Source organism: Erpetoichthys calabaricus, chromosome 15, assembly GCF_900747795.2.
Source record: "Erpetoichthys calabaricus chromosome 15, fErpCal1.3, whole genome shotgun sequence".
Classification (NCBI taxonomy): domain Eukaryota; kingdom Metazoa; phylum Chordata; class Cladistia; order Polypteriformes; family Polypteridae; genus Erpetoichthys; species Erpetoichthys calabaricus.
This window is the reverse complement of record NC_041408.2, coordinates 44,006,928-44,079,016: the sequence shown is the minus strand read 5'-3', so window position 1 is coordinate 44,079,016 and position 72,089 is coordinate 44,006,928.

The following is a 72,089-nucleotide window of genomic DNA, read 5'->3' as shown; positions in this document are numbered from 1 at the left end:
TCTTTATTTCAGCACTGTTATGTATATTCGGTTGATTATAAATATAGACCTCAGCTATTATTCTTTGAGCACTTGTTGCCAACCTCTGCCTAGAGCACTGTCCCTTAGTAGATAGTTGTACAAGGTGCTTCCTCTTCAGCATTTGCTGAAGAGTAAATAAAAGACTCAATGGACAAGCTTCCTCCTGCATGATTCCTTACCCAAAGAGGTCCCACTGAAAGACAAGGTTTCTTTCTTTTTTTCCAATTTAATTTCTACCACATCAAGGCAAACTCATAAAACTGTAGTTTGAAAAATGGAACTACGTACACACACTGCTGAGCTAATTCTTTTCATTTTTTAGGGTTTCAAACCTCCTTATCAATTCCCGCCCCAGCATTCCAGTTGCTTTAATCGAGAGTGGCTGATGGTGCTCGTCTGTGCAAGCCTCACTCCATGCATAGCCCCATTTGCTATGACATTTGGGGAACACTGCCTCACAGTGATTTGCCCACAAGTCCTTCTCTGTGCTGAATAAAAGCTTTGACAGGGTATGTCCCCAAAGAATGCTGTATGAAATAGGGTGGCCACAGAAAACAGATAGATGAAACAGAGTTCTATCCATCCATTATCTAACCCACTATATCCTAACTACAGGGTCACGGGGGTCTGCTGGAGCCAATCCCAGCCAGCACAGGGCACAAGGCAGGAAACAAACCCCGGGCAGGGTATCAGCCCACCACAGGGCGCGCACACACACACACACACACACCCACACACCAAGCACACACTAGGGACAATTTAGAATCGCCAATGCACCTAACCTGCATGTCTTTGGACTGTGGGAGGAAACCGGAGTACCCGGAGGAAACCCACACAGACACTGGGAGCCAATCCCAGCCAACACAGGGCACGAACCAATCCCAGGCAGGGTGCCAACCCACCGCAGGACACACACAAACACACCAAGCCCAATTTAGAATCGCCAATCCACCTAACCTGCATGTCTTTGGACTGTGGGAGGAAACCGGAGCACCCGGAGGAAACCTACACAGACACGGGGAGAACATGCAAACTCCACACAGGGAGGACCCGGGAAGCGAACCCAGGTCCCCAGGTCTCCCAACTGCGAGGCAGCAGCGCTACCTACTGCACCACCATGCCACCCATGGTGTTTATCAAATCCTTAATATATATTATTTATCTAGAAAAATATTACTTCTTGTAGTATGCAAAATTGTCCTTGTGACAAGCCAGTTTTCTGCTGAGGGGTTGGACCAGTTAACCATGTAGTGTTCTCTGTACCCGCGTGTGTGTACACATAAGCAGCCCGAACTTTACAGTTTAATGATGGGATCTGAAGGTCAACATCTGTATTAAAATGAGAATCTCCTTTTTGTTTCTTTTTTTAAATCATTTGTTTGAACTTCCAGTTATCAGCCAACCTAAGGCTATGTTACATGCACCAGCAAAGAGGTACATAAAGTCCAGTACTATATGCACTTGTAAAGGTAGCCACAGAAAAAAAGAAAGGAGCCCAATATCAGGGATTCATCGTTGACTAGATGTTATGCTGTATCTTGATTTTCACCAACCTCTCAGAAGGACCATAGTAAATTTGAAAAAGTCACCACAGAAGCCTAGGTGTGCTCATCCCATTTTGTTGAAAAGAAGTCAGCAGAATGAGGCTTCTCTGGTGCAAAAAAATCAGGTATGTATGTAGAAAATAATTTTTTCAGTTGTTTGCTGGTTTCACGCTGACCAGCAAACACCTAGCATGTTAATTAGCACTGCTACTGAATGTACAATGACAGTTTGACTTGTACAGCGTGTGTAGTCCGTGGGCTCTTTTAATGTTGTTTTGTCCTGTTCTTTTTCACCTCAAAGCCATTTGATTCTAAACTTGATGTATTGTTGTTTCAGTGTATGCAGTTTATAACCAATATATTTTCTGGAGCAGCAGGTGGCTGTGAGGCTTGCAGTTTACTTAAAAGTTACATCTATTTGGCTGTATTTTGTCAGATAACAATGATGAGTGAGGGCATCACAATGATCTGATACCAGTCAAGGCATATCAGACACCAGCATCCCACTGTATGATTTTTCATAACATGAAAAGTGTGTGAAATTGCCAGTTTCACTAGTCATTAGCAAAAGAGAGACAGATATTATTGATTGGTGGTAAGTACTTTTACGTTTACATTAGATATACCTGCATACATATGGGAAAATTCTGGTATGGTCCCATCAGGATTTTCATCCTGAAACTCCATGACACACTTGTGGAAATTAATTTAATTTCCTTGTCCTGTAACAATTGTTCCCAAACAGTCCCAAGACTGACATTCTCAATTAAGTTGACCTCTTTTGTGAGTTACTTAGGATAAAAGCATCTGTTAAGCAAATAGATGTACATGGCTATTTAAAAAACTGTCACAACATTTCTGGTAACTGTTTCTGTTCTACAGAATAATAGTTGACTATCAGTCTATATAGCATGAATCAACTTCTCATTGCTGGACTGCGACAACAAATAAGCATGATGTTAACTTTACAATAATACCATTAAACCCTCTTTCTCTAACCAAAGACAAAAAGAATAATTCAAATTGAAACTCACTAACACTGTCTCTTATGATTATCTTTAATATCCTGAAATTATAAATGTGCCATCTGTTTTAAACCTTACCATAATAATATTATTAACTGATTAATAGCATGTAGTTTAAAAAAATAAGCACATGACAGTGCCAATAATTTCTCATGAGCTCGCATCAGACTGCCCTCCTGCAACAACATGATTGTATTGACATAATCACCCACCCACATAATCACCCATAATCTGATATAAATTAGAGTTCTTTACAATTGTAAAACGAATGTAATTTCACTTCCTCTTCTCTATTTCCTGGTGATAGTTGTGGTTGATACATGGCTACAGGTCTCTCTATCTTCAGCAATTTCAAACTTCTTGTTGGTAATTTCAGATGATCTTAGGCCAGTTGAGAGAGATACTGTACAGTAAATCACCAAGTGTTTGCTGGGGCTGTATACCAGATACTGTGTGTTCTCCATGGGTCTCCAAACTATATGCTCAAACAGCTCCTCCCAACATTAAGAACTAGATGTTCTACCCAATGGTCCTCCTGTATTGCTATACTGCAGCCCTGAACAGGTGCCTTAATTTGACTTGTTCTACTCACATTATACTGTACTCCCTAACATTATTTCTCACAGATCATGACTAGATGAGCATGTGGATGTACCCCAACACATCAAAAAAGCTTTGTCTGAGCACTTTATTCCCATATTACCACCACAGTCTGGTGTATTGTTCTCATAATTGCTGCCACTGCATCTATTCATCTGTCAGTCTCACGCTCCACTGTTCACTCACCTGTGAAAAAAAGTCAGGTATTATTACTTCACACAAGAAACATTTGATACAGTGTATGAAAGAAGTTAACAAGTAGTCCACAATGCATTCTCAGAACAACTGACACCAAAACAATGGACTTGAGGATGAGGATGATAATGGCCAAAAAATATTCCTTTTTGATTTTTGGAAAAAAATGAAAAATTCATGGAAAAATAAGAAAAATACAAATTTTCAAACAAAATTAATCAAACCTACAAAAACAGACATTAACAACAATTCAAAATGTATGAAGAAATCTACCCATATATAAATGTACTTAATCACTTTTGTAAAAGCTGTATTGTGTATGTCTTTCACAGCTTGGTTATATATTAGCCATTTGGTGCAAGCTGAGCTCATGCCCCATGCTCAGTGCCTCCTATCACAAAGTTTGCTGAACAGTTCTTTTTTTTTTCTTTTTTTTTTGTAGTACTTAATATCATTGATTAAACTGTAAAAAAAAAGTCATATCTGAAAAAAGGTGCAGTATAGTATAACTCCTATTGTACATCCCAGTTACGTTCATGTTAGTTTTATAGATGTGTCTAAATTGGCTCTGCATAAACAGACTCTAGGGTACATACAGTATATGAATGTGCTCTTTCACATTTGTGTTGTGTCCAATATGAGCATAATATAGTCTGGCTCTCACTGAAAATGGATTAATGGATGGAATAATAATGCTTAGGAATATACTATAATTCATAACAAGCATTTTGTTTTCTGAACAAAAATAATATCCTTTGCACACGGCTTTCACACCATGAATATGTAATCCTTAGTTGTAATGTTCCTAGGCAGGCATTACTAAAGCAAAGGAATTTAGTACACTTTAAGTTTTGGCAGAAACACAAAAAAAGGAAAATGACACATTTTTTTTTTCTTTTGAACTTGTGTGCACCCCCGTGACCCTGTGTTCGGATTCAGCGGGTTGGAAAATGGATGGATGGATGGATGAACTTGTGTGCATCAGCTGGAGGTTTGGTGCTGCTACAGTGGGGTTACACAATGAGACCCTGGCACAAGAACACACATGAAGGCTTGTGGAGGCCAAATGCTAGTGGCTTGCAAACCACCGTCTCTGTGGAGAGAAAAAGTGGAGCAATTTGTTCATTGTGAAAAATAGACCCCAAAGTAAAAAATAAAAAAGTAAAAACTTACTGTAGTGTTTGAAAGCAGTGGTATGCTTGACCCCAATGTCCAAGAGTGCTTGTGAGACTGCAATAAAATTTATAGTAGCATTGCACACAGGGTATGGGTTTCGCAGCACAGAAGTGCTCATGTCTACTGTAATTGGCTGGATAGATGACATGCCCTTGGATTGGTTGGCAAAAATGGAGCTGAACTTGAAAGGCACTTCCTGCCTGTAGGGTCACCTTTTGGTCAATTGGTGAGTGTGATGAGCAGTTTATTGCAGAGCATTTTACATCATTAAATCATTGCGGCTTGCGCCTACTTTTGCATATCTTTTCTTTGTATTATAGATATTGATATTATAGATATTATAGTTCTTGATTGGTGGAGGTATTTATATAGCCCTTTTCGTCTTATTGTATATTAATTTATTTTTTCTTAGTACATATTTTTGTGGATTCTTCATATTTTAGGACTGTGTTATTCTGGAGTAACTTCTTGACAGCATTTTCATTGACAAAGACTACAACTTATCTGTGCATATACACTTATTTTTCCTGTTTGTTTTTCTTTCTGGGACATCGGGATCTTTAATGTAATCACTGTTAAGAACCACAGTTTTTCTTCTTTAATTATTTAGTGTGTCATTGCTATTGGATTGTCAAAGCCCACATGACATTTTTGTCATCTTGTTTTTGATTGCACCTGCAAATAAAATGCTGACTTTTTGTTTAAAACCCAACATTTTGTCTGTCTCTTACTCCTCTCATCTTACATCTTCCCTACTGGTCCTGTTTGGTTCTGGACTACAGGGAAACCCATTGTGTAGTTTGGTACCCACAATTCCAATGCACGGGGTGTCACATCCTATCAGTAAAATATTGTAGGCCTACTTTGTATTAAGCACAATAAAACTGAAGAATCATATCTTGACACAAGTCTGCAAAATTAAACAAACACAAAATTGTTTTAATTATGAATTTCTATTTTTATTTGCATTCATGAACATAAAAATATATTTAGAGTGTTTCCATCACATCACATTTAAGTAAAAAATTGAAAAATGTAATTGAAATGTAACAAATTATACAATTTATTCATATATGCAATACTTTTCTAAATCAATTTAGCACTTACATATTATTCAATCTAGTAATTTTAACATATAGTGTATGTTAAGAAAAGAATATTACATATTCTTTGACTTAAATAAAACTTCACTAGTTTCTGTCACTTTTTTGATCCAAAACTTTGTTTGGCAGGCCTGTCATTTCTATACTTTTGCTGGTGCATCCCTAAAAGGTCATCCAGGAGTATTTTGCCATCATACTAACATCCCAACACCCCTGGTACTTTTTTTCTATGTTGTTGATATCCTGATGGAATCTTTCTCCCTTTTGTGCATTCATTGCTCCAAGACTTTGAGAGAAAATTCAAAATGTGAACCCAAAATATGAATTTTGAGACTCATGTTGCAACACAATTCCTTCAACTTGACTACTACATTTCACAGTTTCTTAATAATTTGGATCTTTGCTGTTACCTAAAAGCTTACTTCTTTAAATGATACTCAGGGCACTTTTTCCAGATCACTCATTGTACCATTAAATTCAGCATCAGAAATCAGTTTTCTAATATGAATTCTGGCAAAAATGAACTTTTTTACTTTAGCCTCAGACAATCCCAGAAACGTATGGCATAAATACATTAATCAGGCTCACAGGGCTTTGACAAACTGTCCGATTAAACAAAGGTTAATATTAATTTGGCACCATCTGTAGCTTTTCTCCAGCTCATCATTCCTTCTGATCCCAATGTAATATATTCCTATCTCTGCTGCTCTACTCACACAGAAAACACAAGAGTTTTGTATGCCTTGATTGCTGACTCAGTAAGAGGCACAGAACTTTCAGTTAAATTGTGACTTTATTATTAAATAATGGAATCCCATTGTAACAAAATTCATGGGACCACAAAAATATTTCATTATAACAGAGATTTTATTTATAACGAATATGGGGAAAATACATATCCTATTGTGATTGGTGTCACTAGCAATTCACCATCTCTAACTGCAGCCACGCAAGGACAGCTACTGTATGTAGCTGCTCTGCCGCGTCAGTAAACGAAGGGCAAAGCAATTGGTTTTTCTCTGCAGGATTAGGCTTACTGTGTAACATGCTTGTCACATGATATTTAGAACACCGAGCTTTCATCTGCTCTTCCTCACACTCTTCTGGTTTGCTACTGCGGTGATTCTGACCTGCTAGTGTTCTTCTAATCTGAAGATGGGAGCAATAGCAGGACAATTGCCACCATGTCACTGCTCTTATCTCGTGTGCTTGAGTACTGAAGTAGCAGCTCCTATTTTGAATGAAGTCTTGAGATTGTACCTCCCTTCTCTATACAGTAATAAAGTATGTGTATTTTCTTTGGAAACCTGGACTCACCACCCTGCCTCTTGTGCAACTCTGTAACACAGCCTTGACAATACATGTATAAAAAAACAGTATTTCTTAAACTGCAAAAAAAAATTTTATTTGAAAATGAAATGTTGGCAATGGCTTTTTTTATAGAAATACAGGTATAAGTACAGAATGAAAATGAGACAATATATGGAGCTTTTTTTCTCCCCCATTTTTTGTTCACTCCAGAAAAACTTTTGGAAAAGCTATAAAGCTTGAACAATACAGTATCTGCAAACAACACAACAACCCACACGGATGCTCGGTGGAGCACTGAATTAGAATTAGGCTATTTCCTGTATGATGTCATGCTTACACTCTTACCAAGACTGCCAGAGACCAGAAATTTTGCACCAGACTTTCATTTTCTTTTGGTTTAACAAGACAGAGACCACTTGCTGCAGGGTTCCGAAGACTTGACGAAAGTGTAGGCATGGTATTAAGTATTTTTTGCAACGCATTATCTTTTGTGGCCATTTTTGGTTGAATAAACTTTCGTTATGATAAAATTTACATTTCCTTAAAACAAAATCCATTAAACATTATGTTATATGAATGTTTATCTGGGCCAAGAAAAAGTATTTACTATTCTGAAAATTTTATTCACTATAATGGGATTTGACCTGTATACAAAAAAACAATACAAAAACTATAATTGACAGCTAAGAAATATATTTTGTGAAAAATGTTTTTCATTTTTGAATTCAACACCCAAACATATCTAAAAATCACATAAAATATTCAAAAAAATTTTTTTCAATGTATACCAATGAAATATTTATATTATTCTTCCATGATTATTCTGCATTTGGGGCACGAATGTGGACAAAAATGCAAAATCATTATCTGTGCAAAGCAAATTCTGTAAAAGTGCTTTCTGCTTAAAATCAACAGAGGTCTAGAATTTTATAATGCTAATGAATGCACCAGGTTTCATTTTATCAGAGTTATTCATTTTTAAGGTATCATGTCCATAGACCCATATCATTATAAAAGTAATCAGAACATCCAAATCTGTTAAAAATGGAAACCATTCACCCAAGCACAATACTTTCTGTATATAGTGTCACACACATGCGCATGGGAGGCAGCTAAAGGGCTCCACACCAGACCAGGAGGTGGCGAGGTGTACTAATCCTTTCTCTGTTTCCACTGCAGACAAGTTACAGGAAATTCTGCCTGCCTCCATGATGTCCCTTCCGGTCACAAGCCTGATGACGTCACTTTTGGACCAGCAATGCCACTTTCCGGTCATGAGCCGGATGACGTCACTTCCGGCCCAGATGATGCCACTTCTGGTCATGAGCCTGATGACGCCACTTCCGGTTCCGGTCATAATTACCTCACTTCCTCTGCTGAACTTTAAAAACCCACCATCTCAATCTCACCAGTCAGTTCTGTTTTGGACTCCAATCTGTACATAATTGTATACAAAATCAATCATTTTGCAGCCAGGATCAATTATACGGAGGCTGCCCCAAACTTGTTTTGGCTCTTTTGTCTCATCTTTTGACAACACATATACAGTATATACTGTATCCTATACTATATGTAGTTAATTTTTGTAAAGCAAAATCTACTGAATAGATTTTCTCAGATTGAAAAGTGGTGTAGCATTTAGTCAAGCTAAATAACTGTGCCAAGTTGCATACATATTGAATGAATCATATTTGAGTTATCAAATTCATAAATTCCCATCCTACTATAGAGACACAGAGACTCCAGGGATGCCTAAAAGTGTAAATGTATTGAAAACCTGACTTTGTAATTTTGACCCTGCCACAATATACCCCAGCTGTAGGTATGAATTGTCTCAACTCGATCAGCCATAAATCAGCATATGACTGTATTATATTGTCATGCTTGGGTTACACATTTGCACAGATTCATTCAGGGTTTTCAAGAAACATAAACTTTATTCATAAACCATAAAGCAGAGGATGTCTGGGGAAGAAGTGAGACAAGGCAATAAGACAAAAGGACAGCTGTTATTCAGGCTTTTAAATGTTCTAAGTGCCGTGCGAGAAGCAGATCACGCAGCATGGCAGCAGCAGCAGCAGAGCTAATCGAGCAAAGAGAAGGTAAAAAACTATTTTTTTCCCATTGTATTGCCGTTTAAGAGTGGGTTTCGGAGGAGTGATCGCGTCTTCTAGGGGTGCATTCATCCTCCTTCTTCACAATATATACAGTATGTGTACATATTATGATGTGTGAGTACTGAGTCTCAGTACTTTAGCAAAACTAGCTTTGTTCAATTCGAAACAGGAACAGCAAGATTATTTTTTGTAGTGGGATCTATCGTTCTACTATATACAGGCACAGCAAACAGGCAAGATCAGGGCCAGGACAGTGGCCCTTCGTCACCCATCAGGCAACAGGCGCTTTGTGCATGACAGTGTAAAAACATAAAATGATGTAATTGAACAAAATGTATGTGTGTAAGTACAGAAAATAGGACAGAATGATCAAACTTGTTTGTGTTTTGCGTACGTGAGAAAAAGCATGTATACTTTCTGGAAGTTTTCTTTTGATGATGTGTGTGACAAGAAAATATACCTTTAGGGTAATGACTTTACAAAAATTGGAAAAATACAATGAGTCAGGACGCTATTTTTATTGCTTACGTGGTCAACGATCAGGAGATTAGAAAGGTATAAAAGAGCAAGGATATCTGCGCTCGAGGCAGATGAAGTGTGGTGTCCTAGGACTGTGTTTCTCTGTCATTTTACCCTTGCCTGATATGTATCAATAAAAGGTTTTTACTAATTTTAATTTTCTTCTCTGTCTTCAGTCACAAAAAGTGTCCACAGTTTTTGGCGCCCAACGTGGGGCAAGAGACGGCCGGTCGACTCCTCCAGCGAGACCATTTCAGTGATCCGTCTTACCAGCGGACTGCCGTCAACTTGAGCTCCGGCAGCAGAGCATGCAGCTCCGGCAAAAGTTAGGACTGCCCTGTCCTGAAACAGTTCTTGCGTGAGGAGCCCCTGGTCTCCTCTTTGCTACATCCACGGTGACTGAACGGATTTCCAGACAGAGCTTGCACACTTCCAGGCTGGGGTAAGCACCGGGGGATTTCCGAACATTTTTTATTTTCTAAATAACGGGAGGGCGAGTTTCCTGTTGACCGTCTAGTCATACTCATATCTCAACGGGTTGCTTAAGGTGATGGAGACTTGACCCAAGCAGTTTGACGCATACGAAAGGTCTGACGAAAGGATACTGGCCTCACCCATATCCTAGACTCGGCTGGACGTATTGATGTAGTATTCTGCTGAACCGAATCGGACACGAAGTCACCTGAGCTGGAATCCGGGGATGTGAGCGGACAGGCTAACGGGACGAGTAACGGGGTGGTATATATATGTATGGAAATATAAACCGAAAAAGAGCACAGATTGCAGGATTGCTGTTAGGACGGAATAAATAAATCTACATACGGAATAAGCAACAATACCGTGTTCTCCTGGGAACTGGGACAGGACCGATAGTTAGGTGTCTCCCCTTGGGAAAAAAGAAGGGAACAGTAAGGGAACAGTGAGTGGCACACTCAATACCTCGCTGATTCATACGGACAAGGGATTAGGCGAATCAGTATATAGTTGGAAAATTAAATACAGAACCCGGGAGAGCAAGGGGACATAATGGGAACTTATAACAGTAAGCCTGTTAATCGCCGCACAGGGGGATCAAAATCATTAATGCTGGAAGAATTATTTTCGGAGGATCAACAGACGCCCTGTAAAAATGGGTCTCCTAGGAAATTTATAGAAAAGAAGACAGGTTTAGATTTCAAGAAGGCATGTAAGAAATGGAATAGACAGAGTGGTGGGCGTTGGCCGATAGAGGGGACAGGAGATGTAAGTGAAATACAGGAAACTAGGAAGATCCTGTGTAGGAATAAGCAGGGTTGTTATAATAGTGGACCATATCGAATGGATAATGTTCGATAGATGGGAATTAGTAATAAAAGACAGAAATTTAGAAGCAGTACAGAAACAGAATGAATTGTTGCGGGCAAATGAGGGAAAGGCTAAAAAGGAGAAAGAGGAATTACTAATTACATTACAGAAAGTTCAGACAGGCACTGAACTACAGGCAGATGGGAGGAAAAGGAAGAATAATCCAAATAAAGACCCCCTTTATCCTATTATTTTTTCCCCTCCTCAGTACCAACCTCAGGCACCTCCATTATCCCCTCCTCTATCCCCCATTCCGACTGCCCCCCCTGCACTACAACTAGCAGAAGTTTCCCCTGATGATCCCCCAGGCACAGATCACTATGACCCCTCTACCCATCGTGATGACCCACCCTGTACTAGACAAACCCCCGTCTCCAAATGCACTCGAAGTCAAACCTCCACTCACAAACCAGCTCCAACTTTTTTCTCTTCTGATCCTTCACCTTCACTTACTTGCCCTTTAATAGAAGTTCCCAATCCCCATTATAACCCTGCCCATCCAGCCGGACCCCAAAATCCCACAACAGTTATTATAAATCGGAACTGGGACATCCAAGAATTAAAAGATGTCGTGAATGCACTTCCAGATCCAAAGGAAGTAGGAGGACTAAAATTTGTTGAACAACTTGATCAGTTAGATAGCATGTATAAGCCTAACGCTGCTGAATGGACCCAGGTACTTCGTCGAAAGCTTGGGACCACATGGGCCACTGTTAGCAGGGGTGTCCGCAATGACGTTCCATGGGTATGGAACCCAGCTTTAACTCGAGGACAGGGGATAGGTGGAGAAGGCGAATTTAACCCACAATGGGAGGCGTTGAGACAAAATATTGCAGAAAAATATAAAAAAGGAACGGACTGGTCCCTTATTTCTGCTGCAAAACAAAAGAGAGACGAGACGGTTGATGAATGGGCACATAGGATTCAAGACCTTATGGCTAATCACTCGGGCTTGGAAAATGTTGATGACCGCACCCGAGCTGCAGTTCCACCTTTTGTTTCCGGTTTGCGCCTTGATATACAAAACAAGGTCCGCACTTCCTGTATTGAGTGGGAAAGTGCCACGTTTGATGAAGTCAAACGACATGCTGAACATGCCGAAAAACAAACTAAGCAGAAGGAATCGGACTCTCATGCCAAATTATTGGCGGCACAGATGAACTATTATACCAGGAATGCTCCTGACCAAGGTCAAGGATATGGCCTTAGAGGAAGGGGACGAGGACGAGGAAGAGGACGAGGTGGTTTTAGAGCTCCTCCTGTTGACCACAATAAGAATCCTTTTATTCCCTCTCCCTTAAATTCCAATGCTAATTCCTTCTCTTGCTACGCCTGTGGTGAAACTGGACATTTTCGTCGGGAGTGCCCTCACAGACAGCAACAGCCCCCACCTCCCCTTATTCCACCTGTTTTTTCTGACACCCCTGACCAACAATACTGGCCATAGGAAAACGCAGGGACCTCCAGCCACTCTTTTCAACTACCTTTGCTCACCCATAATTCAGAGACTGATCCTTTACTGACATTGTTCGTTGATGGCACTGAGACTATTTTCTTAATCGACACTGGTGCCACTCGATCTACCCTCTCGCTGGCAAAGGTCCCTGCCTCGAACGAAACTGTTACTGTGCTTACTGCTTCTGGACAACCTCACCTTCTTCAAGTATCAAAACCTCTTCAAGTCCAGTCACGTCCTGGCGGACATACCTTACTGCATCGTTTTCTTTTGAATCAGCTTTGTCCAGTTAACCTTTTAGGAAGAGATCTCATGACAAAACTTTCTCTTTCTATTTCTATGACTGACAAAGGTTTTTTCTGTTCTACCCCCAAGTTGTTGTGTAAAATTACCCCTTACCCCAAACCCTCTTTTGCAGCTTGGACTTTAGATATTTCCCCACACACCATTCTCCTCAAAGCCCTACACTCTTTTTCCCCTTGTCTCTTTCCCAATTTACAGGCCCCTGACATTTTACACTGTACTGCCCAATACTTCCCTATAGAAGTAGACACCCCCTGGCTAGAATCTTTCCTTACTTCTGGTACTCGCCCCGAAACCCTTCACATCTCCTGTGTTTTTATTTCATCCACAAAGGCAGCTGCTTCTGTTCATCTTACATGCTCACAGCACATATATTATCTTGGCGGCACAGTGCCTCATATTTCCTTAGCTAAATCACACACTGTTAAATGGGGGGAAATAGGACCATGGGTGGAAAAATGCCTTGAAAGAACAGACTGGTTACAAGTTACTCCAGGTATTTTTGATACTCCTGACCATTTAATAACTAAAGTGGTGTTTCAAACTGATTTTTTAGTACATCGCGCTTTGTGCCGTCCTTCCTCTTTTGCTTGTTCATTGCAAACCACTTTCCCTTCTTGGCTCTCTATGCTCCCTGATTCACTATGGTCCCAGGGAAAGAATGATTATGGAAGGATAGCCCATTGTGAGCCTCTGGTGATCCACCCGAAATCCTCCTTCCGCCCGCACCGTGCCCAATATCCTCTGTCTCCCGAAGCAGAGGCTGGCATCTCCGCCGTACATTCCGATCTCGTCAAATGCGGTACCGCCGTTGGACATGGACCGTCATGCCTCAGGGATACACTGAAGCCCCTTGTGTTTATGGACAAGCTCTTGCCCAAAATTTAGAAGGCTTTTGGCCGGAAAGAGGTAGTACATTGATACAGTATGTAGATGGAAATGATATGTAGCGCTACGGAAGAAGATTGTACAAAAGATACCCAGAAATTGTTGCTGTTTCTGGGGGAAAATGGCCATAAAGTTTCTAAAGTTAAGCTGCAGCTAATCAAAACAACTGTAAAATATCTAGGTCATGACATTACGTATGGAACAAGAGCTCTCTCTAGCGATCGCATTACAGCCATCCAAAATCTTCCTAGACCGGTCACAAAACAACAGGTTATGTCTGTTTTAGGTATTCTGGGCTACTGCAGACAGTGGGTTCTAAATTTTACTGAAAGAGCACAGCCGTTGCAACAATTGGCTAATACTCCTGGCATCCCCCTTTCTGGCCAGGTCCAATGGAATGAACAGGCTGAGAAGGCTCTCTGTGACCTCAAAACTGCTCTTCTATCTGCGCCCGCGCTAGGTTTGCCTGATCATTCTCGTCCATTCACTTTGTTCGTGGACGAAAAGCAGGGATTTATGAATGCAGTACTGACGCAACAACATGGAGATAAACAAAGACCGGTGGCTTATTTTTCTAAAAAACTGGATCCAGTGGCCGTAGCACTTCCTCCGTGTCTTCGTGCTGTGGCTGCAACAACAGAAGCTGTATTAGCAAGCACGGATGTAGTTCTCATGAGCCCCCTAACAGTTAAAGTGCCTCACGCTGTACATTCTATCCTAGTACAAGCCAAAACTTCACATCTCACTACTGCTAGGGCAATACACTATCAGAATGTACTCTGTACTTTGTCAAATGTTACAATTGAAAGATGCTCCACTTTAAATCCAGCCACTCTTCTCCCAACTAACAACGAAGGAGAACCACATAATTGCCATGACGAAATAGCAAAGGTTGTAAAACCTAGAGTAGATCTACAGGAAACACCTTTAGAAACTGGAGAAATGATTTTTGTGGATGGATGTTCCTTGCGATTGAAAAATGGAGCACCCTCAACCAGTTACGCAGTGGTCCAAGGGGACCGCCTGCTGGAAGCAAATGGAATTTCATCAAGCTTAAGTGCACAAGCAGCTGAACTCGTAGCACTCACTCGAGCATGTCAGCTGTCCGAAGGGAAGATCGTAACAATTTATACGGATTCCAGGTATGCTTTTGGAGTCTGCCATGATCATGAAGCACTATGGAAACTAAGGGGATTTAAGACCAGTACTGGCAAACCCATCCAACATCAGAAATTGATCGAATCCCTTTTAGAAGCTATAACCAAACCATCGAAGCTAGCGATTGTTAAATGTCAAGCTCACACAGGAAAACAGGATCCTGTTAGCAAAGGAAATGAATTAGCTGACCACTTTGCTAAAGAGGCTGCATATAATAACACACCAATTTCTTTATTCCAACAGAGAAATGACCAGGACCCTGATAATCAAATTATTTCTTTACAGAGTGCAGCCACGGATATCGAAAGGAGAAAATGGTCCAAAGAAGGGTCCCTCTCTGATGGAGTCTGGACTCATAAACACACTAACAAACCTTTTCTCCCAAAAGCCTCTTTCCCAGGAATGGCAAAAATCACCCATGGCCTCGATCACGCAGGTAGAGATGCCATGGTTCGAGATGTTGAAAAACATTGGGAAGCTGTAGGTTTCTCTACATATGCAGAGCAATTTTGCAGACGCTGTGCAATATGTCAAAAGTTTAATGTGGGAAAAGGTACCCAGGTAAGTCCCGCCGTTACCCCTAATCCAATGGGTCCGTTTGAACACCTCCAAATGGATTTCATTGAACTAACCCCGTCTAAAGGGTACCGATATTGTCTTGTGATTGTCGATGTGTTCTCCCGATGGGTAGAGGCTTTCCCTTCAAAACACAACGATGCCAAAACAGTAGCTAAAGCACTAATTAAAGAGATTATTCCAAGATGGGGTATCCCTCAAAAGTTACAAACAGATAATGGCACTCATTTTGTGAACTCCGTTATAAATGAATTAACCACCTGGCTCCAAATTAATGTGCACCATTATTGTAAATACCATCCCCAAAGCGGAGGCATCGTAGAACGATGCAATGGCACTTTAAAAGCTAAACTCGCAAAAATTTGTGAACAAACTAATTTATCATGGCCGGATGCACTACCCTTAGCTTTAATGGGACTAAGGGGACGGACACACCGACAACTGGGACTATCGCCGTTTGAGATTCTGACCGGACGTCCCATGCCCGTTGGCATGGTTGTAGGAAATGTGAATTTGCATACTGTGGACAATGATCTTCTCTCTAGTCTTGCAGGTTTACGAACCTCGTTGAAGGAAATCCACCAGCAGGTTAATCAAGCCTGGAGGACCAGCCCCCTTTCCAAGGATTTACCAATTCCCTTGGGCACCTGGATCCTGGTTCGAGATACTCGGAGGAAACACTGGCATCAGCCTAGGTGGAGAGGACCATTCCAAATTCTTCTATCCACACCACATGCCGTGAAAGTTGAAGGACTGCCTGCCTGGATCCACGCATCGCATTGCAAGAAATGACTATCTTAAAAATACTTTTTCTGTTGACTGTTACCCGCACCCTCTCAGGCTACCCAAGGATGGGTGGTGATCTCTATCTAAGTACTTTACTGCCTCTATGGAAAGGGCATATATGCTACATGAGGAGCACATGTCTCGTATAGCTTCTTCCATTTTCTCCTCCCCATCCGATTTTCCCCCCCCTTCCCCTTCATCAACCATTTCAATTTAATTATATTGCCCACATCATTTTGTTCAAAAAGGGAGGAGTGTAAAAACATAAAATGATGTAATTGAACAAAATGTATGTGTGTAAGTACAGAAAATAGGACAGAATGATCAAACTTGTTTGTGTTTTGCGTACGTGAGAAAAAGCATGTATACTTTCTGGAAGTTTTCTTTTGATGATGTGTGTGACAAGAAAATATACCTTTAGGGTAATGACTTTACAAAAATTGGAAAAATACAATGAGTCAGGACGCTATTTTTATTGCTTACGTGGTCAACGATCAGGAGATTAGAAAGGTATAAAAGAGCAAGGATATCTGCGCTCGAGGCAGATGAAGTGTGGTGTCCTAGGACTGTGTTTCTCTGTCATTTTACCCTTGCCTGATATGTATCAATAAAAGGTTTTTACTAATTTTAATTTTCTTCTCTGTCTTCAGTCACAAAAAGTGTCCACAGTTTTTGGCGCCCAACGTGGGGCAAGAGACGGCCGGTCGACTCCTCCAGCGAGACCATTTCAGTGATCCGTCTTACCAGCGGACTGCCGTCAACTTGAGCTCCGGCAGCAGAGCATGCAGCTCCGGCAAAAGTTAGGACTGCCCTGTCCTGAAACAGTTCTTGCGTGAGGAGCCCCTGGTCTCCTCTTTGCTACATCCACGGTGACTGAACGGATTTCCAGACAGAGCTTGCACACTTCCAGGCTGGGGTAAGCACCGGGGGATTTCCGAACATTTTTTATTTTCTAAATAACGGGAGGGCGAGTTTCCTGTTGACCGTCTAGTCATACTCATATCTCAACGGGTTGCTTAAGGTGATGGAGACTTGACCCAAGCAGTTTGACGCATACGAAAGGTCTGACGAAAGGATACTGGCCTCACCCATATCCTAGACTCGGCTGGACGTATTGATGTAGTATTCTGCTGAACCGAATCGGACACGAAGTCACCTGAGCTGGAATCCGGGGATGTGAGCGGACAGGCTAACGGGACGAGTAACGGGGTGGTATATATATGTATGGAAATATAAACCGAAAAAGAGCACAGATTGCAGGATTGCTGTTAGGACGGAATAAATAAATCTACATACGGAATAAGCAACAATACCGTGTTCTCCTGGGAACTGGGACAGGACCGATAGTTAGGTGTCTCCCCTTGGGAAAAAAGAAGGGAACAGTAAGGGAACAGTGAGTGGCACACTCAATACCTCGCTGATTCATACGGACAAGGGATTAGGCGAATCAGTATATAGTTGGAAAATTAAATACAGAACCCGGGAGAGCAAGGGGACATAATGGGAACTTATAACAGTAAGCCTGTTAATCGCCGCACAGGGGGATCAAAATCATTAATGCTGGAAGAATTATTTTCGGAGGATCAACAGACGCCCTGTAAAAATGGGTCTCCTAGGAAATTTATAGAAAAGAAGACAGGTTTAGATTTCAAGAAGGCATGTAAGAAATGGAATAGACAGAGTGGTGGGCGTTGGCCGATAGAGGGGACAGGAGATGTAAGTGAAATACAGGAAACTAGGAAGATCCTGTGTAGGAATAAGCAGGGTTGTTATAATAGTGGACCATATCGAATGGATAATGTTCGATAGATGGGAATTAGTAATAAAAGACAGAAATTTAGAAGCAGTACAGAAACAGAATGAATTGTTGCGGGCAAATGAGGGAAAGGCTAAAAAGGAGAAAGAGGAATTACTAATTACATTACAGAAAGTTCAGACAGGCACTGAACCACAGGCAGATGGGAGGAAAAGGAAGAATAATCCAAATAAAGACCCCCTTTATCCTATTATTTTTTCCCCTCCTCAGTACCAACCTCAGGCACCTCCATTATCCCCTCCTCTATCCCCCATTCCGACTGCCCCCCCTGCACTACAACTAGCAGAAGTTTCCCCTGATGATCCCCCAGGCACAGATCACTATGACCCCTCTACCCATCGTGATGACCCACCCTGTACTAGACAAACCCCCGTCTCCAAATGCACTCGAAGTCAAACCTCCACTCACAAACCAGCTCCAACTTTTTTCTCTTCTGATCCTTCACCTTCACTTACTTGCCCTTTAATAGAAGTTCCCAATCCCCATTATAACCCTGCCCATCCAGCCGGACCCCAAAATCCCACAACAGTTATGATAAATCGGAACTGGGACATCCAAGAATTAAAAGATGTCGTGAATGCACTTCCAGATCCAAAGGAAGTAGGAGGACTAAAATTTGTTGAACAACTTGATCAGTTAGATAGCATGTATAAGCCTAACGCTGCTGAATGGACCCAGGTACTTCGTCGAAAGCTTGGGACCACATGGGCCACTGTTAGCAGGGGTGTCCGCAATGACGTTCCATGGGTATGGAACCCAGCTTTAACTCGAGGACAGGGGATAGGTGGAGAAGGCGAATTTAACCCACAATGGGAGGCGTTGAGACAAAATATTGCAGAAAAATATAAAAAAGGAACGGACTGGTCCCTTATTTCTGCTGCAAAACAAAAGAGAGACGAGACGGTTGATGAATGGGCACATAGGATTCAAGACCTTATGGCTAATCACTCGGGCTTGGAAAATGTTGATGACCGCACCCGAGCTGCAGTTCCACCTTTTGTTTCCGGTTTGCGCCTTGATATACAAAACAAGGTCCGCACTTCCTGTATTGAGTGGGAAAGTGCCACGTTTGATGAAGTCAAACGACATGCTGAACATGCCGAAAAACAAACTAAGCAGAAGGAATCGGACTCTCATGCCAAATTATTGGCGGCACAGATGAACTATTATACCAGGAATGCTCCTGACCAAGGTCGAGGATATGGCCTTAGAGGAAGGGGACGAGGACGAGGAAGAGGACGAGGTGGTTTTAGAGCTCCTCCTGTTGACCACAATAAGAATCCTTTTATTCCCTCTCCCTTAAATTCCAATGCTAATTCCTTCTCTTGCTACGCCTGTGGTGAAACTGGACATTTTCGTCGGGAGTGCCCTCACAGACAGCAACAGCCCCCACCTCCCCTTATTCCACCTGTTTTTTCTGACACCCCTGACCAACAATACTGGCCATAGGAAAACGCAGGGACCTCCAGCCACTCTTTTCAACTACCTTTGCTCACCCATAATTCAGAGACTGATCCTTTACTGACATTGTTCGTTGATGGCACTGAGACTATTTTCTTAATCGACACTGGTGCCACTCGATCTACCCTCTCGCTGGCAAAGGTCCCTGCCTCGAACGAAACTGTTACTGTGCTTACTGCTTCTGGACAACCTCACCTTCTTCAAGTATCAAAACCTCTTCAAGTCCAGTCACGTCCTGGCGGACATACCTTACTGCATCGTTTTCTTTTGAATCAGCTTTGTCCAGTTAACCTTTTAGGAAGAGATCTCATGACAAAACTTTCTCTTTCTATTTCTATGACTGACAAAGGTTTTTTCTGTTCTACCCCCAAGTTGTTGTGTAAAATTACCCCTTACCCCAAACCCTCTTTTGCAGCTTGGACTTTAGATATTTCCCCACACACCATTCTCCTCAAAGCCCTACACTCTTTTTCCCCTTGTCTCTTTCCCAATTTACAGGCCCCTGACATTTTACACTGTACTGCCCAATACTTCCCTATAGAAGTAGACACCCCCTGGCTAGAATCTTTCCTTACTTCTGGTACTCGCCCCGAAACCCTTCACATCTCCTGTGTTTTTATTTCATCCACAAAGGCAGCTGCTTCTGTTCATCTTACATGCTCACAGCACATATATTATCTTGGCGGCACAGTGCCTCATATTTCCTTAGCTAAATCACACACTGTTAAATGGGGGGAAATAGGACCATGGGTGGAAAAATGCCTTGAAAGAACAGACTGGTTACAAGTTACTCCAGGTATTTTTGATACTCCTGACCATTTAATAACTAAAGTGGTGTTTCAAACTGATTTTTTAGTACATCGCGCTTTGTGCCGTCCTTCCTCTTTTGCTTGTTCATTGCAAACCACTTTCCCTTCTTGGCTCTCTATGCTCCCTGATTCACTATGGTCCCAGGGAAAGAATGATTATGGAAGGATAGCCCATTGTGAGCCTCTGGTGATCCACCCGAAATCCTCCTTCCGCCCGCACCGTGCCCAATATCCTCTGTCTCCCGAAGCAGAGGCTGGCATCTCCGCCGTACATTCCGATCTCGTCAAACGCGGTACTGCCGTTGGACATGGACCGTCATGCCTCAGGGATACACTGAAGCCCCTTGTGTTTATGGACAAGCTCTTGCCCAAAATTTAGAAGGCTTTTGGCCGGAAAGAGGTAGTACATTGATACAGTATGTAGATGGAAATGATATGTAGCGCTACGGAAGAAGATTGTACAAAAGATACCCAGAAATTGTTGCTGTTTCTGGGGGAAAATGGCCATAAAGTTTCTAAAGTTAAGCTGCAGCTAATCAAAACAACTGTAAAATATCTAGGTCATGACATTACGTATGGAACAAGAGCTCTCTCTAGCGATCGCATTACAGCCATCCAAAATCTTCCTAGACCGGTCACAAAACAACAGGTTATGTCTGTTTTAGGTATTCTGGGCTACTGCAGACAGTGGGTTCTAAATTTTACTGAAAGAGCACAGCCGTTGCAACAATTGGCTAATACTCCTGGCATCCCCCTTTCTGGCCAGGTCCAATGGAATGAACAGGCTGAGAAGGCTCTCTGTGACCTCAAAACTGCTCTTCTATCTGCGCCCGCGCTAGGTTTGCCTGATCATTCTCGTCCATTCACTTTGTTCGTGGACGAAAAGCAGGGATTTATGAATGCAGTACTGACGCAACAACATGGAGATAAACAAAGACCGGTGGCTTATTTTTCTAAAAAACTGGATCCAGTGGCCGTAGCACTTCCTCCGTGTCTTCGTGCTGTGGCTGCAACAACAGAAGCTGTATTAGCAAGCACGGATGTAGTTCTCATGAGCCCCCTAACAGTTAAAGTGCCTCACGCTGTACATTCTATCCTAGTACAAGCCAAAACTTCACATCTCACTACTGCTAGGGCAATACACTATCAGAATGTACTCTGTACTTTGTCAAATGTTACAATTGAAAGATGCTCCACTTTAAATCCAGCCACTCTTCTCCCAACTAACAACGAAGGAGAACCACATAATTGCCATGACGAAATAGCAAAGGTTGTAAAACCTAGAGTAGATCTACAGGAAACACCTTTAGAAACTGGAGAAATGATTTTTGTGGATGGATGTTCCTTGCGATTGAAAAATGGAGCACCCTCAACCAGTTACGCAGTGGTCCAAGGGGACCGCCTGCTGGAAGCAAATGGAATTTCATCAAGCTTAAGTGCACAAGCAGCTGAACTCGTAGCACTCACTCGAGCATGTCAGCTGTCCGAAGGGAAGATCGTAACAATTTATACGGATTCCAGGTATGCTTTTGGAGTCTGCCATGATCATGAAGCACTATGGAAACTAAGGGGATTTAAGACCAGTACTGGCAAACCCATCCAACATCAGAAATTGATCGAATCCCTTTTAGAAGCTATAACCAAACCATCGAAGCTAGCGATTGTTAAATGTCAAGCTCACACAGGAAAACAGGATCCTGTTAGCAAAGGAAATGAATTAGCTGACCACTTTGCTAAAGAGGCTGCATATAATAACACACCAATTTCTTTATTCCAACAGAGAAATGACCAGGACCCTGATAATCAAATTATTTCTTTACAGAGTGCAGCCACGGATATCGAAAGGAGAAAATGGTCCAAAGAAGGGTCCCTCTCTGATGGAGTCTGGACTCATAAACACACTAACAAACCTTTTCTCCCAAAAGCCTCTTTCCCAGGAATGGCAAAAATCGCCCATGGCCTCGATCACGCAGGTAGAGATGCCATGGTTCGAGATGTTGAAAAACATTGGGAAGCTGTAGGTTTCTCTACATATGCAGAGCAATTTTGCAGACGCTGTGCAATATGTCAAAAGTTTAATGTGGGAAAAGGTACCCAGGTAAGTCCCGCCGTTACCCCTAATCCAATGGGTCCGTTTGAACACCTCCAAATGGATTTCATTGAACTAACCCCGTCTAAAGGGTACCGATATTGTCTTGTGATTGTCGATGTGTTCTCCCGATGGGTAGAGGCTTTCCCTTCAAAACACAACGATGCCAAAACAGTAGCTAAAGCACTAATTAAAGAGATTATTCCAAGATGGGGTATCCCTCAAAAGTTACAAACAGATAATGGCACTCATTTTGTGAACTCCGTTATAAATGAATTAACCACCTGGCTCCAAATTAATGTGCACCATTATTGTAAATACCATCCCCAAAGCGGAGGCATCGTAGAACGATGCAATGGCACTTTAAAAGCTAAACTCGCAAAAATTTGTGAACAAACTAATTTATCATGGCCGGATGCACTACCCTTAGCTTTAATGGGACTAAGGGGACGGACACACCGACAACTGGGACTATCGCCGTTTGAGATTCTGACCGGACGTCCCATGCCCGTTGGCATGGTTGTAGGAAATGTGAATTTGCATACTGTGGACAATGATCTTCTCTCTAGTCTTGCAGGTTTACGAACCTCGTTGAAGGAAATCCACCAGCAGGTTAATCAAGCCTGGAGGACCAGCCCCCTTTCCAAGGATTTACCAATTCCCTTGGGCACCTGGATCCTGGTTCGAGATACTCGGAGGAAACACTGGCATCAGCCTAGGTGGAGAGGACCATTCCAAATTCTTCTATCCACACCACATGCCGTGAAAGTTGAAGGACTGCCTGCCTGGATCCACGCATCGCATTGCAAGAAATGACTATCTTAAAAATACTTTTTCTGTTGACTGTTACCCGCACCCTCTCAGGCTACCCAAGGATGGGTGGTGATCTCTATCTAAGTACTTTACTGCCTCTATGGAAAGGGCATATATGCTACATGAGGAGCACATGTCTCGTATAGCTTCTTCCATTTTCTCCTCCCCATCCGATTTTCCCCCCCCTTCCCCTTCATCAACCATTTCAATTTAATTATATTGCCCACATCATTTTGTTCAAAAAGGGAGGAGTGTAAAAACATAAAATGATGTAATTGAACAAAATGTATGTGTGTAAGTACAGAAAATAGGACAGAATGATCAAACTTGTTTGTGTTTTGCGTACGTGAGAAAAAGCATGTATACTTTCTGGAAGTTTTCTTTTGATGATGTGTGTGACAAGAAAATATACCTTTAGGGTAATGACTTTACAAAAATTGGAAAAATACAATGAGTCAGGACGCTATTTTTATTGCTTACGTGGTCAACGATCAGGAGATTAGAAAGGTATAAAAGAGCAAGGATATCTGCGCTCGAGGCAGATGAAGTGCGGTGTCCTAGGACTGTGTTTCTCTGTCATTTTACCCTTGCCTGGTATGTATCAATAAAAGGTTTTTACTAATTTTAATTTTCTTCTCTGTCTTCAGTCACAAAAAGTGTCCACAACAGCGGACAGTAGTTGTTTCTGTGGCACTATGAATCTATGGTTGCCTCGGTAACAGACAAACAACCCGCAACAAATGAGGCAGTCTTGCTTCTGTGTGTCATCCTTTTGGGGAGGGTCTCAAAAGAGGCAACCACACTTTTGTGTGTCGTCTCATTGGGGAGGGTCTCTGAGGGTCTCAAAGAGTTCGGAAGTCTCACAGTATGTATACATATTGTGATAAACAGACACACTTGATTTTTCAAGAAAGCACTTTTCTTTACTCCTTTTTTAATACTGTGAATGTAATACAATCACTACAAATGGCAATATTCAAATTATCCCCATTCTTCAGTCCCAATCCTGGGACTCATACATCAGGCAGCATCAGTTAGTGGTGGTCAGCAAACTCAAACCCCCCCCTTTAAACTTCAATAAAACACTCCCATTGCGAAAAGCTATAAACCAACATTAAACACAACTGTTTGAAACCCAACATGAAAGAAATGTAAATTTTCTTAAGAAATGAAACCAAATTTTAGGTGCACCTCCGCAGAGCCTCCTGGGATATCAGTGTCCTCCATCGCTAGATTTCACCCACCCAAGGGGGTTCAGTCGTCCGCATCACCCCCTCAGTCCATAAAAAAATCCTGATGCCAGCACGGAGGATGTCATAGGTGCTGGATTCTACAGGAAGGCTCAGCAGGTTGGCTCTGGAGTTGCCAAGTGGATTGTTGGTATGTGTTTGAAAGGTGCCAGCCAGTCTTGATGGAGCACCATTAGCTTGTTCCTTTTAGGCAACCTGACCCTATACACTGCTTCCTAGAGTCTTTCCAGGACCGTACCTGGACCTTCCCAGTGGATGGCAAGCTCTGGGCACAATCTCTTTTTGCAGCAGGGATTAAACACCCACACTTGGTCTCCGGGAGCAAAAGGTTGCCCCAGACATCGGTGGTCATAAGCTTTTTTCTGTCGGGCCGCAGATTCGATCTGGTGGCTCCTAGCAAATTCATAGGTTGTCTCCAACCTGTTCCAGACCGGGGTCAGATATTCCAGACCAGGTGCACCACAAATCTCTTCTTCTGGAGGCTGCCTATAGACATGGTCAACTGGAGTATGGAGCTCACAACCAAACATCAGGGCTACTGGGGTGCATCTGGTCAACTTGTGAATGGTCGAGCGGTAAGCCCATAAAACAAGTGGTTAGATGTCAGTCCCAGTCCTGTTGGTGGGCTGATGTGAGCATAGCCAGTTGGGTGGTTAAAGTTTGGTGGTTGCACTCCACCAACCCATTGCTTTGTGGATGTAGGGGAATGGTTCTAGTCTTGTGCACCCCAATTAGCTGGCAGACTTCTTTGAACAGTTGAGTTTCAAAGTTTCTTCCCTGATCACTATGGAGTTATTCTGGTATCTCAAAGCAGCAAAACATTTCAGCTACAAGCTTTTCAGCTATTGTGGTGGCACTCTGGTCAGGGACTGGAAAAGCCTCTGGCCATTTGATGAAGAAGTCCATAGCGACCAGCACAAAGTGGTTTCCATCGTCAGTGCATAAGAAAGAGCCAAGGATGTCTATAACAACTCTCTCCATGGGTGCTTCTACTTGATATTATTGCAAAGGGGCGTGGTAGCGATCTGTAGGCCCCTTGTAGGAAGTACAGGTGGTGCAAGTCCCCACATACAGTTCCACATCCCTCTGGCAGCCAGCCCAGTAAAATTTTCCACGTAACCACTGTAGGGACTTCACCACTCCTATTCCGCCCCCACCAGGCCATGGACAGCAGTCTTCTGGAGTGCTGGAGGAACCATGAGTTGCCAGGGCCTTGCTCCCTTGGAAGACTCCACCCATTTGCAATATAAGATGTTGTTGTGTAATTCAAGGCTGTTAAGCTGAGACCTGTATGCCTTTGCAGGTGGTACTCATCTGTGACAGTTCTCTGTTATCTGGTACAAACTCAACCCATTGTCTAACCCTTGAAAGCACTGAATCTGCAGCTTGTGCTCTGCCTACTTCAGCTGGGTCCAGTGCTACCAGTGTGGCACCTTTGTCAGGCTGGAGACAAGATGCATTGGTCAAAAGTGGTTCACCTCCTCCCAGCCATGAATAGTGGTGGTAGTCGGTTGCTGCACAAGGGTGGTGAGGCAGAGCATTATTGTATGCATGCTGGCTCCCAGCTCTGTGATGTACTTGAAAATTAAACCTTTGGAGCTTCTCAAGCCACCTAGCCATTTAGCCCTCAGGTTCCTTGAAACTTAGCAGCCAGGTCAAAGAAGCATGGTCAGTGTGTAACAGGAACTTTTGCTAAAGGGCAAGCCAAATTTTAATCCTCAATCTGACCAATGTCCTCAGCAAAGCCTCCAGAGCTCCGCAAGTGCAGCTGAAGTAAAATTTGATTGACAGTGTAATGTTTTTTCAAAAATAAGTCCAAAAAGACACAAAAAAAAGGTTTGGGGACCGTCCCCGTATATTGCCCTAAGACAATATCAAAATGAAGAAATGATCACAAGTCTTTTTAAATTCAGAACAAATGACAGTTTTACTACTGAAACATGGTTGTTTAAATACAGAAAGGATTATGGGAAAAGGAAATGGTTGGCATCAAAACAGGAACCGGAAATAACATCATCAGGAGGAGTCGGAAGTGATGTGATATTGCAGAGTCGGAAGTGAGGTTAGTGGAGATGGCCGGAAGTGACGTAATCGGTGGCCATCTTGAACCCGGAATCGGGGCAATTATTTTTCCTCTGGTTTTCTGTAAAGAGAAGAGATTTAGGTAAGCACCATGTGACACCCATATCTCGCGATATTTCACTCACCTTTAGGCTCTTTGACTGCCTCCTAATCGCACGTGTGTGACAACAGTTATCCTGTCCCTAGATATGCCCATAATGCCTCTGCAGTCACCCTTCTTGAGTTCTGCTCTGTTGCAAGATTATGACGACTATCAAGTAAACCAAGTGACATAAACATGCAATCTAATTGGCTGTTCAGCGGAGCTCCTGAATCCTGATTTTTGGGCCAATTACAGATATGTGGGTTTTACTGCTTTTTTGTGAAAAATGACTTTGTTGTACTGAATTTTGCAGATAAAATGGACTCTGTTGTAATGAGGCTCTTTTTACACTAATTCTACAGGAAATTGACCAGGACCAAAAAAATTGCTATAACTGAGTTCATTCTAAAGGAATTTGACTTGTACATATGCAAAGACATACATATAAATGTATATGTGCTCTCACATCTATTAAATTTTAAAGAAAAGTTTTTAAAGTGATTGTTAGAAGTGTATGAGTTTAAAAGTTCCCTTTTAGAAATTAATTGAAACATATAATTATATATATTGAAAGATGCTTCTGCTATATAAAACACAATTTCAAATTTCTCATCTATTATCCAAACATTTTGCTTAATTCTCTTGGTGACAACACAGTAAATAAGTGAATTTATTTCAATGTGAAAGTAATACTTATACATGGGTGGAAGAAGAGCTGTGCCAGAAGTCAAGTCTGTCCAAAAAAATTACAAGCACATTACAATGTGTATTATAGATGTATGCATAAAATAAAAACAAAAATAAGAATGATAAAACTAAAACTGTGCTATAATAAAACACCTGTTAAATAATAACGCAAGAGAAATAAAATACATCTTAAACTGGTTGAACTTAGAAAAATATATTTTGTCTTAGTGTTTTGCTTACTTCTTTAAAAAATACTTTTTTGTAATTAAAACAATTTTTTATCAGGCTAGTTTATGCCGCAGAAAGTCAAATTTGTGATACCTAGTAGGATGTGCATTAAGTTTGTGAAAAACAAATTGCTTTTGTCAGATGCTCATATCAGTCTTTTCGTATGCATGTACAGTATGTACAAATATTTTTTGAAGAGTAAGCTCAAAGTTGCTACATGAATGATGATGAGAGAATTAATGAAGGGCTGTTTCAGTATAAACATGCAAAATGAAAACACAGGTAAAGGAGATTCTCATACTGAAAAGTAGAAAAGAAGATTTCAAATATACAGAACAAATACAGGAGTAGAAGGGAAGAAACCAGCTGGAGGTGAAAGTTATGACAACAAAAGTTGTTGCAAAAAGAAGCCATTAGAGAAGATATAGGAATAGACTGAAAGACTATTTGTTCATTTAGTGCCAAAGAAATATGTGATCCTGATCTGGGAATGAGATTAGCGTCTTCTGCTTTCTGTGAAAGGAATCTTCGAAACTCTGTGAAAGAGCAGTAGCTATTAGTTTGGGCCTTAACATGGCTTTCAGTTTCTGTTAAATGTTTAATGCCATACATCTCATATACATCCACATTTTTATTTGCATTCAGTATGCTCAAGAATTAAAAAATAAATTGCTATGTAAAACTGCACATGACCTACAGTATCCCACACAACATGCACTACAGACCAAAAAAAATACATTGCAAATAACTGCTAACCCAAATGAGTAAGTCATTTAAAAATCCAGTATGCTCTTGGATGTTATTGTAAGGCCAGCCTATTCAAATGGTGGCCTGTGGGTCACATGTGGCCCAGAAGCAACCTCTGAGTGGCCCAGCCTGTGGTTCAGCCAGAAACACAGAAAAAAAAAATTAGAAAAACACATTTTGCGAGCCTTCAGAAATTCCTACATAAATTTTCCTACAGTGATACAGACCATGAATGGAATACTCCACGTAGCCTAGCAACATCCAACCCACAATGCAGTGCGCTGTTGTGTGTCTAGAAGTGTTGTGGTAGTAGTATGTGATAGTGTTTTTTTTTTTGTGATGGTACGTGCTGGTACCTCGTGGCATTGACTACATATTAAATGATTTTATAATCAATTGTGTGCTTAATCTTAGTTGTATTCCAGTTTCATCAAATCAATGTAAACGTGGGTTTTTGCAAATGAATCCAATTGTTACTCCAATGAGAACCTTGTTACTGACGAGCACTTTTTGTATAGCCCAAAATCATATAAGAAGTGCCACAATGGGCTTTAACAGTCCCTTCCTTTTGACAGCCCCCAGCCTTAACTATCTAAGAAGACAAGGAAAACCTCCCAAAAAAAACCTTGTAGGGGAAAAAAATGGAAGAAACCTTGGGAAAGGCAGTCCAAAGAAAGACCCCTTTCCAGGTACGTTGGGCATGCAGTGGGTGTCAAAAAAAAGGGGGTAAATACAATACAATACACAGAACAGAACACAAGTAATCCTCAGTACAATATAATAGTGCAATAGAAAAATTAAAAGTACAGAGCAGAATTTAACTTCTCTTCATATGATTGATCGGCCCTCCACTCTCATGCTTCATTCCTGTAGATTCATGGCTGTTAAGAGGATGACGATGAAACATTGATACTCAAAGCAAAGAATGAATTAGAAAGACTGGTTTTGATGAAAACATGCAAAAGGTTTAGAATTTTCTTCAACCAAATTAAGCACTGATTGCTTTGTGGGAATACATAACTTTTTTGTAGAATGTAGAATTTGTTATTAACCTGTGGTTACACATTTCTGTGTTTGTATTTTTAAACCATCAAGCAAGCACAATATTATGGAGGACAGTACACCTATGCAGGTAGCACAATGGTAGTGCCGCTGACTGTAAAAAAGGAGCTTATGAGTTTACATCCCAAGTCCTCCCTGCGTGGAGTTTGTAAAGTGCTATATAAATGTAAACAATTATCATTATACTTGATGATTTGTCAATTTCAAATTTTAAACGTTGTGTTTTCATCAAATAAACAAAACATGTACAACTAGGACTCTCTGTCTCTATATACCTTCGCAGTACCTCAAACTTGACCCAAACACAACATATGTGTACTGCTACCTTTTTGTTTACAGAAGAGGCACTGCTAATCACACATGCGGTGATTTAAAACAAACCTGTGTTCCCTCAGTGTGCAGTAGACATTGTATTCATGTGTGTTAGTTAATTGTATCTCTTATTACGGGTTTGTGCACTGATAGAATAAAAACTATCAATGCTACTAAAGCTGTTAAATATGTAGCCCAGGTAGAAATGTGTTTAAATCACTAATTAATGTAAAAATGTAAATGTTGTGTTGTAAACTGTTAATTTTAGTGTAATAGTTCGTTTACATAGTTATAAATACTTTTATTTTGATAACCGGAAGTGGTTGTAAAAACGGAAGGGCTGTAGGAGAGGAGGGGGAAGAAGAGAAGAAAAAAAAAGAGAGAACGTGACGCCAAGGTGGTGTAGCAGAAAGTTTGAGAGATAAATTATCATTTACCAGGATACAAGAAGTTCAAATAGATATTCGCAAGGTCTATCTGGTGAGGAACGACTTGTTAATTCAACGAGGGGAGTAACGGAGCGAACTACCAGAGGCAGGAGTTAACTCAGCTCAACACGCTAATGGATGTTTGCTTATTTGGATGACGGAGACATTTTTGGATTCACTAAACAGCGGCTACCTGTGCATAGACAGAGGCAGAGAGGTCAGAAGGATTTGTTGGACTGATAACAACATTGCCAAGTAAGATACCTTTTTCATTTTATTTTGTTGCTCCTGTTGGAGTGAAAGGACCGATAAGTTTTTGGTCGCAACGCTCCCAAGCCACGAATCAGGCCTACAACGTTTTGTTTCAAATAGAGTGACAAGACTGAATGTGTTTTATTTTAGTATTAACTGTAATATAGTTCCTGATTATTTTCAGTTTATTAATTGTGTTTGTTGACTTATAATTAAACGGGCAGTTCATTACTGTTTTATAACCCAGTTTCCTGGTGTTTATTATAAGTTGGTGTAAAATAAACTATTGGGTTAGGAACGAATGTTAACAGGTAATTTCTTTTACCATTACTTGTTATTATCTAACCAGTGTATTGATAGAAGTAATTAATAATGTTTTGTTCAATGTAACCCAAGACATAAAATATTAAAGTACGTAGAATCCTAACAAATCAGACATTAGAGTAAAGAACTCAGGGCCCCTTTCTACACACAGTTAGAGTAGACGGGCTACAAATATACTTTGTGATGTACCTATGTAAGATATGAGCAAAATGTTTATTTCAAAAGAGAAACAAATGTTATTGCTAATACTGTGCACTATTTTTTTATGCACATTGAGAAGTACTGGTCGGATATGACCAAAATGTTTATTTTTTTATTTCAAAAATGGAAAAAAAGTATTGCTACTACCTCAAATTCTGTCCAGTTATAGCTTTGTTATTGTTTTTTTTAATACGGTACACAAATTTTTCATGTGCCTGTGTCTGATGTGATGATATTTAAAAGGGAAACAGTGAATAAACATTACTTGTTTTTTGTGATCCTCAATAGGATCACTTGCTTACCTACCGGTGACAGGAGCAGTCTGGTTTTACACCTAAGAAGTCAACCATCGACCGCATCCTGGCACTGAAGCTCTCATGGAGTGCAAATGCGAATATCAGCAGAGTTTCTATGCGGCCTTTGTCAATTTTCATAAAGCGTTTGACTCAGTTGATCGAGCTGCCCTGTGGGACACCCAGAGACTTCAGAGGATCCCCTCAAGGTTCCTGGATATCATGGCTGGCCTATAAACTCATACTGCGAGTGCTGTGAAGAGTGGCGGCAGAACCTCTGCATTGCTCACAGTTGATTCTGGTGTTTGTCAGAAGTGTGCTCCTACTCTGTTAAATACTTGCATGGACTGGGTGTTGGGGAAGGTCACTGAGCTTGACTTTGCTGAAGATGCTGTGATCTTCATGGAGTCAATGGAGGCTTAGACTGGGGCTTTCATAGACACTGCCATCAGCAATATGTCTGTCTGCGGAGAGAGTGTCGACCTTGTCGAGAGGTTTACTTACCTTGGCAGTGACATTCATGTCTCTGGTGAATCTTCCTATGAAGTCAGTAGACAGATTGGTCATGAGGTTGCTGGAAATGAGTGTGTGGAGCTCTGGATATCTATGCAAAAAGACAAAGGTTTAAGTCTTTAGAGTTCTGTTGCTTCCTGCCTTGCTATATGGAGACAAAGACTGGACTCCTTTGGTACAGTGTCTCTTCGGAGAATCCTTTGGTACCATTGGTTTGAATGAGTGGTTGCTTATGGAGTCCCGAATGAGACACATTACCTGCATTGTGAGGGAGCATCAGTCACAGAACTACAGCCATGTGGCACGATTCCTTGAGGGTGATCTGGCTCACAGGATCTTATTGTTGAGGACTCAATTGGCTGGAGCAGGCCTAGGGAACACCCACGTAACACCGTGGCAGATAGAGGGTCATTTTTGAATTGTGGGACTGGACCGCGTGTTTGCCTGGGGGTTGCCAACCAGGATCCTGAGCTGTTTTGTCATGTTGTGGGTGCGACAACATGCTGTATCAGTGCATGCTTGCCAACCTGACCTGACCTTCACTGCACTCTTGATGCATATAAAGTCAGAAAGGATGAAACTAAGCTGAACAATAATAAAAGTGCAGAAAAGTACAGAATATTTGAGATTGAAATAAACAGTAAGATAGGGGGTATATATTTAAAAAAGGCAGGAGAATAATGCAGAAAACTACAGAAAACACAGGTTAAAATACATGGAAAAAGGAAAATAAAGTAACAAAAGGAAATATTTAATAGTTGTAATGACTTTTAACATGAAAATGGAAAGATAGTAGAGTGATAAAGATGTGAAAGAAAAATAAGAACAAAATCAAGATCAAAAAGGTAAACATAAATAAAACACAATAATGCAAAATAGACAAAAGAAAAAAATAGCCGTAAACAGTCATAGGAACCAGCTACATAACTGAAAATTATTAAGAACATTTATACGAAAAATGATGCATATTACTTTAAATAATCATAATAACCATCAGATGTTTGTGAGACTTAAAAAATGTACATTATTCTTATGACAATCAGTGGCCAGTGATTTCTTCTGTTTGTTTGTCCATTCTATTCCGCACCTTGATCCGTCATTATTGAGGTTTTACAAATATTATTCCCTATCAGCAATGTAGGTAAGTAATAATGTTTTCTCATGTCTTGCCTTTTCCAGTAATTATATACATTCAAAAAGAAATTTAAAAAAATCTTAACAAATGAAAATATTTTTATAAAGTAATTTTTATTGTTACATGTTCTTTCATTGTGACAAAAAATAACGTGCAGTCCATTTATTTCTACAAAGTTCTTCTTTTTTTCTTGGTTGTGATGTTTGTGCCATCATATCATTCACATTTCAAAATTCAAATTTCACGTAGCCTCTTGTACAAGGCATATCAGATTATGTAGCATTTTGTTGGGCTGCCAACTTTATAACATTTGTTCAAACTGGCATTGTCATGCACCAGTGGTCTGTTGACAGACATCCATAGTATGGTGGTACATGTAGGTCAGTAGATTTACTGTAAAGTGCAAGCCTTTTGTTTTAAAAAGCTAAGTCAAGCCAATCCTTTGTGATGATGTTTGTATCACTGGCTTAAAAATACAGAAGGCAACAAAACTCAGTTATAATATAAGCTACAGTCTGTTGATCTATAGATCTACATGTAAATCTATACATTGTATATAATTATATAAATAATTACAATGTGCATGCATACTTATCTATATACATGTTGTGGGATATGGCCGGCCTGTCACCCTGGCCAACACCCCCAGGCCGCCAGATGGAGCTGTCCCTGCAGCATGGAAGTGCCCCGAATACCAGCAGGGAATCATGGACGATGGAGTTTTCCTTTACAGCCCTGCTGGATATCACAGGGGCCAACAGATGACGCTGCAGGGAGGCCCAGAGAGTTGTTTGTGCCCTATAACCCGGAAGTTCCGGGTTGAAAAGGACTTTTTATCTGACCCGGAAGTGATAAGAAATCACATGGACTGTAGGATGGGAAACACTTCCGGGTCAGGGAATATAAAAGGACGATGGGAAATCCCAGACGTTGAGCTGAGCTGGGTGGAAGGAGGGCAACGCGTCTGGGAGTGAGGAGGATTGTGTATTGGTTATTATTATTGATTTATTATTGAGTATTGTGGAGAGGAGGGTGCTTTGTGCACTATTATTATTATAATTATTATTAATAAACCATTATTTGGACTTTTACCTGGTGTCTGATGTCTAGTCTGAGGGTTCAAGGGGTCACGGAGACCCTAAACTGTCACAGTTGGCGTAGTCGGCAGGATTCTCTGGCCGTCGGATTTGGCAGAGGACCTGAATTTAAATAAATTTTACTGTGGACAGAACCCTGAGAAGACAACGTTCAGACACACTGCAACGTCGCCAAAACCTTCCGTTTCCAAGAACGTCATGGGGAAGAAAAAACTTAAGCAGAGCGGCAGCCCAAGTGGAGGTCCTATGTTTAATATGGCCTATGCTCAAGACGAGCCATGGAGCGGTTACGCGTCTCGGGAGAGACAACCGGAGGAGGACGACTTCAAAGAGGTATGTGCTGGGGAAGCATTTGAAAACCTTTTTAAAATAACCCATTTTGTCTCGTGCACATACCTCCCAGGTGTCCATCCGGAGACTCTGCGGAGGGCAGGAAAACCTCCTGAAGATGATGGTGTACGCTCATCACGGCCTGAAAATAAAACGAAGGACTTCCGCATGTCGGGTACTGGAGAAGGACACGTGACCACCCCTGAAAGAGTGGGGGAAGCAGACGGTACGTGTCCTGATATTTTTGGCTTCACCCAGGAAAAGACGGACTTGGTTTTTCCGAAGGGGAAAGGGGAGGCGAGCGAAGCACTGCTCTCCCTACAAAAAGGTAAGGCGGTCCGGGAAATGACTGAGCGGTCTGTCGATAAATTGAGACAGACGGACCACAGTCAGCCAAAAGCGGCACCGTGGACCTCCAAAAAGAACTCCAAATCCCAGGCTCCCTTGCGGAACCCGTCAGAGCACGTGCCAGGAGTGGGCGTGCTCATTGGCTCCCGGCCGACGGGTAAGGCGAATGAGGAAATAACCTTGCCTCCAGCCAAATTAAATAACTTTCTAGACGTGCAGGAGCTCGAAAAATTAATAGAGCCCGTACGAAGTATTTTTCAGGTGCTAAATGAGATCAAGAGGATCGTCGGAGACTTGGGAGCGACGGCCGAAGCCCCGATAAAGAAGATGGAGGAATACCTGCGGCAACTAGGTCGTGAGCGTCCCGTTTTATATGATTTGGCGGTACAAGTAGGAAATGCCGGTACCGTATATAATGAAATAGGGACGCAGTGTGAAACGGGCCTGCATTTGATAAGTAGCGGGTGCCAAACCACTGCGAGCCCTACAAGAGATTGTGGTGTGATGACAGAAGGGGCGGAGGAAGCGCCAGTCAAACCGGAGCAGCTGAAAAGTGCTGTCTCTCGGGGCGATGCGGTGCTGAAGACGCCGCCCCTAATTAAGGTAAAAATGATGGGCGTTCAGACAGAAAAAGGGCTCTCTTTTACTAATAGAGAGATCCAAACTGTGGAAAAGCCCCAGATTAAAAAGGAGATTCTAAAAGAGAAACGGGAGTCTCCTGATAAAGTGATGAGGGAGTTGTCACTAGGTACTGGAGGGGCGGAGGAAGTGCCAATCAAACCGGGGCAGCTGGAAAGTGCTGTTACCCGGAGCGATGTGGTGCTAATGACGCCGCCTCCTAAATTTCATAGGACAATGGGCGTGCAAACAGCAAAGAGGCTCTCTTTTCTCCATAGAGAGCCTCAAGCTGAGCACAAGCCCCAGAGAAAGCAGGACATCCCCAAAATAAAATACAGGTCTCCTGACACAGTAGAGAGAAGGGCGGAGTATACTGAGACGGCTATAAAACCTCCCTCGGCGGAAAAAAGGGAGGAGTTGACGGAGTTCCCAAGGTGTTTCCAGTCACGCAGAGGGTTACAAACGGGAGGACGGCGGCTATGCTACGACTGCTGCCGGCCGGGCCACTTATGGCGAAGTTGTCCTCGGAGGACGGGGGATCAGAGGGATTTCCGATACAACGTTTCCCCTAGGTTCTCCGAGGAGTCTCGACGACGTAGCCATGGCCCGACCCATGGATCCTCCTGGAGGAGGACGTCCCTCGCGAGGCTGGCCGCTTCGAACCTTGGTTCTTCGCTGGGGGGGGAATACTGTGGGATATGGCCGGCCTGTCACCCTGGCCAACACCCCCAGGCCGCCAGATGGAGCTGTCCCTGCTGCATGGAAGTGCCCCAAATACCAGCAGGGAATCATGGACGATGGAGTTTTCCTTTACAGCCCTGCTGGATATCACAGGGGCCAACAGATGATGCTGCAGGGAGGCCCAGAGAGTTGTTTGTGCCCTATAACCCGGAAGTTCGTCGTAGGCAAGTTCCGGGTTGAAAAGGACTTTTTATCTGACCCGGAAGTGATAAGAAATCACATGGACTGTAGGATGGGAAACACTTCCAGGTCAGGGAATATAAAAGGAAGATGGGAAATCCCAGATGTTGAGCTGAGCTGGGTGGAAGGAGGGCAACGCGTCTGGGAGTGAGGAGGATTGTGTATTGGTTATTATTATTGATTTATTATTGAGTATTGTGGAGAGGAGGGTGCTTTGTGCACTATTATTATTATTAATAAACCATTATTTGGACTTTTACCTGGTGTCTGACGTCTAGTCTGAGGGTTCAAGGGGTCACGGAGACCCTAAACTGTCACAATGTATATATTTCTATATCTTTAGATATTGAAAAATATGCAAACAGAGATGTGAAGAAGTTTTGGAGTACCAGCCAGGAATTCTCTTTTGTTTGTCATGGCTGTGATAAATATAATTGAGAAAAAGCATGGGAAGTGAATTCCAACAGTGAGGCAAAAAAGTATAGACACACTTCAGATCAAAACAGCAGTGCTTCCTTTAGTGGTTAATGGTTGGAATAAGACAAAGGCTTCCTGACTGTGAAGTCTTTTATGATATGGACTCTTGAGGAGATGTACAGTGGCAGGGCAAACAAGACATTATTGTTCCTCAGATAGGAATTCCTCGTAAGGTCCTTATCAAGCTTGCATATTTGACTAATATATACTATTTACTATCATGCGCATACACATAGAGGACAGCTAAAGGGTCCTACTGACTGAAATTGTACTGCAACTGCAGGGGATGGCGCTGTGTCCTAATGCCTCTCTCTCTATTTCTCCCTCTGTAGATCAGTTAACTGAAGGCTATGACACCTCTGACGTCACTTCCAGTGTTTGTCCACCTGGACCTGCTCTTCCTGTCAGAAGGGGCCAAAACTGGAAGCTCCACCATCTTGGAACAGTTCTGTCTTGAACTAATGCCTGTATAGACGACACAATATTTTGCACGTTTTTATTTTTAATCTCACTGCCTCCAAATATACAAGGTGGCTGTCTTGGTATCCCAATTCTTCACTCTTGTTCTTTTGTTCTGTTACAATACACCCATATTCATATACTGTATATATTTATATACACACACATCCACACATCATAATTATCTGGATAGCATCCATGTCTCATGACCACATAGGCAAACAGGAAGCACTCCGCCTCTAAAGACTTGGACCTTCATCCTTTTGCAAAGGTGTCAGGAGTGAGACACACCCCTTTCTAGCGACCTAATGCCCCCCCCCCCCCCAGAACCCCCCCATTCTCTCCCAATCTGTCTATTGACTTCATAGGAAGAGTCTCCAGAGACATAAATGTCTCTGCAGACAGACACACTGCTGATGACTGTGCCCAAGAGGTCATTAAAGGCCTGGATCTTGGTTTTTATCCAGGACATTCATAAGCCCAGACACTCAGACTCCTCACTCAGTCTCTTGAGAGCCCTGATCAGAACCTCCATTGACTCCACAAAGATCACAGCATTGTCAGCAAAGTCAAGATCAGTGAGTCTTTCTTCACCAACAGATGCCCCACAGCCCCTGGACCCTACAACCCTGCCCAACACCCAGTCCATGCAAGCATTGAACAGCATAGGAGCAAGAACACATTCCAGATGAACCCCAGAATCAACTGGGAAAAATGCAGAGGTTCTGTCTCCAGTCTGTGTAGCACTCACAGTATCAGTGTACAGGCCAGCCATGATATCCAGCAACTTTGGGGGGATCCCACAAAGTCTCAAAATGTCCCACAGAGCAGCAAGAACCTTACCCAGCACCGAGAGCAGTGTTATCCCCCTGCAGTTGCCAGGTAATTACCCTTCTCTTTCCACATTGGGATGATAAGTCCCGTTTTCCAGTCAGTTGGGATGAGGCCACCTCTCAAATGGAAGCAAAGATTGCTTGTAATGCAAGGAGGAAAGCCTTACCACTAGCATAGAGAAGTTCACCCTGGATACCACAGAACCCTGCAGTTTTCACTACCCACAGCTGGTTCACCACCTGTGCAATCTCAGTGGGAAAGGCTGCAGGGATCTGTGGTATCCAGGGTGAACTTCTCCAGGCTGGTGGTAAGGCTGTCCTCCTGGCATTGCAAGCAATCTTTGCTTCCATTTGGGAGACTGGCATCATCCCAACTGACTGGAAAACGGGACTTGTCGTCCCTATCTGGAAAGAGAAGGGTGATCGCCTGGATTGCAGCAACTACAGGGGGATAACACTGCTGTCGGTGCTGGGTAAGGTCCTTCCTAGGGTCGTCCTCAATAGGATCCGTGATCACTTGCTCACCTACCAGCGACTGGAGCAGTCTGGTTTTATGCCTAAGAAGTCTACCATCGACCGCATCCTGGCACTGAGGGTTCTCATAGAGCGCAAACGCGAATATCGGCAGAGTTTCTTTGCAGCCTTTGTCGATTTTCTCAAAGCATTCGACTCAGTTGATCGAGCTGCCCTGTGGGACATCCTGAGGGTTCGCGGGACCCCCTCGAGGTTGCTGAATATCATGGCCAGCCTGTACACTGGTACTGTGAGTGCTGTGCAGAGTGGAGGCAGAACCTCTGTGTTATTCCCTGTTGATTATGGGGTTCATCAGGGGTGTGTTCTTGCTCCTACTCTCTTCAATGCTTGTATGGACTGGGTGTTGGGCAAGGTCGTGGGGTCCAGTGGTGGTGGGGCATCTGTTGGTGAAGAAAGATTCATGGATCTTGACTTTGCTGACGATGCTGTGATCTTCGTGGAGTCAATGGACGCTCTGATCGGAGCGCTTGAGAGACTGAGCGAGGAGTCTGAGTGTCTGGGCTTGCGAGTGTCCTGGATAAAAAACAAGATCCAGGCCTTTAATGACCTCTTGGGTACAACCATTAGCAGTGTGTCTGTTTGCAGAGAGAGTGTTTACCTTGTTGAGAGGTTTACTTACCTTGGCAGTGACATTCATGTCTCTGGTGGCTCTTCCTATGAAGTCAGTAGACAATTGGGAGAGCATGGGGGGTCATGAGGCCGCTGGAAAGGGGTGTGTGGCGCTCCCGATATCTATGCAAAAGGATGAAGGTCCAAGTCTTTAGAGTCCTGGTGCTTCCTGTCAAGAATGGTTGCGAGACATGGATGCTATACAGTTACCTGAGACAAAGACTGGACTCCTTTGGTACTGTGTCTCTCCGGAAAATCCTTGGGTACCGTTGGTTTGACTTTGTGTCGAAAGAGCGGTTGCTCATGGAGTCCCGAATGAGGTACATTACCTGCATTGTGAGGGAGCGTCAGTTACGGCACTACGGCCATGTGGCGCGTTTACCCGAAGGTGATTCAGCTCGTAAGATCCTCATTGTTGGGGACCCGAGTGGCTGGACCAGGCAAGGGGTAGCCCACGTAACACCTGGCTGAAGCAGATAGAGGGTAATTTCCAGAGGTTGGGACTGGACTGTGTGTCTGCCTGGGGAGTTGCAAACCGGGATCCCAAGTTGTTTCGTCGTGTAGTGAGTGCTGCAACGCACTGTACCAGTGTATGCTCCCCAACTTGACTTGTATATGTTGAACTCAATAATGTAATTAGTTTTCTTATCTTGGGTAATTTTCAGTATGTAAAAACATTTTGAGTCCTGGTACACCACAATTTTGTTTTCCTTATTCTACCACATGACCACATGTCACAATTAAAGGTTATTGTTGGCCGTCTTCCACTGTCCAAGTGTGGCGGATGACAGGGACCCTTACCAGCTATGAATGCCTTGGTAATGGAAGAGCCGGGGGAGAGAACATACACAGGGCATTATCGCCCATGGAGTGCTAAATGGCAGCCACCCTGGGTTGCAGTGGTGCCTCAGATTCCCACAGGGCCTCATAAGAGTTTGCTACAGTCCTGTTGGGTTCCATGGATGTTGTCAGGGGGTGCTGCAGGGACTGCGGAGCCCTACGTTGTTGGGCTTGTGCTTCATCTGGAAATGCTTATGGACCGTTCTAAGGGGCCACAGAAAGCATTCCCGAGTGCAGGATAAAAGGAGCCTGTTGCCACTGCTCCAGGAGCCGGAGTCAAGTGGAGGTGGACAAAGTTTGTGAGGAGGAGTGGAGGATGCAGTGAGTGACTGAGGGAGAGAAGACAATGAGTGATTTATTGTGCTATTGTACTTGTGACTGTTATTATGGTGGGAGAAGCTTATAGGGAATAGTTTGTCACAAATAAAGACTCTTTGTGCTTTGAACTTGTGTCCTGAGCCTGCTTGTGTTGGGTGTTTGGGGAGCTGGAGTGCCCCCTACTGTCCACACCATGTTTCTGTATTTGTAGGAGCTTTGCAAGTGATTCTGAGAGTTTTATTGTTTTACAAGAAATCTAACTTGTTACTTTTGACTTTGACTTTGTTAATGAATTGGTTTTAGTGCACTTTGAGTACCTGGTATGTGACCCTAGATTGTCTCTAATCTTTTCATATCTTTTTAGTTGGGGTCCCCCCTGGTGATCAGCACCTTCATGATCATATATAAAACACACAACTGAGGGGGGATCTTTGAGATCAACCACCACGCAATCACATTTGAGATGACATTTTGCCACCCCTTACTTTCCAGGTCTCATTTTATTTAGCACCAGCTCAAACACAGAAATGACTGGGTTGCAGGTAGATATGAGTCTTAGGCTTCAAACGTTATACCTTTTGTATCCAGTCTACCAAACTGCATCCTGATTACACAGCATGAATATCAGCATGTCAATTCATGCTAAAAATACAATGTATATTACTGGTGATTCAGTAGTTTAAAATGTCATCATATAAGTAATTGCTAAATGGTCCTTTGGACATAAGTCAAGTACAAATAAAATGACTGCTTGTCTCAGAATATTTAATATTAAGGCTGATTTGGATCAGCTGGATGGTGATTAACTTTACTCTGATTTTTCATGGTGGCATTTGAAACACTGCTGCAGCACTTTCTCAGATATATGAAATTCCCAGGGCCTCCTCTTGCAACTTAGACCAGGTCAGGAGTCTTCTAGTCTACTGAAAGAAGTTTACTGAAAGAAATGAAAAGTGACAAAATGATCAGTAAAAAAATGTGTGCAAGTGGAACAGTGAGGACAAAGAATAAATACAAGATGGCCTGGGTTAAAATTAAATGTACTGAAACAGCTACATCTTACTTTGGTTACTGACAGCAACATGTAAATTGAGCAATTTCTTTTATGTCCTTTAATAAAACCACCTTTTATTTGTTATACCTTTTGTGGAAAGTGTTTATTTGATACTTGGACTTCAGTCTTCACATATGAAACACTTGCGGTCAACATTTTGTCATTATTACTATAACATGAAAAAAGTTTCTATTTTAGTTATGCATTTAATATTTCTTGCCTCGTATAACCTCCATTGACTCGTACTACACACATTGTGCTATATAACCTATGGCTTCTGAACACTGTCCAGAAGATGTTAGTGTCAAGTCCACTATGACTCCTAAATCCTTCTCATAAAGTGTACTTTCAGCTTTCCAACCTTCCATTATGAATTCATATCTAACATTTTTACTTTTTATGTGTAATACTTTACATTTACTTACATTAGATTGTATCCGCTGCAAATCTGCCCAAACCTGTATGCTGTCCAAGTTCCTCTGTCCCTTTGTAAATGAATTCTAGATTATCTGCCAATCCACTTAACTTGGTGTCATCTGCAAACTTAACCAATTTGTTATTTATATTCCTATCCAAATCATCTATATATATTAAAAATAGCAGCAGTGCTGGCATTCACTCCTGTGGGACACCACTCTTAACATCGGCCAATTCTGATAAAGTTCCTCACACCATAACCTTCTGCTTTCTGCCTCTGAGCCAATTTTGCACCCATCTACTGTGGAAGAATAATTTTACGGTAACATAGCTTTCATTTTAAAGAAATAGCATAAACGGTTAATAAATGTCAGAAACCTTTGTATCATATCAGGAAACCAGATAAAGGTGAAGTGAACAACAAAATGTACTGAAAGATGACTAAGAGATGAGTAAGAAATCAGCAGATGTCCTGTAAAGAACCAGAATGGACAATTGTTATATGCACAGAAAGTTCAAGGGTGGTGGCTCAACTCAAAGGTATAAGAAGAACCAGAATATAATATAAATAGTCTTTTATTTTATATAAATCATTTGGGTGTTATCCAATGAACCAGCCAGAGTAAATGTATGCATTGATTGACACTGTATGTAAATTCAACAGTTTATAAAATTAACTTGTATTCTTTGTTTCTCTGATCATTCTGACCAGGCTGTAACAGACTGCTTTTGAAGAATGCTCCCTCTAAGGTATTTTGCCGAGGAGTCATTAAAAGATACAATGAACAGCTTTTCTCCTGCCTGATAACTGATTTGTCCTGTTAGAGAATGTTTCTGTCTCTAATAAAATGTTAAACTTCTACTACATGATATACTACACCCTGGTCTCCCACTTCTTTTAATTTGATGCCCAACCCCTTTTGTGGTACCTTATCAAATGCTTTCTGAAAGTCCATCCATTTTCCAACCCGCTGAATCCAAACACAGGGTCACGGGGGTCTGCTGGAGCCAATCCCAGCCAACACAGGGCACAAGGCAGGAACCAATCCCGGGCAGGGTGCCAACCCACCGCAGGACACACACAAACACACCACGCACACACTAGGGCCAATTTGGAATTGCCAATCCACCTAATCCACATGTCTTTGGACTGTGGGAGGAAACCGGAGTACCCGGAGGAAACCCACGCAGACACGGAGAGAACATGCAAACTCCACACAGGGAGGACCCAGGAAGTGAACCCTGGTCTCCTAACTGCGAGGCAGCAGCGCTACCACTGCACCACCGTGCCGCCCTTTCTGAAAGTCATGATAAATAATATAATATGGACTACTTTGATCATATCCTTTTGTTGCTTCCTCATAGAATTCTACCATGTTAGTAAAACACAACCTCCCTTCTTGCCATTTGTTGCTCAAGCTTTTCCTTAATAATTCCTTCCATTAATTTGCCTCTGATACATGTCAAGCTTACTGGCCATTTTTATGTAACTGGATAAAATTTGAAATTTTCAGGTCCTTCAGAATTTCATAAGTACATATTGACTCCCTAAAAATTTTTGTCAAGGGTTTTTGTTTTACTGTATATGTACTCACTAACCTCCTTAAGCACTCAAAGAAAAATATTATGCTGTCCTGTTATTTTTTTGATTTCAGTCTATTTAATTTGAACAGTAGTTCTATTTTCCAAGTCCCTCTGACATCCTTAGTAGACATCAATGCTCATCAAAACTTGAGGGGAAAAGTTCCTACTGAAAGCATTACACCAGGCGATAAAAACCTTTTTTCCCTAAGAAAAATAAAAATTTAAGAAAATATGGCTCATGTAGACAAACTTCACTGTTACACACAAATATAAAGATTCTAACCAAATTTCCAGCAGAATAGAGAAACTGAGTCATTATCTTGTCTTACAATATTAAAATGGATTTGTTGAAGCCTGGCAATTACCATTCAGTTTTTTTTTACATATGTTTAACAAAACATATATGTCAGCAGCAATGTTAATAGGTGAAATTTGCTAAGGAGTTTTCCTCAGCAACTATGCTTTATTCGTCATTGACCTAATGCGACAAATGTTTTCCTGGAAATTTGCATTGCAGATGGCTTAGGTAAACATTATTTCCCAGAGCCCCAAAATGCTTTGAAAGGCCAGCGTGACCTCACGGAGCTTTAGCAGCTATGTGCAAACTTTCACACATACGTACTGTATAATACTGAAAGATGTCACAACCTGATCAGTAGTTCAGCCTTCCACCCTGCATGTGTTAAAAAAAAAACTTGCAGTACAGTCATGTGCTGACTTACAGCTCCATTTGGGATCAGCAATGTGGCCGTATTTCAAATTAGCCATGTGTTGGTCACAAAATGTAAAGTCATTGCAGCTGAGGTTCTATGGCTCTGGAGTGGGTCACCAATATGCATACTTTAATCACCGGTACGCAATAACACAAACCAATCTGTGTAAGGCAGTGTTTTTCAAACACTGTCATGCCACCCGTGTGTCAAGAGTTGCCATCACTGGTTTGTGAGTGGGTCAAGATGGGTTGCCTAAACCAGTGTTTCTCAACCACTGGTTTGAACCTAGGTTGCTACTGGTGGGTTGCAGATTACTGTCATAGGTTTGTAAGTGAGTTGCGGTGGGGCACAAGGGGGTTTCAGTGGGTTGCCTAAGCAATCGGCAATGCGGTGTGATACTGTATGTTTCCCTGTTTGTATATGATTTTTAATACTTCAATCATGTCTCCTTCCATCTTCTTTTGCTTAAACTGAAAAGGCTGAAAATATATCAGAATTTATCACATGGGTCAGTGCCAACCACAACAAACCTTAAAGGGCCTTCCATGAGCCAGATAACATACAAGGCCCTGGGAAATAATCATAAAGAATGATTTTTTTTACTGTGGTTAATTTTGGCAATTTCTAGAACATTAATACCCTGTTGTTTTCATATGTCCATCAGCCATTAAGTACAAATTGCCTCAACTCAGTTTGCTGTAAATTGGTGCATGAGTTTATTTTCAGGGGTATATTAACTGACCATAATGAGAATATTATGAATGCTGACATTACATATATAACACAGATCCCTGTGCACAGTGCAACATGGCTAATTTGCATGCATAATTGGTCATGTGTTTCAGCTACATCAAAAGGACCCTAAAAGAGCTCTCTCCCTTCCCAAGAAAGAAAACACAATGAATTGTGTTCATTGTGAAACAATAGTAATACCAGAAGATGTATTACTGTGTACGTGGCTTGTCAGTCTTCTTCATGGAAGAACAAAGTGCAAAGCATCTGCACGGATATTGGAGCTCTGTGAACACAATTATGAATATTTTTTTTGACTTATTGCTAGTTTGTGGCCATTTGTTGTATTTTGTTTGTAGTTATTGTTTCGTCTTTGCATCTTTTGCTGCTTGAGGCACTGTGGGTCTATTGGTTAGCATTGCTGTCTCACAGCTCAGGTCACAGGTTTGGCTACAATAATTGTCCTGCATAGTTGATAGTTGATTTCCTAGCTCCTAGGGATAATTAAAACACACTGCACCATTATAATCCACTCAAAATTAGTTCAGCTCCTCCTTCCACAATGACATCAATGTATTTAGTGGAGTTTAATGAAGTTCCTGAACATTTCCATGATTTCACTGAACTAACAGTGAAGCAAACTCTGCAGGGTTTGCCTCTTCGCTAATCATCAACAACAGAATCTCTGGAAGTCTTTGGTTGCATGGAAAAGCCTTTAAAGAGTATTTCATTTATTGAATAAAGAGGGTGTATGAACTTTAGAAATGTAATATTTACAATATTTTTGAATCCACTAAGGAGCTGTACCTAAAACAAATATAGTATTATTTGCTAAACATCCCTTACCATACACTATATTGGACATAAGTAGTATTTCGAAAGTAATGCATTTGTATATTATCCAAAGAACTTGGGAACAGGACCTTTCATCTTTATTTTCAGGTAATGAAAGAAAGTTGTCTATCGAAAAAATATACACTTTCTCAGTATGTATGGAATACGAGCCAATTCACCTCAGAATTACGTATCATACAAATTTCTGTCAAACCACGCAATCCAAAATATATCTGGGGCAATATGTACTCTCTTTCTGAGAAATATCATCAGGCGCCAGCTTCCTTGTGTCACATGTATGCATAAGTAGCCTGTGCTTTGATCTTATTAAAATTAAAGCTTTGATTATTTATCGAACAGTCCAGGAATCCACAACAATCCCTAATCCTCTAACAGCTGTGTTTCTAGTAATACCAGACAGGGCATTAATGATTAATTTGATGAGTAGTATCTCAGGCCTTACACTACTCTATTAAAATGCCTACACCAGGATCCTGCTTGAGTTCCAGCTTAGCATTTAACACAGCCATACCAGAACCTCTCTTTAGTAAACTCATCAGATAGATAGATAGATAGATAGATAGATAGATAGATAGATAGATAGATAGATAGATAGATAGATAGATAGATAGATAGATAGATAGATAGATAGATAGATACTTTATTAATCCCAAGGGGAAATTCACATACTCCAGCAGCACCTTACTGATACAAAAAAAAAACAATATTAAAGATTGATAATAATGCAGGTAAAAACAGACAATAACTTTATATAATGTTAACATTTAACCCCCCCCACCCCCCCCCCCCCCCCCCCCCCGGGTGGAATTGAAGAGTCGCATAGTGTGGGGGAGGAACGATCTTCTCAGTGTGTCAGTGGAGCAGGACAGTGACAGCAGTCTGTCGCTGAAGCTGCTCTTCTGTCTGGAGATGACACTGTTTAGTGGATGCAGTGGATTTTCCATAATTGATAGGAGCCTGCTAAGCGCCCGTCGCTCTGCCACAGATGTGAAACTGTCTAGCTCCATGCCAACAACAGAGCCTGCCTTCCTCGCCAGTTTGTCCAAGTGTGAGGCGTCATTCTTCTTCATGCTGCCTCCCCAGCACACCACCGCGTAGAAGAGGGCACTCGCCACAACCGTCTGATAGAACATCTGCAGCATCTTATTGCAGATGTTGAAGGACGCCAGCCTTCTAAGGAAGTATAACCGGCTCTGTCCTTTCTTACACAGAGCATCAGTATTGGCAGTCCAGTCTAATTTATCATCCAGCTGCACTCCCAGGTATTTATAGGTCTGCACCATCTGCACACAGTCACCTCTGATGATCACGGGGTCCATGTGGGATCTGGGCCTCCTAAAATCCACTACCAGCTCCTTGGTTTTGCTGGTGTTCAGGTTTGAGTTGCACCATTTAACAAAGTCATTGATTAGGTCCCTATACTCCTCCTCCTGCCCACTCCTGATGCAGCCCACGATAGCAGTGTCATCAGCGAACTTTTGCATGTGGCAGGTCTCCGAGTTGTATTGGAAGTCCGATGTATATAGGCTGAACAGGATCAGAGAAAGTACAGTCCCTTGTGGCGCTCCTGTGTTGCTGACCACAATGTCAGACGTGCAGTTCCCAAGACGCACATACTGAGGTCTGTCTTTAAGATAGTCCACGATCCATGCCACCAGGTATGAATCTACTCCCATCTCTGTCAGCTTGTCCCTAAGGAGCAGAGGTTGGATTGTGTTGAAGGCGCTAGAGAAGTCCAGAAACATAATTCTTACAGCACCACTGCCTCTGTCCAAGTGAGAGAGGGATCGATGTAGCATATTGATGATGGCATCCTCCGCTCCCACCTTCTCCTGATATGCAAACTGCAGAGGGTCGAGGGCGTGTTGAACCTGTGGCCTCAGGTGGTGAAGCAGCAGCCTCTCCATGGTCTTCATCACATATGATGTCAGAGTAACAGGCCGGAAGTCATTCAGCTCACTAGGACGTGATACCTTTGGGACTGTGGTGATGCAAGATGTTTTCCAAAGACTCGGGACTCTCCACTGTTCCAGGCTCAGGTTGAAGATGCGCTGTAGAGGACCCCCCAGCTCCGATGCACAGACCTTCAGCAGTCGTGGCGATACTCCATCTGGACCCGCTGCTTTGCTGGCACGAAGTCTCCTCAGCTCTCTGCTCACCAGCACTGTTGTAAATATGGGTGGGTAAGTCTCTCCTATGCTGGTATCAGCAGAAGGATGTGTGGAGGGTGCAGTACTCTGAGGTGAGAGTGAGAGTGGGTTAGGGTGGTCAGACCTGTTAAAGAAGTTGTTCATTTGGATTCAGTATGACCTTGGACGACTTCATGGATTTTTAATTTTCGTAGTTAGTGCAAATGGGTGGACATCAGTCTTAGTTCCTCTCATTAAGTGCAGGTTTCTCCCTGGATATGTTCTTTCTCTCCTCCTTTTCATACTATGTATTAATGACTGAACTTTCAGTGACATGCCTGTAAAACTGCTAAGGTCTGTTCATGACATCCATTGATTGTAGACAGGAACAAGATGCCATATTCAATGAAGATGAATCAGTGGGCCTACTCTGAAAATGATGGAAATGGTGCCTTTCACAAGTCAGCCCCCTCCCTCTAGACATTGGTTATAAAAATATCACTGACATTTGGGTGAAAACTTACAGATCCCCCTTTAAAGTAAGAATCACTCTGCACGTCAATAGATTTTTTTCACCAGTCTGGTAAATTATAACTTTTGACTCAGTCCTGCCCTTGTCAGCTCTCTAAACCCCTCAGCCTAACTTAATATACAATGGATTCAGGAAGTACTCAAATCCCTTCACTTTATGGACACTTTATTGTGTTGTAGATTTAACTTTACAATGAATACATTTGCCATTTGTGCACATCAGTCACACTCAATAACCCATAATGACAAAGTAAAAATGTTTTCACAAGAGTTGTAGGCGTTTGTTTACACTCTCATATTGTTTTATTTATGTACTTATTGTATTATCTGCACTACATTACTATTTACTGCACATTTACATTTAATATTTCAGTATGCATTAATGATAAATATAATTTATTGTCTATGCTATATCACTAGTGTAATGTTAATGTTTGTCACACAAAGACATTTTTTAGCAAACATGTTGTATGATTTTGGCAAACATACAAGTGTTATTCATACATTCATTCAACCATTAATAACATCAGTTTTCAGAAATCAGAAGTTGTAGCATTAGCATTATATTGTGATGCATGAGTCCCTGTCTTGCACCCCATGACATGAGACTGAGTCTCAGTACTTTAGCAAAACCAGCTTTATTCAACTTTAAACAGGAACAGCAGGGTTATTTATTGCAGCGGATCTACCACTCTCCCATATACAGACACAGCAAACAGGAAGGGTCGTGGCCAAGTAATACTGTTTCCTGCATTTATAATGTTCCTTGCATCACCCATTGACAACAGGTGCTTATAGCGCAACAGCGATTTGCTCAGAGTTGTTTCTGCAGTGTTATGCTGCCATGCTGTGAACCTCCAGTTGCCTCTGTGACAGATAGGTAGCCTTCCACAGAAGTGGCAATCGAGCTTTGGTTTGTCGCCCATTGGGGGGACAGGGGGCCAACAGAGTTGGGGGAGGGCCCAGGGGGCCAACAGAGTTCAGAAACCTCACAATATCAAGATTCACGAAGCAAAAAATGTATCACAGTTTAATTTTGTCTGACTGTTTAATTAACCATATGTGGTTTGTAGCAGCCTGCCTTATTTAAAGCATGGTTACATACCTAGCCTCCATCTAAAACAATAGCCCTTGTAAATAATTAAAATCATACTGCAATAATGTATTTTGAGAATGGTCTGGACTTTTCAGGAGCAACCTATACACCCTAAGTGTCAGAAAATAGCTTAATAGTTAATTAGATAAGACACTATCTAGAACACAGCTCTACAATGTAAAAATATAAAAGGAAATATTATTCCACATATAATTTTACTCAGAATTCTACTAATGATCCTTGAAGAGGGTAAACCTCAAAAAACTACTTTTTGCAATTACTTCAAAATCAACTATAAATAATAAAACACATTACATGTGGAAAACATATAGAGATAACATTTTATCTCTTTATTCCATTGAAGTCATATATTCCACAACACATTTTCCATATTTACGTATATTACTGTATGTAAACACTTCAGGTACTAATAACTTCATTTTTTTACATCATCTATTACATATCCTTTGCAATTATTTAACTACAATGTGTGGTATACTTTTTTTTATCTGAAACAATTTAGAGAAACAAACACCATTCCCTGATAGTTTTGTCTTTTTCCATAATTCACATATGAAAAAGCAAAGGGGGCAAATTTAGATTTAGTTTTATTAGTAAACTTCAAATATGTCCAAAATGTATAATGATATTAACATTCTTTCTAAAGTTAGATTTAAAACTAATTCAAAAATATGTATGTAATTAATTTACAGACTCTCTAGACTATATTCCTCATTCTTAGCTGAATTTAGTAACTTTGATTTATGTATTCATTCCTTCACTTTCACTTTTTGGAGAGGATCTTTGTGGAAACATGCCAACTAGTTCAACCAGGCCACCCTATCCTGATTTTCAAGACAGTAAATGGCCTATTTAATAATAATACTTTGAATATAATTATCATTCATGTTGTCATTATTCCAAAAATAATTACCTCCACCTTTACTTAATCTATGTAAGACCATTATTTACTTACTTTTGATCTGCTACTGTTCTTTTACATAAACACTGAGTAATGAACGAGGTCATCACACATACAAATAACTACAGCCCCGATGTGAAACTGGCTTCAAACAAATCAATTTGTCTTAAGTCAAAGGTCATTTTAAGTGAAACAAGATGGACTGTAGCAATAGTCTATACTGTTTTAAATAAGAAAATCAAAATACTGAGAGAGCAACAAAGATGCATCTTTACTAATTTGCTTCAATCAATCAGTATGAAAAAGCAGTCTACCACCCCAGTCTCACTACTACTGAAAATTAACAGATGAAAATGTTTTTAGAACAACAGCTAACTTACAAGTAAGAAACGAAAGTTGCATGGCACATTTTCAGTTAATATTATAGCTCTCAGGCAGCCAAAAGAGTAGAAGAGCAGAAGCAATTTTCTAAATTTCTTCATTTATACACAATAAACCATAAAAATATAGATTCATCAGTTAGCATTCAGGTTTACTACTAGGGGGCTCTGCCCCCAGCTCGCTTCACTCGCCAACCCCTGGTCTTGGGTAACCCGAAATAGATTTGAAAGAGATTATTTATCTCCGTCAGTTGTGGTGTTTCGTTTTGAACCCGTGCCTGCTTTGCTTCCGCAGTTTCAGACGCGCATTGTAGGTGCCTGCGTTCATTGATCTTATCCAGGTGGGCTCGTGTTTGTATCGTTGAGCTGTATTGTGTTTGAATTTGGTGTAAAGCATTCAGCGGTTTGTACAATCCCAAGCAGCACATTATTCCTAACTTCACTCCGCAGTAGTGCCACTCACAATATGGCGGTGACGCCTGCGCCTTCACTCCGCAGTAGTGCCACTCACAATATGGCGATGACGCCTGCGCCTTTCGTACTATCTTTGTGGACATGTGGGGCCTCTGTAGCCTCTCACGTTTGACTCTGGGGTGCAGCGCAGAATCCTCTTTTTTGTGTGGTTGTGTCGTTAGTGGTAGCTATGGGCGCGTTGTTGCTTCATTTCTCATTCACGTTAGTTGAGCTCTTTCGTTCTTAGGCCGTGACTCCTTCGTTCGCGGTGGATAAGACTTCCCTTGCGGTTTATGAGACGTGCGCCTGCGCAGTACGTCTCATGGTCCCATCGCCGTGTCCCTGCGTCCATATCCGGTTTATTCTCGGTTAGTAATATGGATTAAATAATTACAACATGTAACTCTCATAGTCTAGCAAACCATGAAAAATAAAGTAAATGATGCTACTAGAGAAGTTTCTTGATGAAAGTATGTATTTTGGAAAGAGTAGAGCTGAGAAAAACATTTCAATCAGAGTAAAAATTAATTCTGACAGTTCTAATTAATAAGTGGTGTTTTTAAACAGACATAATGTCCTCAGAGATCAACAGATCAAAGTGATAAACTGAAGTACAAAACAACTCTATAAGCTTAGTACAGAACAAAATTACATTTTTCCTGATGTTCCTTCTTTATTCAAAGCACCAGTTCTCTTATTTCAGAAAACACAACAAAATGGTACTTTCTTACAGTCAACACTTAAAAAAAGTGCAAAAACACATTCAAAGTTTTGCACTTGCTGACAGCAAATACCTGCAAACACACCTTTAACGCTAAAATGAATAAAATAACTGGAACTTTGATGTTTGATTTCTAAATTGAAAACTTACTGTCACTTTGATCTAAATACATGTTTAAATTTGTGTTTTAATATGGATGTGAGCAATACTGGAGCACCACAAGCTTGTGGTCAACCAATCAGCACAATTCATCACCCAAGCCCCACCCACAATAGTTTCTGGTTGAAAGAAAAGAGCATACCCTGGAGTAAGAGCTAAAAAAAGTTGAAGGAACTACCTACCAGGAACTACAAGTAGCCTGAGTTCCAGCAGTGGAAATACTAAAAACATTCCTGAGTTGCTAAAAAACCCTGGTTCATTAAAAATTTTCTTGTGGTGGGAAAGTGCCTATTGTGGTGTCATGCACTGACAAGCATCGAAAGCCTAAGATTCACAAGAAACCTGGTTACTATAAAGATAAAATCAGGATGGCATCCATGGATAACCATACTAACAATGAATCATTTCAAAAAGCAAACATCATGCGATAACTGATGTCTCTCATATTCCTACTAATATAGTGTTTGGAGATGGGTAAACTTACACTGCTGTCACTCTGAAACACAGACAACCATGACCATTACATTAATTCTGCCTAATGTAGGTAGAAATGCTGTAGTGACATCAGTGACTTAACTTCCAGAATATATATAAGTAGAACTGTAATATTTGTAGCAAATCACACAAGGAAAATGCAGTGTTTTACTGAGATACAATTCTGGAGGTTCAGTAAACTGAAAATCATGGGGCTTGAAAAACCTGACTTGCTTGTATGGAATGTTATTTGATTTTAATAAATTCAATAAAATGTTAAACAAAAAACAAAATCATGAAGGAATTTTGGCGGGTAATATTCTCAAAGTTTTCAACATATATATAGCTTTATAACTGCTCATTAAAACTGTAAACAATTTCTGCATATTTTCATGCAATGTATGGTATTGCTTGAATACTTTTAAATATCTAATTAATGCCCTTTATATTGTAAATGAAAAAATAAACAAGCAATTCTTGTACTTTTAAATGTGTAAGTTGTGTACATCATAAATAAATCTCTGATGAAGAAAACATCCATCCATCCATCCATTTTCCAACCCACTGAATCCGAACACAGGGTCACGGGGGTCTGCTGGAGCCAATCCCAGCCAACACAGGGCACAAGGCAGGAACCAATCCTGGGCAGGGTGCCAACCCACCGCAGGACTGAAGAAAACATAACAAACTGAATAGAAAAGTAGCCTAAGAGATTTGGAAAATGATTCTTGCTTGTTTGGATTTTTTTTCCTGATGTTTCACTTTCTCCCTTACATCCCAAATACATGTACACTTTTAAAAATGGGATGTCTAAATTATTTCATAACTGAATTTTCATGCTGTATGTGTGAGTGTGGAATGGATAAATACATCAGAGACCTCTTGAAACACAATATAAAATGACCATATCTAAATTAATGTGTTGCTTAAGTGTTTTGGTTTTTTTATTAATTGAATAATATGCTCACACTTAGTTTTATATTTTTTGTGTGCGCTATCATTGAAAGTGAAGGAGACTAAATATCCATCCATCCATCCATTTTCCAACCCGCTGAATCCGAACATGGACAATAATATTTTATTAAAAGAGGCTTGTAAGGGTTTGTTCTATATTTTTAACAGATACTTAAATTGTCATCACATAAAATGAGTTAAATGTAAAATCTACTTTTCAGATATAATTTATGTGTATACTTTTGTCTAAAAGTATCAAAACTTATGATCAATAATATTTTATTGCAGAATAAAAAAGTAAACTTTATCAGCATGTCACTTGAGAATAAATTAAAAAGCCTAATTGAAAATCCTATATAGTTGGACATGACATTTTCCATTTTTAGATTTGTTTGATATAACTGGATGCAAAATATTAACAGACAGACACCATAAAGGTGTCAAAAGTTCATTTATTAAATTTTATTTTATTTTCTTATTTTTCATTTATCATTTATGAGGTATTGCAATGTTTAGAACTTTTGCTTACAGGTCCTGGAACCTGAGTCTGGCTCAGTCAGTGGTGGGCCGTCAGGGCCTGCAAGGCCTTCTCTGCTGGCCTAAAAAAATATCTGAATCACAAACTGATGTTAATTATATTTTGTCCATGAATACTTATTAAATAATTCCAAATAGTCTGTCCGCTTCCTTTCATAGCTTTTCCGATGGTTGTGCTGCTTCCAGACATGTATTTTTGTATTAAAGCATTTAACCAATCACATTTCAGCCATCATTTGTTGCCAGGCAGGGTCAAAGTCAAAGAAGTCTGCCTGGAGGCCTTCACAATCCGTTCTGCAGGCCCTCTAACACAAAATAAATGTCGATTAAACTGTTGCTTCAACCAATCAGATTTTGAGTTGGTGTCACTAGGGCCCTCCAGCAGGCGTACGGCAATGTCACCGTATTCAGACCCGTTGATTGGATAAAAAATATGAATTTTTTAAGAAAAATCTGAATGAGAGCATGGGGCAGCTGTACACATTGGTATGTTTGGCGTTGACCATTCCCGTGTCCACTGCTTCTGTCGAGCGGACATTTTCAGCCCTAAAGTGAATTAAAACTTATGCCAGAAATACGACAGGGCAGGTTCGACTTTCAGCATTAGCTTCGATGGCGATAGAAAGGGACTTCGTGATGGAACTGAAGCGCACAGATAATTATTATAATCTGTACGACAGAGTAATTAAACTGTTTTTGAGGAAAGAGAGGAGGATGGATTTTGTTTACAAATAATCCGAATTTTTGGTGAGTAAAATGTTGTGATTTTCCTAAATAATATTGCAAGTTTATGAGTTATTATTGATGTTTTTTATGTGTGTCGCGGCTGTAGCTGCAGTAGAAAGGAACTTGTTCACCCCTGGTTTGTCTATTCAATAAAGGCATTTATTGTGGCTACAAGAGTTATCTATCTCTCTATTTCTGCATATTATGATGGCTTTTATAACCATAAATTAGTTTTTGAGGGGCAGGTTGATTCAGACGGAGCACTACTGAAGGCCTAGGTGTGAAATGCACGGTCCGCCACTGGGCTCAGTCAATGTCCAAGTGGAATTTTCCCCTTCACCGCATGTACAGGTAGGCATAGAAAATGAATGGATGGTTTGGGTTTTCTCAGTTTTAACCAGATAGATTTGTCAACTGGAAAATCCATAGACTGTATGTGCAATATATTAAAAAAGCAAGAAAATAACAGTTTGCAAATAGGAGTTAAATGTTAATTACCCAGTAGAAAATAAACAGATATATTTAGGGAATATTTAGGCTGGCAGGCTCTAGTTGGTGACACAAGCAATGAACTCTAAGTAGCTCTTTGACTTATAATACAGTATGTACTTTTTCTTAAAATTATGGTGCAAAGCTCAAAATTTACTACTATGTGGAGTAAACATCTATCCATTTATGCTTAAGTTTGCACTTCAGCCAACAATGACAGTAAGTAGTGAAGTATTAGATAAAACAAGGTTATCAACTGCTGGAGGGGTATAATATGCTCGAGATCTGTAAATATTTCCAAGTAGTGTGTTTGGAGACAGAGCAGAAACAAAAAGCAAATTAATAATTGAAACTCCTTATTTACTCAAGCAACCCTAACCAAGCACTTAAAGTCCCCTTTATTGTTTTCCAGCATTATATGCAGAATACTGTTTCGTGCAAATGTTTTTTTACCAGTTGTTTCTTTCTTTCAGTCCTAAATGTTTCTTGCTTGTTTTCCCCAAAATACCTTGTTTTGATAAAATTAATCTTTCATTTTTGAAATCAATAACAAAGTGCGGGAGTCATGGCAAGCTTTAATTTTATTCCAACTCATTTAGAACAACTTGCAATGACAGAAACTACAATGCAAACAAAAAGAAATTCAACTTTTCAGTTTAGCAGTCAAGAAGATTGACTGCAACCAGAAGAAAAACAAGAACATGGTTGGTTGAATTAAAAATATATTACAAATGATTTCTATTATAAAAGAACACTGTTAGGGTAAACAGCCTACCAAAAACTACAAGGGACATTTCTGTAGTTTTCAAGCTAACTAAGATAATAAATTTAATTTCATAAAACGGTAAAGTTGCATTAAATATTGACAATGTCATAGTGAAAAAATGCATTTATTTTAGTTTATTGAGTTCTTTCTTTACTACATTTAATTCAGACATTGTTTCTTATAAATGACTTTTGAACAATTGTGCAAAACCCCTTCCGTAATTGTGTCTTATAAAGTGATGGAAAGTAATCAATCCACAAAATAAACTTATCTCACATAAACAAATCTGGATTCATGCAAATGGTAATAAAAATTCAGTAAAGTATTTCCCATCCCTTTTGCCAGATCAATATGTGGACAAGAATACAGATTTCCATTTGAGATACAGGTTAACAACGGCCACCACCAGTACTGTTAGCCAACAGAGTGATGGGGGAAATTGGGCTACTGTTGGCCGAAGAAGAAGATGAGGAAAGATGATGTGTGTCCGGAGGCAGGAGAAGAGGAGGAAAGGTAGGAGAGTCGAAGTGAGGGTAGGAACTTTGAATATTGGCAGTATGACTGGTAAAGGGTAAGAATTAGCCATATGATGGATAGAAGGAAGGTTGTTATATTGTGAGGTACAGACTAGGCGCGTTCAAATTGTTCTATCATGGTGTGGATGGGAGGAGAAATAGGGTAGGAGTTATCCTGAAGAAACAGTATGTCAAGAGTATTTTGGAGGTGAAAAGTGTGTCGGATAGAGTGATGATTATGAAGCTGGAAATTGGAGGTGTGATGATGAATGTTTTTAGTGCATAAGCCCTGCAAGTTAGGCGTGCGATAGATGAGTAAGAAGATTTCTGGAATGAGTTAGATGAAGTGGTGGAGAGTGTACACAAGGGAGAGAGAATGGTGATTGGAGCAGATTTCAATGGAAATGTTGGTGAAGGGAACAGAGGGTATGAGGAGGTGATGGGAAGGTATGGTGCCAAGGAGGGAAAAGCAGAAGGTCAGATGATAGTGGATTTTGTGAAAAGGATGGACATGGCTGTGGTAAATATGTGTTTTAAGAAGAGGGAGGAACACAGGGTGACATACAAGTGTGGAGGAAGAGGCATGCAGGTGGATTATATCCCATGCAGGAGACTCAGTCTGAAGACTGTTTGGAGACTGCAAAGTGGTGGCAAAGGAAAGCATAGTTAGGCAGCATAGGATGATGGTCTGTATGATGATATTGGAGAATTAATAAGAGAAGTAGAGTGAGGGCAGAGGCAAGGATCAAATTTTGGAAGTTGAAAAAGGAAGACTGTAAGGTGGAGTTAAGGGAGGAGGTAAGCCAGGCACTGGGTGGCAGTAATAAGTTACCAGACAGCTGGGCAACTACAGCAGAAGTGGTAAGGGAGACAGCTAGAAGGGTGTTTGGTGTGATATCTGGAGAGAGGAAGGAGGACAGGGAAACCTGGTGGTTGAATAGGGAAGTATAAGACAGTATACAGAGGAAGAGGTTGGAGAAGAAGAAGTGGAATAATCAGAGAGATGAAGCAAGAAGACAGGAGTACAAGGAGATGAGGCATAAGGTGAAGAGAGGGGTGGCGAAGGTTAAAGATAAGGTATATGATGAGTTGCATGAGAAGTTGGACACAAAGGAGAGAGAAAAGGATCTGTACTGATTGGCTAGGCAGAGGGACCAGGATGGGAAAGATGAGCAGCAGCTTAGGGTGATAAAGTATAATAATGGAAACATACTAGCAAAGAGTGTGTTGAACAGATGGAAAAATGACTTTGGGAGGTTGATGAATGAAGAGAATGAGATAGAGAGAGAGAGAGAGAGAGAGAGAGAGAGAGAGAGAGAGAGAGAGAGAGAGAGAGAGAGAGAGAGAGAGAGAGAGTGTGAGAGAGAGAGAGAGGGTCGGATGATGTGGAATTAGTGAATCAGGAAGTGCAACAGATTAGTATGGAGCAAATAAGCACAGCTATATAGAGAATGAAGAATGGGAAGGCTGTTAGTCCAGATGACATACCTGTGAAAGCATGAAGGTGTTTAGGACAGAATGGCAGTGGAGTTTTTAACCAGATTATTTAATGCAATCTTGGAGGATGCCTGAGGAGTGGAGAAGTGTACTGGTACCGATTTTTAAAAATAAGAGGGATGTGCAGAGCCATAGTAACTACAGAGGGATAAAATTGATCAGTCACAAACATGAAGTTATGGGAAAGAGTTGTGGAAGCTAGGTTAAGAAGGGAGTTCATGATTAGCAAGCAGCAGTATGGTTTCATGCCAGGAAACAGCACAACAGATGCAATGTTTCCTCTGAGGGTGTTGATAGAAAAGTATAGAGAAGGTCAGAATGAGTTGTATTGTGTCTTGTGGTGGTGAGGTCTGCAGTATGAGTGCAGTGGAGGTGGGATTACTTCAGGGATCACCTCTGAGCTGTTTCTTTTTTGCAATGGTGATGGACAGGTTAACAGATGAGAGTAGACAGGAGTTCCCGTAGACAATGATGTTTGCGGGTGACATCATGATATGTAACAAGAGTAGGGAGCAGGCTGAGTACACCCTGGAGAGGTGGAGATATGCCCTAGAGAGTAGAGGAATGAAGGTCAGTAAGAACAAGACAGAATGCATGTGTGTGAATGAGAGGGAGGTCAGTGGAATGGTGAGGATGAAAGTGGATGAGTTTAAATACTTCTGATCAACAGTACAGAGTAATGGGGAGTGTGGAAGAGAGGTAAAGAAGAGACTGCAGGAAGGGTGGAGTGGGTGGAGAAGAGTGTCAAGAGTGATTTGTGGCAGACGGGTACAAGCAAGAGTGAAAGGGAAGGTCTACAAGACAGTAATGAAACCAGCTATGTTATATTGGTTGGAGATAGTGGCACTAACGAAAACACAGGAGACAGAGCTGAAGGTGGCAGAGTTAAAGATATTATGATTTGTATTGGGTGTGATGAGGATGGACAGGATTAGAAATGAGTACATTAAATGGTCAGCTCAGGTTGGACAGTTTGTAGACAAAGTCAGAGAGGTGAGATTGCACTGGTTAGGACATGTACAAAGAGAGATGCTGGGTATATTGGGAAAAGGATGATAAGGACAGAGCTGTCAGGCAAGAGGAAAAGAGGAAGGCCTAAGAGGAGGTTTATGGATGTGATGAGAGAGCACATGAAGGTGGCGAGTGTGACAGAGCAAGATGCAGAGGACAGGAAAATATGGAAACAGATGATCCGCTGTGGTGACCCCTAATGGGAGCAGCCAAAAGACCAAGAAAAACATTTCCCATTCATGTCTATAGTCTATAGCTGGGAGGTTTGCTTATTGTTATTGTGACACATGTTACATAATGAGTATATAAAGACACTTTCTTCTGATTTTCCAGAAAGAACAAATTGACAGCATTAGTCTTTTCTACTGTTGCTCATGTAAAAATGATAGCTAAATAATAATAATAATAAATAATAAAAATACATGGTCAGTAGCATAAAATAAAATGATCAAATACTCTTAGTCTTCACTAACCTTCAACCCTCATATAAAGGCAAATAGGGAACCATTTATAACCATACTGTACTTGAAAGTTAATTTAATAGTATGAAAATGAGACATCACACAAAAGGCAGCTGAAGACACAATTCTTCCCTCTCATTTAATTTTGTAACCTGCTTAATCCAGACCAGGGTCACAGGGAGGTTGGAGCCCATCCCAGCCTGCATAGGGCACAAGGCAGGAACAAACATTGGACAGGGCACCAATCCATCACAGAGCAAATACACATGCACACACCAAACACACACTAGGGCCAATTTAGCATCACTAATTGACCTAACATGCACGTCTTTGGACAGTGGGAAGAAACCGGAGCACCTGATGGAAACCTACGCAGGTACAGAGAGAACATGCAAACTCCACACAGAAAGGACCCGGGACGTGAACCTTGCTCTCCTTACTGAGAGGCAGCAACACTCACTTTACCACCGTGCTGCCCCCCTCATTTATTATGTTTAAAAGTTAAGAAAAGAATTAAAAACAACTTTAGAGTCATATGTGTCAATAAAATTCAATAAAAATAACACTGAAACAAATTTCCATTTTAAAGCATCAGTGGAAAAATATAGAATTTTCAACAAAAAGTCAAGAATCAAATGGTGCATGGATTACAGTGTATATTATATATATATATATATATATATATATATATATATATATAAATATATATATATATATATATATATAAACTGTATATATATGTGTGTATGTGTACGACCATAAGACGCTGAGAAGGGTTGGGGCAGCCACCCATATAATTTTTCCCGGCTGCAAAACTGATTCCAAAGAATAGACATGTTCACACAACAGAGTCCAAAACAGAACTGACTTATTATACACAAGATGGCAGCTTTAAAGGCCAGTAGGGGAAGTGATGTCATCAGGACCGGAACCGGAAGTGACATCGTTGGCTGCCCCAGAGCCGGGTGGAATGGTCTGTAAAAAACAATTAGTGCACTTCGCCACCCCCTGGTCTGGCGTGGAATTACATGTACTCAAGCCCTTTAGCTGTCTCCTAAACATGCGTGTGTGACAATATATATATATATATATATATATATATACACTGCGGTGGGCTGGCGCCCTGCCCAGGATTGGTTCCTGCCTTGCGCCCTGTGTTTGCTGGGATTGGCTCCAGCACACCCCCGTGACCCTGTAGTTAGGATTCAGCGGGTTGGAAAATGGATGGATGGATATATATATATTGGCTGGAGTCAATCCCAGCCAACACAGGGCACAATCCCGGGCAGGACACACACAAACACACCAAGCCCTATTTAGAATCGCCAATCCACCTAACCTGCAGGTCTTTGGACTGTGGGAGGAAACCGGAGCGTCCAGAGGAAACCCAGAGGAAACCCACGCAGATACGGGGAGAACATGTAAACTCCACGCAGGGAGGACCGGGGAAGCAAATCTAGGTCTCCTAACTGCGAGGCAGCAGCGCTACCACTGCACCACCTTGCCGCCCTTATATATAGTGCATCCAGAAAGTATTCACAGCGCATCACTTTTTCCACATTTTGTTATGTTACAGCCTTATTCCAAAATGGATTAAATTCATTTTTTTCCTCAGAATTCTGCACACAACACCCCATAATGACAACGTGAAAAAAGTTTACTTGAGGTTTTTACAAATTTATTAAAAATAAAAAAACTGAGAAATCACATATACATAAGTAATCATAGCCTTTGCTCAATACTTTGTCGATGCACCTTTGGCAGCAATTACAGCCTCAAGTTTTGTTGAATATGATGCCACAAGCTTGGCACACCTATTCTTGGCCAGTTTCGCCCATTCCTTTTTGCAGCACCTCTCAAGCTCCATCAGGTTGGATGGGAAGCGTCGTTGCACAGCCATTTTAAGATCTCTCCAGAGATGTTCAATCGGATTCAAGTCTGGGCTCTGGCTGGGCCACTCAAGGACATTCACAGAGTTGTCCTGAAGCCACTCCTTTGATATCTTGGGTGTGTGCTTAGGGTCGTTGTCCTGCTGAAAGATGAACCATCGCCCCAGTCTTAGGTCAAGAGCGCTCTGGAGCAGGTTTTCATCCAGGATGTCTCTGTACATTGCTGCAGTCATCTTTCCCTTTATCCTGACTAGTCTCTCAGTCCCTGCCACTGAAAAACATTCTCACAGCATGATGCTGCCACCACCATGCTTCACTGTAGGGATGGTGCCAGATTTCCTCCAAATGTGACGCCTGGCATTCAAAACCAAAGAGTTCAATCTTTGTCTCATCAGACCAGAAAATTTTCTTTCTCATGGTCTGAGAGTCCTTCAGGTGCCTTTTGGCAAACTCCAGGCAGGCTGCCATGTGCCTTTTACTAAGGAGTGGCTTCCGTCTGGCCACTCTACCATACAGGCCTGATTGGTGGACTGCTGCAGAGATGGTTGTCCTTCTGGAAGGTTCTTCTCTTTCCACAGAGGACCTCTGGAGCTCTGACAGAGTGCCCATTGGGTTCTTGGTCACCTCCCTGACTAAGGCCCTTCTCCCCCGATCGCTCAGTTTAGATGGCCGGCCAGCTCTAGGAAGGGTCCAGGTGGTTTCGAACTTCTTCCACTTACGGGTGATGGAGGCCACTGTGCTCATTGGGACTTTCAAAGCAGCAGACATTTTTCTGTAACCTTCCCCAGATTTGTGCCTCGAGACAATCCTGTCTCGGAGGTCTACAGACAATTCCTTTGACTTCATGCTTGGTTTGTGCTCTGACATGAACTGTCAACTATGGGACCTTATATAGACAGGTGTGTGCCTTTCCAAATCATGTCCAGTCAACTGAATTTACCACAGGTGGACTCCAATTAAGCTGCAGAAACATCTCAAGGATGATCAGGGGAAACAGGATGCACCTGAGCTCAATTTTGAGCTTCACGGCAAAGGCTGTGAATACTTATGTACATGTGCTTTCTCAATTTTTTTATTTTTAATAAATTTGCAAAAACTTCAAGTAAACTTTTTTCACGTTGTCATTATGGGGTGTTGTGTGTAGAATTCTGAGGAAAAAAATGAATTTAATCCATTTTGGAATAAGGCTGTAACATAACAAAATGTGGAAAAAGTGATGCACTGTGAATACTTTCCGGATGCACTGTATATATACAGTATATATGTTGCATAGTTTTACTGTCATACTTGCAACATTCTATGATCTGCTTCTCGCAACTGAAAGAGGGAACCATGGCGGATGTTTGCCGATTGGCAGACCAACCACAAGCGTTACCTGGTAGGTAACCACCCACACAATTCAGGTCATCGAGACTCAGACTACGAATGCAATGAATATATATATATATATATATACAGTATATATACAGTATATATATATAGATATAGATAGAATAAATATAGAAATATTAACATTTGTATACAAATAAGTCACTTACCTTATATGTTTTCACAAACAAATGAAAGGTGATTTTCTTCAAAAAAAGAAAAATGTAATTGTTTTTTCAACATTGTGTTAAAATATTTAATGACATTTTTGTCTATTTAAAATATTAAACATATGTTTCAGTCAAAACAGTGTAGAGATTACAAGTAAATAAAAGGACACTGATTGTTTCCTTTACATTATGTAGTGCACAGGGGAATCAGCAACAATACTCCCACTGTCACCAAGTGAATATTTGATGCACTTATAACCATATTCAAGTAAAGAATTATCAATTAAAATTAACATGAGTGTTTTTAACAAATGATAAGTAGCTACATAAAAAAAGATTAAAAATACAGTAGGAGGGAATAGTGCTAATCTGGTAAACATTGCACAAAAGGTGATAAGGTAGAGTGTTTGGCAGTATTCCAGAGGTTGAGAAATTCCAGTGCTTTTTGTCTAAGAAAAGTATTTTTGTTTTACTATGTAGACTGGCTCTCAACTTTTTCTCTTTCAAGGCTCTTGTAACCTCACAACCAATTCCTACGTTTGCAGCTTTCCGCACAATCCAGAAAAAATGGGGCACCCCCAGTTCACTGAAGAGCACACCTTTGGTACTTTCTTACTTGGCCAATTTTGGTTTATGGGTTAACCATACCTGTGCATTTCTGGGATGTGAAAGGAATACTACGGTAGTTGAAGGAAACCCCACAAGTCAAACAAAGACTGTGCTGTGTACGGGCAGTGCCCAGGCTGGGATTCAAATCCTGGACCCTGGAGTTGTGAAGCAGCAGTGTAAAAAATGTGTTTCAGTGCTGCCCACCATTATAATGTATCAATAGCTGTGATGTAATTTTAAAGCTGTTTAAATATTATGCAGACAATACATATTTACCTCATGTACTGGATTCTTTTGTTGTATTTCACATTTTTCAGTTTGACCAGTTAACTATATAAACCTTTTTATTTTGTATTATAACAACTAGTATTACTTCACGACAAAACTTTTTCTTTGCACAGTGCAACTTTCAAATGCTGAAATCTACATCTGCAAAAGCGACAAAGCCTTGGGAAAGGGGGGCAGGGAACTAATATTGTCTGCAACTCAATATTTTATGGTCACTTTATAACACAGGTCAGCCAGAAAGGTCAAAGGCTCTGTTAGTTGTGTCTAGCCACATGACATGTCTGGACTAAACAGGCACAATTCATTCCAGTCCTGCCAGACATTCTTCTCTCTGCTATTAACAACCAGGGTCTCAAGCCTTGAACTTGTCAGGCTGAGTTGGACCTCATGTTGTAATACAAACACTAGCAAATAAAAGGAAGATAGGCTTTTGTTATCTAAATTTATTTAAATACTGAGAAGAAAAAAATCAGCTAATTGTGCTCTTATTTGACATCAGCAACACACATTGTCAACTGCTTTTTAAATCATATGATGAATTTACAAGGTTGACTGACACCAGCTTTGCATTACAATCATAATGACATGATGTATAGTAGTGTTTATTACATTTTGTTACACCGGAAATGTTAAAATGAACATAAAGGTTGAATAAAAATGGTAATCAGTGATACTTAGAAGATGAGCAAAATGTATTAAGCTATCAAGAACTTGCAAATAATGTAAATAAAGGTACATTTTATATTGTTGATTTTTTAATTCACATTAACAATTACAATAGAAAAATATAGATAGTGTTTTTTTTAGAATTCATACCAGGAAAAAGTGAACATTGTGGTACTGAAAAAACATTTATCTATTAAAATATGAAAAAGTCCTGCATTTAAATGTGGTAATATTTTTGAGGAAAATATGGTCAGTTCTGTTGCAAATGTCCAAAATCCCTGTAGGATTTTTCTATTTGATTTTGAAAATGATTACTTGTCTGGGGGAAGGAAGTCTAAGATATGTTTAAATGGTTGTAATAATTGTCTCATTGAGATATATCTGATGTAAGATTAATAAGGGTCATTTAATTTAGAACTCTGGAAATCATTAGCAGAGGCATTTACATTCAACTTCTTTTATTCTTTGGAGACCATTTTTTTCTCAGCAGTGCAAAAATCTATTTGATAGTAAAAGTACTGTGAACAATAATGATAAACATTTGAATATTTCAAAAAGATGCAATCCAATTACAGATTATTTGCCAATTGTGACACCAAAGGGTAAAATAACAATGAGTATAATTAAACCAAATCCGTTTTCATGGTTTTTACCACAGTCTCCCATTAAATGGCGTGCAAACCTTCCAGATGAATAGATCTGGCTAATCTTGATTAGACACAGTATTTCACCCCACTTTCTCTTAATGGCATTGAACAATGGCCAGGAGTCCCTGTGTAGTCTGTAGTATCACTGAGCCATGGGCAGTGTTTATTTGCACTGCACTACAGGCTTTCTAGAAAGCTCTGACTATCCTGAGTTTATATAATGATCTTGGTGGGCTTGGAGAGGTGAGCATGCTAAAATAAGTTGAAGAAAAAAAGATGAAAGGAGATACCATTTCCTTATTGATGCCTATGATATTTTAATACAATCTTTATATATTTTGCTGACTACTTAACCAAGGAAATTTTATTGGTAATGTTCTGACCCTCTAACTTAAAGTCAGTGCTCTGCTATCTTTTTTTTACTTTGACCTTAAATTCTTTTCCACTGTAAATAACTCAATGATTGTGGCAAGGACCTCCTCATAACACTCTGGCAGCAATGAACATCAGCCACATCCTGGCAAAACTCAGGCAACATTTCGAGTCAGTCAAGTGGTTTGGGAATTTCTGGGAATGTAATTAAAGGCAAAATAGTGTCCACTCCAGGAAATGAGATGAACAACTCGAAAGCAAAAGCAGAAGGTCTTAGTTGATTAGCAGGTATAAACAATGGAGTTCCAGGCTGATTAGCAAGAATAGAATCAGAAGGCATAGTTAACATTGCACAAGAAACAGCTGAAGATAGGGGATCAAAGGACAAAGGAACAGAGTCTGTGGATTCTTAATTAACCTAGTATAAAAAGGCACAGGTAATTCAAATAAGAAAGAAATGTACACCAGAATTGGTGGGACAAATGATTTAGCAAAAAATAATGGAGTGGATGGCTAAAATAAATTTAAGCAGCACAAACAGGAGTGGGTGGCTCAACTGAATTGAAAAAGACAAAACAATAGGTGGTTCAATGTTGGAAACAGCATGCTGGGTTGTAGGTGGTTGTAGCATGTCAAGTCAAGTCAGGTTGGGGAACAAGCACTGGTACGGTGCGTTGCCGCACCCACCACATGATGAAACAGTTCACGATCCTGGATGACAACCCTCCAGGCAGACACACAGTCCAGTCCCATTCCCATCTGCCTGGTCCAGCTGCTTGGGTCCTCAACAGTAAGTATCTTGTGATCCAGATTACCCTTTGGCAATCGTGCAACATGGCCTTAGTGCCGTAACTGATGCTGCCTCACAATGCAGGTCATGTGCCTCTTTTGAGACTCTGTGAGTAACCACTCGTTTGACACAAAGTCAAACCAGCGGTCTCAAGGATTCTCTGAAGAGACGCACTTCTGAGGGTGTCAAGTTTTCGTCTCGCAATCATATAAACTGGAAGCACCAGGGGCCTCATGTATAAATGGTGCGTACACACAAAAATGTTGCATACGAACTTTTCCACATTCAAATCGTGATGTATAACACCTAAACTTGGTGTAAAGAAACGCACATTTCCACGGGAGCTTATACCCTGGCGTACGCAAGTTCTCTGTTTTGCAGACTGGCAGCACCCAGTGTCAAAGCAGTGCTACTGTTCCAGTGTAGTTTCCCTTTCTTTTTTAGATCCACATCCCTGATGTGGCTTTATAAATACACTGAAATTAACCGCATACTGTTTATTAGTTTAAGGCATCTGATTGTAATTAACCTGTAACAATATAATGGCCCACGGAATGGTCAAACTATTCTAAATACAATAGCTGCTTTAGCGTTATTACTCTCACTGCACCTTCTTCTTCTTTCAGCTGCTCCCATTAGGGATTGCCACAGCGGATCATCTTTTTCCATACTACTCTCACTGCACCACTTGGAGTATTTATATCACTGTATCTGAGTAGGGAATCACAGCTGTACAGCAGCTGATCAGAAAGAGAATTATCGGTAATAATTCATTACATTTATATAGCGCTTTTCTCAGTACTCAAAGCGCTATCCACACAGGGAGGAACCGGGAAGTGAACCCACAATCTTCCACAGTCTCCTTACTGCAAAGCAGCAGCGCTACCACTGCGCCACCTGTGAGGTATACAGCATCAAGCACATGCTGCCACAACCATGCTGTCTATTGAACAGCTCTCATACGGCAAATGCTTTAGAGTCTTTCCTCACGGTTCAGAAACATTCATCCCAAGAACTATAAACACACTCAACCAGTCCATCAGGTGGTCTTTGTAGAATTGTTTGTATTTATTAGTACAATTACCTCACTGTAAACTTGTAATACAGTTATAATATTGCACAACCTGAGCCACTTTATAAAGCACGCATTTACATATGATGATGATATCATTTTTAAGATGAAGTGCAGCAAAATATGTTTATTATATTATACAAATAAAACTTTAACTTAATTTAAATAATCTATATTGTTAATAAATAAACATGTGAGGACACGGTGTCGCAGCGCTTGCAAGGAGCTGGCGTTCTGTTCACAGATTGTTCCTGCCTCGCGCTGTATTCTTGCTGGGACTGGCGTGACACTGAATGGATAGAATAATTTAACAATGTGGTAGATAGGGGGTACTATCGCTCCCTTGAACCCTCCGATCAAATGCCAGACACCAGGTAAAAGTCCAAATATTGTTTTTATTCAGACTACACAGTGCACAAAGCACCCTCCTCTCCACAATACTCATATACAATAACTATAATCAATACTACAATAATAAATCCTCCACTCTCCCAGACGCGTTGCCACCCTTCCACCCAGCTCAGCTCAACGCTCTGGTGTTTCTCAGAGTCTTTTATAGTCCTTGACCCGGAAGTATTTCCCAGCCTTCAGTCCATGTGACTCTTATCACTTCCGTGTCAGATAAAAAGTCCTCTTCTTCATCCCGGAAGCACATCATTCCTCTTGTCCATGTGACTCTGACGTACTTCTGGGGCGTAGGGCAAATAGTCGCTGCTCTTCCCTGCAGCATCTTCTAGCGTCCCCCGTGGTATGCAGCAGGGCTGTAAAGGAAAACTCCAATGTCCATAATTTCCTGCTGGCATTCGGGGCACCTCCATGCTGCAGGGAGGGCTCCACCTGGCAGCTTCGGGGTATTGGCCGGGATGAACGGCCGGCCATATATCACAACATGTACTACGAAGATATTTCAATGTTCCTTAAAAGTTTTAAAGAATCGGCGTTCTAAGCTTACAGATGGCTTAACGTCTATTATAGAGCTGATTGTGTGGCGATTGGGTATTTGGAGAAAGAAAAGGAAGGACAGGAATTGGGGGTTAGTACGTTTGAAAGAGACAGTACTACTGCAATAAATTATTTCATCGAAGGTCACCCACGGGGCAGCAAGCGTCCTGTGTGAGGCATGAACAATCACTGCGCCACCGTGTTCCCATGCTTTAACTCCTATCATCATGAAAATGATATCAAGTATATATCTCAGTGTTTTAATTATTCAGAGACCTGTAATATCACGAATGTAATGGATTCTGTGTCCTATCGGAGAAAGAGAAAGCACGTTTAGTGCTTAGTGATTCACACACATAGAGCACATAGAAGATCAAATACAAAACAAAGCATTTAACATCCGACACTCTATGTCACTCAATCAACTTCCTTTTGTTGTTTATACCACTGAAATTCATCTGTTTCCCCCTGTGCTTTTGCCATTGCCTTTTCACAGAACGCTGAGCTTAAGAGCTATTTATATTGATTTGCATATTCAAAGAGGCGTAATTCTGTGAGGAGACAGGGAGGGACAGCAGGCATGTGCATGTGCGTTACTTTTCACGCTGACCGGGATTTATATAGCGGAAGAACGTGGAAGTTGGCATTCACACAGGTTTACACATCTGGATTTTTCAGTGCGTAAGCACATTTCCGCTTTTGTCCATACGCCATGTTATAGTGTGAATTTTGCGCACGGTGTTATACATGAGGCCCCAGGACTTTAAAGACCTGGGGCCTCATGTATAACGCCGTGCGTAGAACTCACACTATAACATGGCGTAAGCACAAAAGCGGGATTGTGCGTACGCACAGAAAAATCCAGATGCAGGAATCTGTGCGCACGCATACTTTCACGTTCTTCCACTACATAAATCCCGATTTGCGTGAAAAGTAACGCACGTGCACGCGCCTTCTGTCCCGCCCCAACTCCTCCCAGAATTACGTCTCTTTGAATATGCAAATCAATATAAATAGCCTTCTGTGAAAAGACAATGGGAAAAGCACGGGAGAAAATATAAGAATTTCAGCGAATACCAAGTGGAGGCAAAGGAAAAACGTACTATTTGTTGGTTTAAACAGTGGTATAATCAACAAAAGGAAGCTGATCGAGTGACAGAGTGTCAGAGAAACTCGAAGGCTCAACTTCACAAAGTTGCACAGTGCCCGAAATAAAAAAGAAATCACATATCAAAGTCGCCGTGAAAAAGCGAGTCGTAGCCCACCGTCTGAGTGTCATATGAAAGCTTATTAGGGTACAGACAAAAAAAAGGCACACAGTGGGGAAAAAAGCACAAAATGTCAACTTTAATCTCGAAATTTCCACTTTAATCACGTAGTTTATTTTGCCATTAAAGTAGAACATCATAAACTTCATCTTAAAATCGTTTAATTTACTAGTTTCTCAAATCCCATTGTAACTAAAGTGGCATGTTAAATGCTTTGTTCTGTATTTGATCTTCTATGTGCTCTGTGTGTATGAATCACTACCTGCTTTTTAAACGGGCTTTCTCTTTCTCCGACAGGACACATAATCCATTACATTCGTGATATTACAGCTCTCTGAATAATTAAAATACTGAAATGTATACGTGATATCTTTTTCATGATGATAGGAATGAAAGCATGTTATTAAACATGGGAACATGGTGGCGCAGTGCTTGTTCATGTCTCACGCAAGAGGCTTGCTGCGCCATGCGCGACCTTCAATGAAATAATTTATCACAGCAGTACTGTCTCTTTCAAACGTACTAACCTCCAATTCCTGTCCTTACTTTTCTTTCTCCAAAAACTCAATCGCCACACAATAAGCTATGTAATAGACGTGAAGCCATCTGTAAGCTTAGAACTTCGATTCTTCAAAACTTTTAAGGAACATTGAAATATCTTAGTAGTACGTGGTTAATTATTATATCCGTCTATCTTTCCAGTGTCGCGTCAGCACCAGCAAGAATACAGAGCAAGGCAGGAACAATTACTGAACTAGCTAGTGCTGCGGCACCGTGTCCTCACATGTTTAATTATTAACAATACAGATTATTTAAATGAAGTTAAAGTTTTATCTGTATAATATAATCAACATGTTTTGCTGCATTTCGTCTTAGAAATGAATACCGTCATCACATGTAAATACGCGCTTTATAAAGTGCCGCAGGTTGTGCAATATTATAACTGTAGTGCAAGTTTACAGTGGGGTAATTGTACTTATAAGTCCAAATATTTCTACAAGGAGCACTTGATGGACTGATTTAGTGTGTTTAGAGTTCTTGGGATGAAACTGTTTCTAAACCGCGAAGTCCGTACAGGGACTAAAGCGTTTGCTGTGGCTCAGGAAGCATCTGCTTCATGCTGTGTACCGATAATTCTCTTTCCAATCAGCTGCTGCTGTGATTTCCCACTCAGATACAGTGATATAAATACTCCGAGTGGTGCAGTGAGAGTAATGTGGAAAAAGATGATCTGCTGTGGCAACCCGTAACGGGATCAGCTGAAAGATGATTCAGTAAGAGTTACAACGCTAAAGCAGTTATGGTATTTGGAATACTATGGCTATTCCCTGGACCATTATATTGCTACAGGTTAATTACAATCAGATGCATTACACTAATAAACAATATGCAGTTAATTTCAGTGTATTTATAAAGCCGCGCCAGGAATGTGGATTTAAGAAAGAAAGGGTGATCACACAGGAACAGTAGCACTGCTTTGACGCTGGGTGCCGCCAGTCTGCAAAACCGAGTGGAGAAATTGCGTACGCCAAGGAATGAGTTATCGTGGAAATGTGCGTGGCTTTACGCCAAGTTTAGGTTTTATACATCGCGATTTGAGCGTGGAAAGGTTCGTACGCAACATTTCTGTGCGTACGCACCGTTTATACATGAGGCCCCTGGACCTTTGTAATTTTGCAAAGACATCAGGAGAGCCACACACCCCATTCCATTGACCTCATGATTCCACATGCTCTCCCAATCCATCTACTGACTTCATAGGAAGAATAACCAGGCACATGAAAGTCACTACCGAGGTAAGTAAACCACTTGACAAGGTCGACAACTCTCTCTAAAGACAGACACATAACCAATGGCTGTGCCCAAGAGGTCACTAAAGGCCTGGATCTTGGTTTTTATCCAGGACACTTACAAGCCAAGACACTCACACTCCTCACTCAGTCTCTCGAGAATCCCCAATAAGAGCCTCCATTGACTCTGCGAAGATCACAACATTGTCAGCAAAGTTAAGGTCAGTGAATCTTTCTTCACCAGCAGATGCAACACAGCCAATGGACCCCACAATCCTGCCCAACACCCAGTCCATGCAAGAATTGAACAGAGTAGGAGCAAGAACACACCCCTGGCAAACCCCAGAATCAACTGAGAAAAACACAGAGGTTCTGCCCCCACACTGCACAGCACTCACAGTACCAGTTTACAGGACGCCCATGACATCCAGCAACTTCAGGGTATCCCACGAAGTCTCAGGATGTCCCACAGGGGAGCTCGATCAACTCAGTCAAGCGCTTTATGAAAATCGACAAAGGCTGCAAAGAAACTCTGCCAATATTTATGTTTGTGCTCCATGAGGACTCAGGGCCCAATTGGGTAGGCACTGCAACGTCTTGTCTCTCTGGCACAATGATCATTTTCCTCTGCTGTCAGAGAAGCTTTTTAAGCTCTGCATTTCAATGCTGGCACATTCTGAGTTGCACGGACTTGGGACTGTCCAGATCTCTGTAGGTGGATACACTTTTTATTGGTCTAGCCGCTTTGATGGCTATCATACTCATGGAGTAGCTGTTGCTGTGGCAGATCGGCTCCTTCCGATGGTGTCCAATGTCACTCCTTTCAATGAGCGCATTATGAAACTCAGATTAAGGTGCTCTCTGGGTGTCTTATCTGTTGCTTCAGTGTATGCTATGACGACGATGAGTGATGTCTTGGTGAGGGAGACATTTTCTTTGCAACTTTGCTTGG